We start from the raw sequence: 72,089 nt of genomic DNA on the forward strand, positions 1-72,089 counted from the left end.
TTAATTCATAAATCCACAGGTGCTAACCTAGAATGGGCAGTGGAACTTCTTAGGAAAGTCATCATCCTTCATGTCTGTGGAACCAAAACATAAATGTAGAATGATAAATCTACTTTCATAAACATAAGTGGAATTTGGAAACTTTTAGAGATGAAGTAGTTCCAATGACATCTTCTACGTTTTGGCCTTGTAATTTACACAACCTTTAATTATAAGTCTGTATAAAGCTTCGCAAGAGTAGCAGTTTATTTTTATTATTTACCAATTAAATAATTACCAATTATTTACTTTCTATTCTTTGAGAAAGCCTGTTTTTAGTTCACTTAAGACACTTGCTTACATGCTAATTATCATTTAATGATAAAACACCAGTTTCCTTACAGGGAAATGTAACTTGAAAACCCTACGGCAGCCCCGAATACCATCTTTGTAACTGAGATCTGAAAATTCATTTCTTACCAACGCTACCCAGATATGGTCAACACAGCAAAAAAAAAACCCAGAATTTTGCAAACTCCTTTTGTGATCTTGCCCAAAAGCTAAAAATAAAACGCAACAAGGAATCTACCTCTACATGTAAAACACAATCCAGTATGCCTCTTATTTCTTATTAAAGCTACAAACGAGTAGGAAAAGAATACTGCCCACGGGCTTTCCAACTTTTGAATTCTGGCGACTAATACCAGCGAGAGCAAGAGCGAAGGAGAGAAACCACGTAAAAGCGCCCTACCCAGGCAGGCAAATGGTAGACACGCAAGGTGGGTAAGTTGGCCGTGAAGAGACAAACCCAATTTGTGAACTAAACCTACGCGCTCAAAGAAGAGTGACCGGTTTCAGACTCGGCTGAGCCCACCTGTAAGCATCTAGTTTCCGGTGACCCAGGGAGAAAAAGCCGCTTCCACCCCGACACCACTACCAGAAAAAGAATGGAGAAAAGAGACAGCTACTAGGGCAATTTTGACCCAGACCCCGTGACCCGGTTCCTCACTCTTCGCCCTCTTCCACACCCCACAACCCCCAGGCTTCGCCGAGAGCCCCTCCCCTGGACTCATTCAAAGCGCCACGTCTCCTAGCTCCGGGCCACCAGCCATCCCGCAAAGACTTCCTCCGGTTAACCCCTCCCAGCCACCCGCCCAGAGTCACCGATCCCCAAGGCTCGGCGCCGCCACCAGGCCCGAAAGGGTCACCGCCAACTGCAGCCGCGGCGCGATAGCTCTAACGGCTCCAGCCCCACCCGGCCTCGCCCGCGCCCACGTGACACCCCACGCCCCGCCCATCGGCGTCCACGTGACCCGCTGCCCTGCTCCTAGTCTACGCTCGCTGCGTGGATCGCGGCCGGAGCCGCCATTGTTCCGCCGAGGGAGGACAGCGGGGCCTGGCCCTGGCGCGGAGACGCCGCTTAGCGGCCGCCGCTGGAGACACTCCCTCCCGCCGCCCCCCTCCTCCTGGCGGCGGCGGAGTGAGGCTGACGGGGGGCACTGGGAGCCCCCTGTCCTCCTGGCGGCGGCAGCGGCCGATCCCCGGCTCCGGCGCGAGGGGCGGCCGCAATGCGCTCGGCCTGAGGCGGTCCGGCCTGGCCTTACCTTGCTTCCCTTGACTGTTCCACGGCGTCTCTGCGCCCCGGCGTCATTCTGCGAGTGCCCCTGACGGGAGGGAAGATGGCTACACGGAGCTGGCTGGACGAGGTGGCCCAGCAGGCCGAGGAGGGCTCAGCCCGGCTGCAGGAAATGCTCTCGGTCGGCCTAGGCTTTCTGCGCACCGAGTTGGGCCTCGACCTGGGGCTGGAGCCGAAACGGTACCCGGGCTGGGTGATCCTGGTGGGCATGGGCGCGCTCGGGCTCCTGCTGCTCTTCCTGCTCGGCTACGGCTGGGCCGCGGCTTGCGCCGGCGCCCGCAAGAAGCGGAGGAGCCCGCCTCGCAAGCGGGAGGAGGCGGCGGCCGCGCCGGGCCCGGCCGCTGACGACCTAGGCGTGCTGAAGAATCTCAGGAGCGAGGAGCAGAAGAAGAAGAACCGGAAGAAATTGCCGGAGAAGCCCAAAGTGAGTAGGGGAGGAGTGGCGGGAGAGTAGGGGCGAGGGGCCAGCGTGGAGCTCCTCGAGCTTGCGGGAGGCCAAACGCGAGCCGCCCCAGCCGGGAATGGAAAAGGAAAAGAGTGAGGTTAGTCGAGAGCCGGGACGCAGTCTCCCCAGGCGGAGGAGGTGATCGGTGGACACGTTTCTTGGAGAACGGTGGAAACTCAGGAAGCATGGGACCGGTGGGGAAGATGAGTGTAGAGGAAGGAAGTTAGACAGTGTGGGGTATGTTTAAATAGAAGCGCCCGGCGGTCAGGTCATTTTCGGGAACCTTGACCGCCGGAACGACATGCCAACGTCCCCGAGGCCTGCTGGGTCGGCTGCATGTGTGTGCGGAGGCTGATGGGACCTGACGGTGGGGAAGTTGTGGCAAGACTGCGCCGGGGAGGCAGAGCCTGGCTCAGGTCACACTGAGATGGGGAGATACGGCGGTCTGCAGACTCCGGGGCTGACTCCAGGCTTAAAGGTACCCAGGTCTGGACGCGCTTCCATTTTAGTTGGGACTGTTGAAGGGAGACGGTGGCCCCCTCTCATTCCGGTGCCTGTGGCAAGTGGAGGCCGGACCTGGAGCAAGGCAAGAGGGGGGTCTGTTTTCTCGGGTACTCGGGGCTCCGGGGCCCCCCGAGAGAGCGCTCAGGCAAGTTCGGCGGAGCGGTGTGGGCGTTTTGAAATAGAGTAAAGGGATGACAGAGCAGAAAGGCGCAGGCTGCGCGAGGCGTTCCGGCACCGATTTACCGGGCCACGTGTGGAAATGCAGAGAGCATCACAGCTGTTTTAGCATGCCTTCGCGTTTCATTTCTGCGGCCTTTATGGCCATTTCCCCGCGGTTCTCCCATTGGAACGTTCATGGTTTTATTCATTTAAAAAAGAAAGTACCGTGCAGTTGAACAGGGTATGGAGGGTGTGCAAAATGAGAAGCAGCTCCTAACCTATTTTTATAGCCACTGGATTTAGCTTTTCCCCTTTTCAGTACGATAAAGTACAATACTGTGTGACCTGCGCTCTGATTTTTGCTGGATACTGAGAAGTATACACGTGAGAGTTAAAGTCAGGCATGGAAACTAATACAGAAGACAGATTCAAAAATAATTCTAAAATTTTGTAGACTGACAGGTGCTGTAGAGGTGTGAGCAGTATAAATGAGGGTTGGAGAGTGGGAGACTATTTGCATTGGAGGCATTTAGGCAAGTTATTGGAGGAAGTGAGATCTGAGTTGAAGCTAAAGTAATGAGAGTATGGTTGGTAACAGTACAAAGGATAAGGTTGTAGTAGAGATGTGACAGGTCACAGTTACTGCATTATTAGGTCTAGATTAGACTTGCTGATTAAGAGGATGCAAGATATATGCAAGACCTGGAAAAGGATACAACTTTGTCAGTGTGAATACCACCTTAGGTTAGGAAAAGAGAAAATACAAGTGACTTGGAACATAGGTAATTATATTTAAACTTGTAGAGAGTATCAAGGATTACCAGAAAGTAATGTTATGGTGGAAATAAAGAACCTGGCTCCAAGACAGGAAAGAAGGTGATCTTGAAAAAAACACATACATTAATAAGCCTAGGACCAGTGTGGATGAAGCAGGGTGTGAAAATTTCAAAGCCCTGTTTGGGACGTCTGGAATTTCAGATAGACTTGGGTCAAGAGACAGGTGCTCCAAGAGCCCACACGAAGTGCATCACAACACTTGGATGACCCATCTGAAGAAGGAACACAGACAGGCTCCTTTGGAACTTGAGCTGTGAAATATGCTTATCAAACTTAGTACTTATTCCTTCTCTTTTTCATTTGAGTTAAGGAAAGGGGAATGAATAAATAAATCCAGTATTATCTTTGGGGAGTGGAGAATGGGAAGACTAACGGAGTGGTTGAATGTTAATCATGTGAGAAAACGTATTTGCCTACCTAATGGTAAAGTTGTGTTGGAGAAGTTCATCAGCACAAAACTGGCTTTCAAATGTTTTTGCAACCTACAGTGAAAACATTTTACATTGCAATACCCCCCCACACATACATCAAACTATTCTATTTGTTTTTCTTTAATGATATTTGTGACCCACTAAATTGGTTTCATATTTGATTATGAAGCGTGACCCACAGTTAGAAAAACACTGCTTTATAGGGTTAAGAAATATAAGCTTCCATTTATTTAGTTAGTACTCATATGGTTTGCACTGTGCTAAATATTTACTTGGGGAAAAGCAGGATACTGCTTGCAAATTGAAGGCAGTAAAAAGGAAAACAATATTCATATGTCTCACAGTGAAGGAAATACAAAAGTAAAAGCTTAGTTTTTCCCCAGGGAGCTGCTTATTCCAGTTGTGGAAAAAGATATCAGAAAACCCTAGTGTGGGCCCAGGTGGCCAGGAAAAACCTTATCACAGAATTTGACTTTGAAAGTGGGGAGGAGCAGGATAGTGGGAGAGACTGAAGAAACAGCAATGGCTCAGGGGAGGAAGACTTAACTCTGTCAGCCTGGCAGGAATTAGGACCTCTAAATTTGAGTAAGGCATTTAACCATGCTCCGATTAGCTCATCTTGTTTATAAATTGAAGATCTTAGTTGAGTTAAAACACTGCAGGATTCCTCAGCGTGTTAACCCTAACTACTTGCAATAGACTTACTTTGGGGGTTTTTTTGGTCGTGCCACACGGCCTGTGGGATCCTAGTTCCCTGACCAGGGATCCAACCAGCGTCCCCTGCATTCGAAGCATGGAGGCTTAACCACTGGAGCACTAGGGAAGTCCCTGCAATAGAGTTACTTCGAATGCTTGTTAAATGGTGTAGATTCCTGAGTCCTACTACATATCTTGTAAATTCAGAATCTGTGGAACTGGGTTCAGGGAATCTGCATTTTTAACAAGCTCCCTTGCCTATGAGTTTGAAAATCATTCCCTGCAATAGGGCCGTAAGATCCATAGTATAAGAGAGATTTCTAAATGGAGTCATGTTTAATCTTATGATCCATCTTTTATTACTACATCATTCTGATAAACATTTTAAGATATACTTAATTCTGATTCAAGTGGAATCAGTGATGTCAACTACTGCAGTTTTTTAAAAGGACATTCCATATTTGTTTAAATATTTTATTTTCGTCCTTTCAGTCCATCCTTTTTAGTTTTCTCTTAAATCATTCCAAATTTTACAACTCGAATTTTCAAAATTTGTTTCTAGTTGCCTTCTTTTATTTGTAGAATAGATGTTGTTTAGCTTTTTAAAATCTATTCATAAGCATTTTTTTTTAATTCTTATATCAGTTTGCTTTTTATCCCCTAATTTCTTGCCATAAGTTTTGGGGGGCATGAATTGCAGTTTGTTCCCCTGTTAAAAGTGAAGGGAGTGATGAAGGGGGCAGCACTTTTCACTGGGCTTAGCTCTTGGCATTTTTGGAAATCATTGTTTTCATACATGTATTTTTCATGACACCTAGTTCATTGTGAGTGTTAAATAGGCACTCAGTAAATATTTTTTGCTTGACTTAATCTGTGCAGTGATATGGATGGATGTAAGATCTCAGATAACTGATTTTTAACAATTGTTGCTTTGAATTTCAACTGGAAGCAGGTAACCAAGATCATCGTCAAAGAAAACTCATTTTAGTGGACAAGTTTTTTTCATATTAGTTTAGGAATTTTCATAAAGATTTGCCATAGTGCGATTGTTAATATCTATAAGCTCAGTAAATAAAAGAGTAGTGTTTTGTCTTGTTTGCTACTGTATAACCTTGCACGGTGCTGGCAGTCAATAAGTAATTATTGAATGCATAATATAGTAAGATGTCCCACCAAAGTATTTATGCAACATACTCCTATTTTTCATGCCTAGTAAATTCCATGTGAGCCACCTTTTTATTTTTACAGTGGAAAATGGCTGTGTTTGCCTCATCTGGCTAAAATTTTGTAATGTCCATCTTTCTACAGCCAATAAATCATTCTAATAGTATGCTGTGTCTTTTGTAGTCATTACTTCTTTTCCAGTTTCACTGCCACTGCCCTGCTTTTGGACTTTATTACCTTTTGCTTAGGCTGTCCTAAGCATCCTAACTGGTTTTCCTGTTTCCAGTCCCTTTGTTGCCAATCCTTTCTACGCACTCATGCCAGCTAAATCTTTTAAAGCCCAGTTCTGATCATGTGACTTTCAAGTTCACATCTTTTCAGTAGTTCCTCAGCACCTGCTGAATAAGATCCAGTGACATGGCACTCAAGCCTTTTCATGATCTAACCCCATCTTAGATTTATCTCATACCATTACCCCTAAGACATTACCATTAGCTAGACGTCAGTGTCTCTTTATTCATATTACCTTTTTCTATTCATATTATTTTTTTCTAAAAGGCCTGTTTTTTCTGTATCTCTACCAATTTCTACCTATCCTTCAAGGCCCAGCTACATTGCTGCCTTTACTATAAAGCCTTCTCTAGCTCTCCAGCTAGAGTTAGTCTCTCTTTTTTTATGTTTATTTTATATTTTTTATGAGAGCTGAAACAAGAAGGCAGAGCATTGCCTGGGAATGTGCTTGTAGGATGACTCAGATCTTTTCACAGCTATGTGCATGCCCAAGAATGACAAGTATTGATTTTGGGGTTAGAAATAAATTTTAGTGAGTAAGCAAATTTCCAATATGGAATCTTCAGATAGTGGTGATCAACTGTTTATTTGCCTGTGTCTGTAACTGGACTATTCCTCTCATCTCCAAAACCTCATGTCTAGATGTACACTGAATTTCTTCAATTAGAAACCTGATGTTTGTCTCAAAAACTTTAACATCGCCAAAACAGGGCTTATAATTCCCTGCCCTCTCCCAGTCTTCCCCATTTCTATAAATGGTAAATGACTCTGCCATTCCTTCAGTCATACAAGCCAAAAATCTAAGAATCGTTCTTGGTTCTTCTCTTTTACTTACCTCCTCATCTTCACCTCATATCCTAATCCTTCAGCAAGTACCATCAGTTTTATCTCCAAAACATATATTTAGTCCAGCTATTATCACCTTAACTCACTTGTACAGCAGTAGCTTCTGTTGGCTGCCCCCAGTGCTTCCTCGACACCCTAGTAAGGAGTCTTTTTAGAAACAAGTCACAGGGGCTTCCCTGGTGGCGCAGTGGTTGAGAGTCCGCCTGCCGATGCAGGGGACACGGGTTCGTGCCCTGGTCCGGGAAGAGCCTACATGCCGTGGAGCGGCTGGGCCCGTGAGCCATGGCCTCTGAGCCTGCGCGTCCGGAGCCTGTGCTCCGCAACGGGAGAGGCCACAACAGTGAGAGGCCCGTGTACCGCTAAAAAAAAAAAACCACAATCTTGTCTAAAACGAACATTTCAGTAGCTTTTGCATTTAAAATCTAAACTTCTTTCCTATATGGCCCAACACCTGCTCTTTTTCCTAAGCAGTTTTGAGTTGGTTTCCTCTCATTTGCTACCTTCACCTATAGTAATCTTTTTCAGTTCTTCAAACTCTCACAACCCAGTACCTTTACATGAGCTGTTATTAACACTTCTGGAACCATCTTGACCCCACTGTTCTAATCAGCCTTTAGATCTCACTTTTAAAACTCACCTTCCCAGAAAATGCTTTCCTGATCACCCTATTTGAAATAGGCATCCCCTTTTATTTTCTGTCTTAACCTCTTATATGTGTTTCCTTTATTGTAGTTTGTAAATTGTCTAGTAACTTATTCATTTACTTTTGCTCAGGGTCTTTTCTCTCCACTAGATTATAAGCCTTGATATGGGATAGCAAGCAGTGACTGGCATATAACAGCCTTTGATAATTATTTGTTAAACTAAATGCTGAATGAAGTATCTAAAATGACATCTCACTGTTTAGTTGAATAATCTAAACTGTTACGGGGCTAAATAAATTTGTCTTTTAAGATATTCTCAATAGAATTATGTCTTTTATTCATAGGTGGTAGTTTTGCCATGTCATCCCAGGTATTACTAAAGTTACGTGTCATCTACAGGGTTTTCTTTTTCCCTTTAAGTCACTAGTCCCCTTAGTTTTAACTCTTAGAAGAATACTCATTTGATTTAAAAATCTTGAGTTATAGGTAAAACAAACATTCCTGATTTTACCAAAAGGAATCTTGAGTTTCAGAGAGATTAAGTGACTTATTCAAGGTCATAGAGCAAAGGCATTTCAAAGGCAAAACAATATCCTGATTTCTAGTCTAAGAACTCACTGTTATTTCCATTATACCTCTCTGATTTTTTTTTAACCTCCCATTTTGATAGCATGTTCCAGGATATTATATTGCATTCAGAGAACAAATCTAATTTTCTCAGTGAATTACTTTATTGCTTTTAAATTTTACTTTTAGAATCAGAAGTTTCTGCTGAAAATTATAATGACCTTTACAGAATCTCCAGAATTTTGCCTCTATTTGTTTGGTTACATGACAGGACTTTTTCATCCTGTCATTTTCTTCTGCCAGAGGCCTTGCAGAAAAGACCTTCAATAGTTCTGACAGAAAAGACCTTAAATAGTCGTGCTCATCTTAAATACCAAGAGCAGCAGTAAACCCTCCAAACAATTGTTTTTGTTGCACTTTGGCTTTATTGAGGAATGTACTACTTCTCAAGGTTGTGAGAGCCTTGAAAACATTTTTAAATGATTGTTACTATTATTACTATTCAAACAAAATCATAGGATCTCTGTGAGGAGTTGGTGTTATCTGACCAGTTTTATTTGGCCGCACCGCACGGCTTGTGGGATCCTAGTTCCCCGACCAGGGATTGAGCCCGGCCCTTGGCAGTGAAAGCGCCGAGTCCTAACCACTGGATCACCTGGGAATTCCTCTCCAGTTTTTAAATTTACTCTGTTTTCTTTCCAGCTATGCTAGTGGTTTTCAAACTGTTCCACAGAATGCCAGTATTCCAGAACGCATCCATCAGGATCTGAGAAAGAATTACATGGATATGTGTCTGCTGTATCACCTGTAATCCTTATCTCAGTACCCATCTGACATAAAGCCTTGAAAACCAAAGCTGTATTTACCGTTTCAGAAATCATCTTTAGAATAATTTGGCCATGTGATAGGTATTGAATGTCATCTCTCTAACCTATAAAAGTAGCCCTGAGCATCCCAGATGCAGTCAACAAAGAGATGTTTTGAAATCCCTGAAGAGGATTTAGTTTTGGCTAGCTGTTGAGAAGGCACAAGGATCTTTACCCTAAAGGAAATAACTCAGGATATATAGCAAGATTTTGCAAATTTGATTTATAGGCCATATTTGTAAGATTATCCTCTTAGTTTTTAGGAGTTTAAAATTGGGGGTGAATTTAAAAATAAGTTGGTAAATTGCTGTGACTGAAGCTGTAGTTTATGTGTATGTTTAGTTTACGTAATTGATATGTGCACAACATTTGGCAGGAAAAAACACACAATTTGTGTTTTCACATAAATGACAAGAAATTATTCTGTCTTGAATATGTATCAGCATTCTTCACAACTAAAACTAAGAAACTGACAAAGACTTAGTCTTGTCCGTTAAATGAGATAATGCATGTGCTTGGCACATGGCAAATACTTGGAAATTATTAGATCTATCAGCTAAAGATGATATCTCTTGAATTTCCATGATGTCTTGCCTTTATTTTTTTTTATCATGGACATAATATGTAGTCTTATGCTTCCTGTATGCTCAGTATAATTTCCAGCTAAGAAAATTAAGACTCCGGTGAAGTAGTAACTTGTCCAGGGTGATAGACATTTGGGATTCAACCGTGGTCTCAGCTTGCCTTCAAAACTCATACTCTTCTCCTTAAAGAGGCTGGGGAATGGGGCCGGGTGGAGGGCGGGGCGGGGGGAGGCAGAGTACATCTTTTGTCTGTTATTTTATGTGGACTTTTTTTTTTTTTTTTTTTTTGCCGTACGTGGGCCCCTCACTGTTGTGGCCTCTCCTGTTGCGGAGCACAGGCTCCGGACGCGCAGGCTCAGCGGCCATGACTCACGGGCCCAGCCGCTCCGCGGCATGTGGGATCCTCCCGGACTGGGGCACGAACCCGTGTCCCTTGCATCGGCAGGCGGACTGTCAACCACTGTGCCACCAGGGAAGCCCTGTCTGTTATTTTAGTGTGCGCTATTGTATACCTGTGTTCTTCCTTTGCTTTGGTCGAAGCTTCTCAAGGGCAGGAATCGTGCCTCACTTGTATTTGTTTCAAGGTTTTAAGGGTTCTGCATATTACTCTACTGAGTTCACTTACTGGATATTGAGTGAATGAACATGAATGATTATTGTGTAATTTTTTTAGAAAACAGTGAAACTGTAAGCAGCTTTTTAAAAAAGAAAGATAGTATGACATGTCTCTAGAGCAAGCCTGGACTATTTTTAGCCTCTGAGAGGATACATTTACTCATCATTTGTATTCTGTTAACTTCCCAAAAGAATTTGTGTCTGGAGCATTGGGCCCATTGGATACATGTACAGTTTGTTAGCTGTCTTGACCACCAGGACTTAACGTTTATTTTGAGCTTGCTAGTATGAAAAATGACTTGAGTGCTGGAACATGGGATGAGGTTATGGGTCATCATAGCTTTGGAGAGGAAAGGATATTGAAGGAGAGAAACTGTTTCTTGAGCAAGTAAAGTATGCTTTCACATGTTTTCTCATTTACTGTCACTTTAACAAGTTACATAAGACAAGTTACATATTTTCTTCATATTTACAGATGATGAAGTTGAGGGTTAAGTCAAGGAAAATGCTTAAAGTCACAGTGATTAAATATGGAAGTTGGGCCTTAATCCCAGGTTGTCCATTCCAAAGCCCGTAGTCTTTTCATATTTCACTTTTTTTTTTTGGTAGTTAGTAGACTGCCCTTCTAGTTTCTAAACTTAAGAAGTGGACTTCCCTGGTGGTGCGGTGGTTAAGAATCCACCTGCCAGTGCAGGGAACATGGGTTCGGGAAGATCCCACATTTCGCAGAGCAACTAAGCTCATGTGCCACAACTACTGAGCCTGCGCTCTAGAGCTCACAGGCCACAACTGTTGAGCCCACGAGCCACAACTGCTGAAGCCCAGGCGCCTAGAGCCCATGCTCCGCAACAAGAGAAGCCACTGCAGTGAGAAGCCCACACACTGCAACAAAGAGTAGCCCCCACTTGCTGCAACTAGAGAAAGCCCACACGCAGCAATGAAGACCCAATACAGCCAAAACTAAATAAAATAATTTTTTTTTTTTTTTTTGCGGTACGCGGGCCCCTCACCGCTGTGGCCTCTACCATTGCGGAGCACAGGCTCCGGACGCGCAGGCTCAGTGGCCATGGCTCACGGGCCCAGCCGCTCCGCAGCATGTGGGATCCTCCTGGACCGGGACACGAATCCGTGTCCCCTGCATCAGCAGGTGGACTCTCAACCACTGCGCCACCAGGGAAGCCCCTAAAATAAATTTTTTTAAAAAATTAAAAAATAAATAAATAAACTTAAGAAGTTTCCAAGTAATTTGAAGTCATGGTTTTTACATTTCGTAGCTAAAAATAAAATTTATATAACTAAGTGGAAATAGGATTCTAAATGCTTTCATTTTAGAAGTGTCAAATGTTAAACCTTGTATATGCTTACCTTAGCTATAGATTCTTCCGCAATTTAGAATCAGTTTAACAGATATATAAAGGCCACTCAAATGGAGTAGAAGTCTATTATTAAGCATATCTTCTTATTCTGAACCTTAAAACTCTCAGAGGGCAGATTCCTTTCATATGTCCTTGACCCTGAGGTCCCTATGTGATGCCTTGTACTTAATTACTTAATAAATGTTTATGAAATTAGTAAATTGGAGATTGACTAATGTGAAGAATTTTATTGAGTAGTTATCAAATAAGACCCTGTTCCCCTGCTGTGTGGCCCCCTCCTCCATTTTATTTTCCTGATCGTCAGCTAGGTGTCTTCATTCTGCCTTATCACCCTCCCAACACACACACACGTTCTTTTGTGAATGTATTTTTTAAAAGGATCTGGGATGGGAGTTGAGGGAACGTTTAATAACAAGGCTGACATGGCATTATCTACAAGTTTATCCATGTAAGGAATGATTATATCATTTTTCTGTTACTGGTTGATTTTCACCAAATTTGAAGGACATTTTGGGGTGGTCTAATTTAAAATATAGATTGCATGCTATATATAAAATTAACTTTGGTTGGCCCTGGAGGGGAACACCTCAGAATTTTCCAGAGAATTTTAAACCGGGGTACAGCAAGAGGCCCATGTAATTCTAACCTGTAGAAACAGCACCATATATATTATAAAGTCTCTATGATCAGAGAAGATACTTTCATGTAAAACCCAGCATGGAAGTCATATTGGATTTGAAGTGTTAGTTTGCGATTAGTTCTTTTCATGTGAGCAGATCTACATAATATGCTTCCATTTAGGGATTTGCTAATTTAAATGTGGTTAATGCTTTACCAGGACAAGGCTTCCTTGACCAGCTAGTAGAGATCAGATTAGTGCTGTTGATAGGTAGGTGAGGCACAACCATCAAAGTGTATCCTCTTTTCCTGCTACCTAAGAATGCTGTTGACTTTTCCCTTGGGATAGGGGGCTTATTATTTCATGGTGTCAGGCATTTGTGGGGAGCTGTTGGTGACTTACGGAACCCCAATAGTTATGAGACCTATATAAAGCCCAAAAGTTAGTGGAAAATTGGGAAATCTGCATAGGCCAGAGCTGCAGTTCTAGCCGCTACATAAGTTGTTGCAAAGAAGGAAGTAAAATTGGCACAGGTTGGAATGTGGGACCACCTTTGGCTTGCTGATCATTGCAGAGCCTATGAAATGGAGATTGAGTGTTCCTCTGCTGGTCACTGATTGAGGACTTCAGACTTTGTATTTGTCCAGAAGGAAAGATTTTTTCATCTTTCATTTGGGAGGCTCTATCAGCATTGTTTGCAGTTGTCTCAAAGGAATTGCATTGAACTTTTTAGCGGTTTTTAAGATAGTTTTTAACCACTTAATTTCACCTTTTTACAGTTACTATATAAATTAAAATGACTCAATTTAGCCATTTACATGAGTAAAATGGAGGTATCATGTAAGTGACTATGATAGTTTGCTGAAGGGATTAGTTAAATGAAGTTTCATAGATGTGAGGCTTGTGAGCTGCCACGTGAAGAGAGGGAAACTGTGGACTTAGAGCTGTAAGATTGGTCAGTTGGAGTAAAGCTTACATGGAAAGGTGAGGATGACCCCAGAAAATCAGAAAAAGTAAGTTTGACTAGTCTGAAATAAGAAATGGCATACGAGAACTGACAAGTAAGATGGTGATACGGGAAAGTAGAATTAAATAAAGTTTTATGTTCCTGGTGTGGATATGGCTCTAAGCCCAAATTCCTTTCTGGGGTTTCTGACCTTTCTCAATGCATTGTCTCCTCCACCCCTCCCTGCCCCCCCATATACATAAACAAGAGAAATGAGAAGAGACAGCATTAAAGTGGCAAAACAGCCCAGAGGAAAGAAAACCAAACCGAGAGTGAGGACACTTGGTTTCAACATTAGCTGTCTGACTTTACCAAGTTGCTTAAGACTCAGCATATTAAATTTGAGTTAATTAGGAATTTAATCAGCTAAAAGACAGCTTTTGTTTGGATTTTTCTGCCATAAATCTTTGGGAAGCCTGCAGATTGGGTTTTGGAATATTAATGGTTTCTCTTTCCAACTGCATATCCCTGATAATTTTGCACAAATGCAGGTAATGTCACATTAGAAAAACTTTGAACATTCATACTGTTTTTGTTACTATAACTCCGCTGTAATAAGTAATCTGGTGGAAATCTGTTCTGCAAGAAGTAGAAATAAAGCAATTTAAACTAGTATATTGATTTACTAACTTACTGTGTTGAATATGAGAAGAATGGGCAAGTGAAAAGTAGTAGTAAGATCCAGAAAGAAGAGGTTAGAAATACAGATACCTGGGAGATACCTGGGCCCTTTTCTTCAAAGTTCTGAATCTAAGTATATTTCTGGTGATGGGGCTCAGAAATGCTTCATTAAAAAAAAAAAAACCCAAACTGGTGATTCTGATTAAAAGCCAGAATTAGTGTCCAGAGACTTAATTCTACTCATGAACACCTCTAAGTGCTGTCATTTTATTTTGGGGTTGTTAGGAAAACTGAGGTAGCCTTTTTATGTGGCAGTGGGTTAGTAAAGCTTCTTAATCCTAGAATAGTAGAGCTATTAGATTGTAAGATTACAGGGGACATTATCTAATACAGAGACCAACAAACTGTGGTCCATGGACCAAATCTGGCCCTCCACCTGTGTTTGTAAAGTTTTTTGTAACACAGAGGTACTCATTCCTTTATGTATCATCTATGGCTGCTTTTGTGCTACAGTAGCAGAGTTTTGTAGTTGCAACAGAGACTCCATAGCTCACAAAGCCTAAAATATTTTCTGTCTGGCCCTTTACCAAAAAAAGTTTGTGGACTTTTGAATAGATCAGACCTATCACTTTTATAGATGTAGGAAAAAACTCAAAGATAACGAGTGAAATACTCTGAGATTACACAGCCAATTGGTGGTCAGAGTGCAAAGACAATTTAGTTCTTTTTCCTGCTTCCATTCCACTATTTTTTGTTGGAGGTACTGATGCCTGGGTGAAATCAGAAAATAAATTTGTGGTACAGTTTTGCTTATAAGTTCATTCTTTATTATATTACAAGATGTAGTTCCTAGGGACAATAGTCTTAGATAACACAGCTGTACAAAAATCTTTTTAATTTGGGTCGGGGGTAGAATTTGATTGTTGTATATTCTGTGTCCTGAGTACAAATCTTTGATTTGCTCTGCCAAGCAGTTTGATAACAGAATCCATTATTGTTGCTGTGCAGCCAAACGGACGGACCATCGAAGTGGCTGAGGAAGAGGTCGTCCGAACTCCTCGGAGTGCAGCAGCTAAGCAGCCATTAGAGACACACAAGAAAAATGAAAAGGTCAGTTGGGAGCATGTGAAATTATATGCAAGGCTCTTAATAAAGAGAGTGACATATAAAATGTTACATGTACACCCCCATTTAAGGAAAGCTAAAAATCTGAATTTATCATAGCGATGGATGGGTGGTGGAGGTTTAAGTAAGTTGGTTTTGTTTGTTTGTTTGTTAAGGAGGGATGTGTCACCAAGTATTTTAAACATTGCTGTGACATTATTAAGTTTTCATTTTGCCAGGAACAATTTATTCATGACTTGAACATCTTTTATATGAGTAAGGTTCCAGATATGTAACATACCTCTTATTGGAAAACAAAATTGTGATACCTTTGTTAATAGTGCACTTTTGGCATGGAAAGCTTGGCAAAATTGTTCTATGGTATTAAGTGTTAATGTAGATTTCTATTGTGACAGCGACATAATCATCTACTTATTAGATACAATTTGAATTTGTTTAACAAAGGAAAATATTCTGTACTCAGGTCATTATTAAAAGGTTTGGATGTACACTCTTAAGTTTTCAAATAAGACAATCTATTATACCTCGTTAATGGTACATTCCTGGGGTTTTATTCATTTTCCAGTTGCCAGTGTTAGAACCATCCCGTTTTTGTTTGACTTAATTTAGTTTGTAAGTAGGCAAAATGTACAAGACTCTGTTAACAGTGGTACCTCCTGCTGTGGGCGAGAGACTTTTTATTTAATTCTTTTTGGTACATTAAAAGTTGCAACCTCCCCCCCCCCCTTTTTTTTAACCCTTGCATGCATAGCTCCTTTTCAGGGAAAACGAACAAAAAACCACAGGTAGGTAAGTGGTTTCTAGGAACCAAGGTGCCACAACTCCAGCCCTGTAGAGTAGTGGTGTGAAGTGGTTGGTACAGTTTCTTAATGCTCATAATTTCAAAATACCACTGAAGAACTGGTGAGATCAATTCTGCCCTGTAACCCGGTGAAATTGGTCTAGGGCCAAGACAGCTGCAGGTAGAATGGCTTAAAATGAAGGATGGTTGTGGGAAAGAATTAAATATATGTCTGACTTTGCCTTTGGCAGAAAAATAAATAGTAAATTACTTCTATTAACAAATAAGCATACAATTTAGGGATTGTGAATTTACACTGTGAATAGTTTATATGCTTAATGTAGATGTATACTTCTCCCATCTAGTGTTTCCTTGTTCCTGGGCTTTCTCTCTACTAGTGAGCATTTTATACTTAACTCCTGCTTCCACTCCCTGAATTATCCTGAAAAATCTGTAGTTGGAATAATTAATCAACTACCATTCATCTCTGATTGATTAATTATATATAGATTGTATGTATCAGGATGTAAAACCATAGTTTAAAGTTTTAAATCATTCTGAAATCTCTTATGCTAGGAAGTAATTATAATGGTTGACATTTGTTAAGTATCTAAAACATGGCAGGCACTGTGCAAGGTGAGGTCTGTGTGTATATCGTACATATTTACTTCGTACATAATTATTTAATTATAAGTAAATATATTTACTTATAGTAGGGACAACTTATTGAGCACTTACTGGGTGTACTTTTAAGACTTTATAGAATATTTATACATGTTACTTTAATTATCCTTGCAAGAATGCTGAGGAGGTGGTATCATATCTTACAAATAAGAAACGTGAGGCTTAAGTTACCTAAGCTTTTAAAAGTACAGTCAGTTCTAACCTAGACTAACCTGACTCCAAACCTGACTCCAAAGTCTGTGCTTTTTTACTGCTCTGTATTATTTCTGGTCCTTTCAAAAACTCTTCCAGGCAAATAGCATTAGTCCCATTTACAGATAAGGGCTCTGAAGCATAGAGGGATTGTGTGATTTCTCTAAGTTCATACGTAGTTTCTGAACTGGGATTTGAACCCAGCTCATTCTGATGCCAAAGCCCATGCGCTGTTTAATCATTTGACAGAACCACCTCCTTTCAGTTGCGTTGCTTTTTTAGTGCAAGGCTTCTACCTTTGGTTTGTCGCCTATTTGATTTGACTTTTTGCATAATAATAAATGCTACCACTCACGCTTAATGTTTCTTTTCGCAATCCTACATCTTGAATTTATGCTTTTTAACTTGGTTCAGTGCAGGTGACTCTCATTTCAGTTAACTTTTTATGCTATTGTGCTGTATGCTTTTGTGTGTTTTAAATATGTGGTGGTTTTTTTTAAGACTTCTTACTGTCTTTTTTCGTAAATAAACATCTTACGTCTACTTATGCACCTAAATATATATTATCATGTATTTGTTTTCCTCTCAGAGCCACGTTAGGCACTTTAAGAAATACGGTTTGCCCGTAAAGCAGTTGCACTCTATGCAGTGATTTTTTTTTTTTTTTTTTTTTTTTTTGGCGGTACGCAGGCCTCCCACTGTTGCGGCCTCTCCCGTTGCGGAGCGCAGGCTCAGCAACCATGGCTTATGGGCCCAGCCGCTCCGTGGCATGTGGGGTCCTCCCGGACCGGGGCATGAACTCGTGTCCCCTGCATCGGCAGGCGGACTCTCAACCACTGTGCCACCAGGGAAGCCCATATGCAGTGATATTGAATACCTTGTCCTGTCACTTGAGTAAGCCTTATAGATAAAACTGTCTAAAAACCGTATATGACAAGAGCTATAGATATTGGGTCTGTAAAGCAAGTTAAGCTACCAGGTCCATTTGGATATGAAGGTTAATGCTTCATTGACGCTAGTGTCTAGTAGAGTATACATTGGATCATTAGCCAGGCTGAATGCATTGTGCTATTTGATGATGAAGAGAATAAGGAGAAATGTAAGATGTACTTACCCTCAGAGAGATTACAGTCTAGTTAATGAAAGGCAAGCATAAGATAAGATACCAGGTAACATGCGGCCTTGACTGCCAGGTATTCAGAGAAGTAAGATTATCCTATTTGGGTAGCCAGAAAAGATTGACTTAATTGGACTCTTGAGGATGGGGATGGTATTTCAGTGAGTAGTAGAAGTGGGGAGGCCAATTTTGGCAGGGGAGAGAAACAAATGAATACAGTCAGTCATTGTTCAGCTGAAATAAAACAACATATTCAGACTCAAGGGAAAGCCCTAGACAGGTTTGACTGGTCAGGATGGGGTGGGGTATGATAAAAACTTAGATATGCTCAGCTGGCAGCAACATTTGTGATTAACAAATCAGCATTGCATCTGTGATTGTAAAGGTCTGAATTAAGATAGCAGTGTAAAGATGATTAGTAAGAAAAATAGCAAAAGCAAAAACGTATAAAATTTGGTCACCATCAGGTTGTTTTAGACAAAGTCAGTAGTGTCCTACTGAAATATTCATTATAAATATTAACAAGTTCTTACATTTTCGTGATGCTACACAGAGTACAAAATGTTCTCACATCTCTTAATCCTAATGCACAGGGAGGAGGGTAGTATCATTTTTTTTATACAGCTCATTGAAAAGAGTTTAATGAATTGCCCAGGATCACATAGCTAGTAAGTAATGCTCTCTCAATTTCTTTGAGGTAGCAGTTCCCAAAGTATGGTCCATGGACCCCTGTGAAGGCGTTCCAGGGACCTTTTTGTTGGGTCCCAGAAGACAAAACTGTTTTCAGAATAATTAAGACATTGTTTGTCTTTTCCACTGTGTTAATATTTGCATTAATGGTGCAAAAGCAGTAGTGAGTAAAACTACTGACGCCTTAGTACAAATAAAGGCAGTGACACCAAACTACTTGTAGTTGAATTCTTTACTGCAATCCACTTACTTGGGGAAAAAAAAGGAAAAAAAAATAAAAAAGCTAATTCCACTTAAGAGTATCCTTGATGAATCTGAAAAAATGATCATTATTCATTTTATTAAATCTTGACTTCTGAATACATGCCGTTTAATTATTCTGTATGATGAAATAGGAAGTATGCATAAAGTATGCTCTATACTGAAAAACAGTGGTTGCCTTGAGGAAAAACACCTGTGCAGTTGAGTTGCAAGCTGGACTAGCCACTTATTTCTTGTTACTCCATTTTTACTTGAGAGAACAACTGATAGACCATGGTTATTTAGAGTTGGGTATTTGTAGACATTTTCTCAAAAATAATCAAGACAGCTCAAGGAAAACAACTGATAGTACTGTTGCAAATGATAAAATGATTTGTTGCCAAGTGAAAATTAGAAATTTGGAAAATTTGTGTCTACCACCATGAGCTTGACAACATCCCAGAACTTAATGAATTTCTGATGAGATCAGCAGTGATGTTAACAAATGTGTTGGGTTTTTTTTAATATTGTATATAATGGATCAGGGTTTTTTGTTTCTTTGTTTGTTTGTTTTTATCTGTTTGGTTGCACCAGGTCTTAGTTGCAGCAGGCGGGCTCCTTAGTTGCAGCTCAAGGGCTCCTTAGTGGCAGCTCGCCGGCTCCTTAGTTGTGGCATGAGAAATCTTAGTTGGGGCATGCATGTGGGATCTAGTTCCCTGACCAGGGATCGAACCCAGGCCCCCTGCATTGGGAGCGCACAGTCTTAACCACTGGGAGACCACCAGGGAAGTCCCCAGAATGTTTTTTGTTTTTTGGGGTTTTTTAATAAATTTTATTTATTTATGTATATATGTATGTATTGGCCACGTTGGATCTTCCTTGTTGCGCGCGGGCTTTCTCTAGTTGTGGCGAGCAGGGGCTACTCTTCGTTGTGGTGCGCAGGCTTCTCATTGAGGTGGCTTCTTTTGTTGCGGAGCACACGCTCTAGGCGCGCAGGCTTCAGTAGTTGTGACGCGGCAGGCTCAGTAGTTGTGGCTCATGGGCTCTAGAGCGCAGGCTCAGTAGTTGTGGTGCACGGGCTTAGTTGCTCCCCGGCATGTGGGATCTTCCCGGACCAGGGCTCGAACCCGTGTCTCCTGCATTGGCAGGCAGATTCTTAACCACTGTGCCATCAGGGAAGCCCCCCAGAATGTTTTTTAACCTTTTGGAAGATGTATGTAACTCAGTGAATCAGTATTTTCCAAATGCTCAATGCTTACATGTTACAAAAGTAGACAAGTATAAAAGATTCATTTAAGGTGCAAGGTAGACCAATGGATTTTAATGTAGTAAAGTATAGAAAGCTCATTGATGTAGTTTCAGATTCCACATTTGCAACAATTTTTAAGAAACTACCACTTGACAAGTTTTAATGTAATATTTTTTCCTTCCTCTACCTAAAATCCTTCATGATTTCCCGTTGTTATTACGCGACAATCTTGAACATAATCCAATGGCACTGTGGCTCAAGTCTCTTTTCTTACCGCTTACCTTCTCTAAGCTCCAGACACTTTGGTTTTCTTTCTTTTCCTTTTTTTTTGAAATTTAGTTTATTTATTTTATTATTTTTGGCTGTGTTGGGTCTTTTTCTGCAGGTTTTCTCTAGTTGTGGCGTGCGGGCTTCTCATTGCGGTGGCTTCTCTTGTTGCGGAGCACAGGCTCTAGGCATGCAGGCTTCAGTAGTTGTGGCACATGGGCTCAGTAGTTGTGGCTTGCAGGCTGAGTAGTTATGGTGCACAGGCTTAGTTGTTTCGCGGCATGTGGGATCTTAGTTCCCCGACCAGGGATCGAACCTGCGTCCTCTGCATTGGAAGGCAGATTCTTAACCGCTGGACCGCCAGGGAAGTCCCCTCAATACCTTTTAAGAGTAGAAAAGAGTATCCTATGACCAAGAAGTTTGAGTGATTAGTGTTTAGAAGACCAAAGACAAAATTATTCTGAGGCAGCATAGATTTTATACAGGCATAAACTCTAGCAGTTAGCAAAGTAGAGAAAAACCTGCATGCTCAGGGAGCTTACATACATTTGTTTTATGTTCCATAATACATCTTAGAAACTGTAGTTTCAAACCAGGGATTGGCAAGCCATGATCAGGTTCTCTGCCTATTGTTGAAAGTTTTATTGGAACACAGACACACTTATTCATTTGTTTATTGTCTGTGGCTGCTTTTGCAATACAACAGCAAAGTTGAGAGGCCTTGTAGTTTACAAAGCCTAAAATATTTACTATCTGGTCCCTTTTTTTGCTGAACCCCTGTTTTAAACTCCTGATACTGTCTTTTGGGTTCATTAAAATGTTTCATTATCTGGAGTGCTTTAATATCATCTGATTCTCTAGGTCTTGGACTCTTGACCTTCCAGGCTCCCTTGTGCCGCAGTCTATAGCTTTGTGATTTCTTGGGTTTCACCCAAGGAATTAGTTTTCAAGAACTTCTTTAAGGTAAACCAAGTGGTTTTTTAAATAAAAGTGGGAATATCTTACCAGAGAAGCCTCATTTCTGCCCATAGACTTTTCTGTCTAAACACCTAATGAATAGTGGAACTGAGACCAGGACTAGGACTTCTGCCTTAACGCATCATTTTTCCATGATACCTGCTTGTATAGTGGCAAGAGGGGATCAAAAGTGAAATATGGTGAATTTGTATTTTATAATGCTATGATTGAAGTGAGAATGGAAGTGGAATCTCCAGGTGGAATTAGTTTAGGCTATTGGAAATGTGAGAACCAAATCTGGGAAAGAGTTCAGGGCTAGATAAAAGAAGTTCTTAAGAAAGGTTTCTTGTAAATTTTTTAAGATTATGAGTTGATAACCATGCTGTTTATGCAGTGTTCCATAACTTATGAGCTCACACCAAACATATTTAAATAATTTAATGGCTTGGATGATGAATCAAGTATACAAATGTAATAGCTCAAAGATTTTATTTGGGGGGACAGTGAGAGTTGGGAAGACAGGGCTATATGTAATGCAGTCTAATTTAAGGTTCTTTCATTGATTAACAAAATATTAATGGAATACCTTCTATATGCAAGATATACTATTCTAAGCACAAGGAATATAATGGTTGATAAAACAGGATAAAATGATTGATAAAAGAGTCACTATTCTTATGAAGTTTAGTGGGGAAAACAACTAAAAACAAGCACGTATAGTCTCTAAAGTCAGGTGGTGTTAAACGCTGTGAAAGAAAATAACTAACCAGGGTGAGGAGAAAGAGGTAAAGTGCTCATTGTGGGCACTTCCTTGCACCTGCATCTCTACTCCTTACTTCCATTCAAAAAAAATGTATCAGAGTAGTAGTGAGTGGAGAGATGCTGAGTCTAGTTTAAATCATACCTCCTCCCCAAAATGGGGGAAATCAGTTGCAAGCCTGTCTACTTTTTAAAAGGTTTGTAATACTTTTCATAATTAATCTCATCCTGATATTGTGTCACCAAGGTACTAAGATTAAGTAAACTGCTACTTCAGACAGAGTAGAGAAATGGAATTCGTATGCCTCTTGGACCATTCATCCTTTGCCATTTAACCATGCCCAACTCATCTGTATGTTTGAGACAAGTGAGAAAAATAAATAGTGCCAAAATGTGGAGCAGTATAAAATTAGGGACTTGCCACATTTAGGCAGGAAGTGGATGAAATTGATCCTAAAGCAATGGTTTTCAGACTTTTTCAAGTGGCAATTGCTAAAACTTTTCAAAATAAATTTCACTGACAACTTTTAATTTTGTCAAGTACACTTTTATTTTTGTTTATTTTCTTGGCTGCACCTCCTGGCATGTGGGATCTTAGTTCCCTGACCAGGGATCGAACTCACACCCCCTGCAGTGGAAGCGTGGAGTCTTAACCACTGGACTGCCAGGGAAATCCCATCAAGTACATTTTTTTTTAATTTGTTAATTTTTTTTGCTGATGTTTTTAAAATTAATTTTTATTGGAGTATGGTTGCTTTACAATGTTGTGTTAGTTTCTGCTGTACAACGAAGTGAATCAGTTATACGTACATGTATGTGTATATGTGTATGTGTACGTATACATGTACGCATCCATTCTTTTTTAGATTTTCTTCCCATTTAGGTCACCACAGATCACTGAGTAGGGTTCCCTGTGCTAAACAGTAGGTTCTCATTAGTTATCTATTTTATACAATAGTAGTGTGTATATGTGAATCCCAGTCTCCCAGTTTGTCCCACCCCCACCCCCCTTGGTAACTGTAAGTTTGTTCTCCACATCTGTGACTCTGCTTTACCAATAAGTTCATCAGTACCATTTTTCTAGATTCCACATATAAGTGATATTATACAAGTACATTTTTAAAACCACTGTCACCATTACAAAAAGAAAGGAATTTTGACACAATGGAAGAAGAACAAAAATCTCGGAAAAAAGATTTTGCTGTGAGTTAATGAAAAACCTTATACACCAGCCACTAGTCAGCAGACCAGAGCACTCTAGTATCCATTTCTAACCTTTAGAAAATACTCAGCATTCCTCTTTTTCATGCTCTGTTTACTTTATCACTCCTGACATTACCAGCAGAGACTTTAGATGATTACAGAGCTGTAAGTATTAGAGAGGTCAGTTCCCCCAAATTTTAAGGACTAGTACTTTCCAGATTAGAGCATTAATAAATTGAATAAGGATTACATTCAGAACCTGGCAATTTACCTTGTGTGTAAATGGCTAATTGCAAAATAAAGTATCATTTAACTAAAAATTTGTACAGTATTCCTCTTCTGATAGTTTTGTTGCAGTGCAAATATTAGATTATACTCCCTAAGTTAATCTTTTCAGCATTAATTGGGCACTGTTCTGCCTTTCTTTATACTTTGCAGTTCTTTAAAATAGCAGTATCTGTTAAGAGAGCAGTTAGCCATTTGAATAGATCTGCTTTTGTTGTCAAGGTATACCTTTTGCCACTCTAATACATGATAACACTTATTTGGGTATTGTCTAATATTACGGAGTGTTCGTTTATGTTAAGATTAAAAGATGAGCTTGATTATGGAAGTTATTTTTGTGTGTTTTCTTTGATAACCAGTTCATTTTTTTTTATATTTAAGTTCTGTGAATTTGAGAGCAAATTACTCATAGTCTTAGAACTACTTTAGCATGTGCTTTAAAGACTGTACTCTCCAAATTGGAATACATAAGAAGATCCATTGGGATGAAGGAAGAAAATATTAGGCTTTCTGTTTATACTATTTTTTATCAAAATATTAAGCTTTACTCATGTTTTATATATAGTCATTGGCATTCTTATTTAGGATGTTAAAAGGTATTAATTAATTAATTGGGGAGAGGAAGATGACAGAGATAAAGCAAATGGGGTGGAACTTGAGCTGGGTTAAGAAAAAATAATGCACATCATTTTAGGCATTGGACATCAGTAGAGGGAGGGAGGGGGTACATGGTAAAGGGTACAAGGAAAGTCACCCTAAGCACCCAGGCTACCGTACTTTATTTTGAGAGAAAATTCATGGTCAGTAACGTTTGGGCAAAGACAAGAATATTTAGAGATGACAGTCGTGTTGGAACCAAATGATTGTATATGTGAATAAAAGAATATACAGTTGAGATTAATTTGTGGAAGACCTGTATCATATGAGGAAGTTATTAGACTTTATAGATGGTAGAAAATGGTAGGGAGTTTTTAAATGGGAATGTAAATTAATTGGACTGGTATAGATATGTTGGGAGATGAGCAGTGGGAGGGAAGCCCTTGAAGATAAGAATTTCTCCTAATGTCTCATTTACATGTCTGTTTCTCCTATTAGATTAGTATAGTACACTTTCCATAAGTAGAAAGTTATTTAGTTCTGTATACTGAGTTCCTAAAACAATGTCTGACACATAGTAGGTATTTAATAAATCTTGATTGTATGAAGACCATTCAGGAGAGGCTAGTTTAATAATCCACCCAGCTCCATAGTGAAGCCTGACAACAATGGGGGGAAGGACTATGGGTAACAGGAAGGCAGAACTTACGTTCTCAGTTTTCCTTCAACTGTTAGCTGTAATGGAGCTGATCAGAAGTAAGACATTCACCTCAGTAGGATGGCTGGGTCAATTAGTAGTGTGTATACATATTTACTTTATAGCTTTTTTTTTTTGTTTTTTTTGTTTGTTTGTTTTTTTGCGGTACACAGGCCTCTCACTGTTGTGGACTCTCCCGTTGCGGAGCACAGGCTCCGGACACGCAGGCTCAGCGGCCATGGCTCACGGGCCCAGCCGCTCCGCGGCACGTGGGATCTTCCCGGACTGGGGCACGAACCCACATCCCCTGCATCGGCAGGCAGACTCTCAACCACTAAACCACCAGGGAAGCCCACTTTAAAGCTTTTAATAGTATATTATGTTACGAAGTCTCATCTGAGTGAGAGGTTACTTTTAAAGTGAGGTTACTTTTAAAGGTAATAGTATAAAATCAAACAAGATGGAAGCCTAAATCAAGATAATTTCCCTTACTTTTCTGCAGATTTTAGTTTAATGACAAATCACAGTATATTTCAGTGTGAATGTAATTCCTGTCCTTTTTCCATAGGTTCCCTCTTTTAAAAAAAAAAAAAAAGCTGATTTATGCATGTGGCTTTGTAGTCAGCAGTCTGCTTTCACATCTTATTTAATCCTTAAAAGAACCTTATGTGAAGTTAGTAGGAGTTTTTGTCCCATATGACAGTTGGGGAAAAGGATTTAGAGTGATTCAACCCTAAATCACATAGCTAATACATGATTGAATTTATATTTGGCATTATATGTAGAGAGTCAGAAAGGAAAGTATTTGTGAGGCAAGGCTCTGGAGTCAGAACTGGATTTTAGTCTTGGTTTCAACACTTAACCCTATGTCTTAGGCAAGTTATATAATCTCTTTATGGCCTCAGGTTTCCTTATCTGTAAGGCGGGGGGGGGGGGGGGGGGGGGGGGGGTTTGTTGGTACTTACTTTAGTTTCTGTAGGTGTGACTGTCCAATATAGTAGCTGTTTGCCACGTGTGGCTATTTAGCATTCTTTTTCGTACTGTCTTATTAATAGTTTTAATATTGATTACATTTTGAAATGATAGTATTTTGGATGCGTTGGGTGAAATATAAAAATTAATGTTACATATTTTAACTTTTTAATATCTGCTAGAAAAATTTTAATTACATATGTGGCTTGGGTTATATTTCTGTTGGACAGTACTACTCTAGACCAGGGGTTGGCAAACTCTGACCCCCAAATTCAGCCAGATTCCTATTTTTAGAAATGCAGTTTTACTGGAACACAGTCACACCCATTTAATTATATATGGTATATGACTACTTTAATGTTACAGCAGCAGAATTATTTGGTTGCTACATATAGAACCATACGGCCTGCAAAGCCTAAAATATTTACTGTTTTATCCTTTATAGAAAAAGTTTGCTGGGAATTCCCTGGCGGTTCAGTAGTTAGGACTCTGCGCTTTCCCTGCCAAGGATGTGGGTTCAATCCCTGGTTGGGGAACTGAGATTCCCACAAGCCACACGGCCAAAAAAAAAGAAAGAAAAAGAAAAAGGTTGCTGACCCTTGCTCTAGATTGTAACTGATAGATGCTCAGTGTGTTACATCTTTACTTAAGAGTGGATATGAGATACAGAAAGTAGATTAGTGGTGGGTGCCAGTGGGGAAAAGGTAGTAGGGAGTGACTGCTAATGGGTCCCAGGTTTCTTTTTAGGGATGATGAAAATGTTCTGGAATTAGATACCAGTGACAGTTGTGCAACTTCGAAGATACTGAAAACCGCTGAACTACACTGAAAAAGATATCTCAATTTTTTTTAAGTGGATATGAGCCTGGTTTGGTAGAAGTAATAAACCAGTACCTTAAACATGATACATGTTAATGATAATGAGAACATGCAAAGAAACAGATGCATATCAACTATGGGGAACGTAAGAAAACATTTTAATAGTTTTTATGTATTCCCATGCCACTTGAGAATATTTGCAAGTAGTTTTTTGATAAGCAATTAGCTATCATTTATTGCGTACTCAAACTGTCAGTTACTGCTTACCCTATTTCTTTTTAGTTGTAAACTTAACTTTAAGATAGTGCACAATAATACATACATAGCCAGTCTCGGTAAATAGTCACAATAATACATACATAGCCAATCTCGGTAAATAGTTAAATGAGTGAATACGAAGTATAAATAAAATCTATATTTTTAAATATTAGTTCTCTTCTGGAAACACTTATCTAAATATAGAAATCATGGCTTCATGAAGTTTTTAGTAACCTTTTGAGAGGAGAAAATATTAGCAAAGGGAATTGGAAAGCCATTCCAAAAATGTCCATATCTTGTGTATGTGTAGGTGTTTTTTCTTTAATGAATTACTACACATCTACCATATACAAATCTTAGGTATTTTCACACTGCTTGGAAACTGACAAAATATTACCTATTTTGTACAGTTGACTCATTAATTTGTTATACGAAGAGTATGCCAACAATCTGCTTTACGAAATCAAGAAACCAATAATCAAGTACATCATTTTCCTTCTGACCACTAGCAATAGGTTTTCGTTTTATTGCTCTGAAAACATCATGTTATAGTACCTTATTTATGATGTAAGTTAGGATAGCATGATGTCTAAGGGCACAGACTTTGGAGCCAGATAGACCTATTTCCTAATTTATTAACTTAATGCAACCCAGACAGCCTATTTAATATTTAACATCTCTAAGTCTTTGTTTCCTAATCTCTAAAATGGGAATAATACCTTTCTAGTGAGCTTTTTTTAAGGAATGAAGAATTGAATGTAATGTACTTATATAGTAACCACTGAATAAATGGTAACCTCATACTATTATTGCCATTTAATATGTTAAGTTTTTTAATCAAACATTAAATTTTTTTGGTTGTCAGCATCATACATTTTATTATGTATTTTACTGACTCCTACCTTTTCAAAAACATAATGAAATATTAAGTAACATTCTATTTTACTTTCAGTCAAAGAAAAATAAGAAGAAATCAAAGTCAGATGCTAAAGCAGTGCAAAACAGTTCACGCCATGATGGAAAGGAAGTTGATGAAGGTACTTGAGCAAGTGAAAGGACTGTAGAAAAATTTTTAATCCTTTTTTACCAAGGTGCATTATATAAAAGCTGCATTTGTTTCGCTTAATCTTTTATCTGGCTCTTCTTTTTAATAACTATAGATTTTAATGTACACATCTGTGACATTGTTAGGAGACACGTTTTTCCCCTAAATTATTTAAGTATCTAACAATGCTTTCCTTGAAGGGAACTGCCTTGAAATTTAAGGTCTAGCCCAATATCTTGAGCAATTTAAAAGCCGTTCATTTTGTCTTTGTTTCCTAGAAACGTGGTTTGGTTTTTTTCCCATTGTTCTTAAATATACCATCCCTAGAAGGCTGGGTGCGAAATTCTTAAGTAAGCCATTTATTGTCCTCACCTAATAAACCCATTTATTAGTACGTATATATAACAGTCCCCTACTAGTACTATCCAGCAAGATAAAAAATATGCACGATAACTTACATCAATTTTTTCCTAAACCATAGATGACAGATCTGATAAAAATTACCAGAATAAATAATGGCAGTTAGCTGCCTAGAACAGCGAGATTAGAATAAATTCATAGGATAAATTAGTATAATCAGCACTCTTGGTTTTTAGTTTAATATCTAAATTTATCATGATACTTCAGATGCCCCACCATGTTTTCCCCCCAAAACTACAACTTTTTTGTCTTCCCCTTACTGAATAACGTTTTTTTTTCTGGGGCTATGTCAGGAGCCTGGGAAACTAAAATTAGTCACAGAGAGAAACGACAGCAGCGTAAACGTGATAAGGTGCAGTCTGATTCTGGTTCATTGGATTCAACTATCCCTGGGATAGAAAATACCATCACAGTTACCACCGAGCAAGTTACAACTGCATCATTTCCTGTTGGTTCCAAGAAGAATAAAGGTATATTAGTGGAACATAAGAGTGATACATCAAATCCAACTCCTTTTAATCAGATGTACAAAATATCATTACGTCAAAATCTGGCTATTTTAAACTGCTTACATCATTGTGCTGATATACCCTTCTTCGTGAGAGTACTGTGGACCACGTATTGGTTTACCTGATACCAGCAGTGTTACTTGTCACATACTGCCTAATGAATGGCCTGTTAAATTAAAATTGCCTTTCTGCCTTGTCACATGAGAGAATGATTGCTGCTTTTTTCTCACGTGTATTGCTTTGCCCCAACTCCCTAACATCTCCATTTCTTATAGTGGACATTCATTAAATGAAATGACTTGTCACCATTCTTTTCATTCCAAGATGAAACAAGCATGTTCTGGATAATACAGGTTCTATCTGGATTTCTTAACACCCCAACTTTTTGAGAATGCTGTAGGTGTTTGATAAAGCTAGACTGGAACTGCAAACATTATTGAGCTAATGTTCTTCCCAAGTATTTCACATGTTCAAACTATCCAATACTGATGGCTTCTTGATAGTTCTTACATTGCCATCACTTTTACCCTGGAGACATCAGTCTACAGAGTGATGCTGTTCATCTTGCTTCAGGCATTGACTTTTCTTCCTTCACCTTTTCATTAATTGCCAGCACCTCCCACTTGTCTCCAAACCTCTGTCTTAGCCTTGGTGTCTTTTACTTTTTTGCTTGATGATTTGGTGGAATTTATTGCTGTGGTACAGCAGTGACTTCTGCTTATCCATTTTCACTGTCACATATTAGCCATGCTGTAGTGTTTCTGTTGGTGACTCCTTTTCACTGTCTTGTGCATGCCTTCCTTGCTAGCACAATCCTATGTCATGCTGGGTTTTTGATACCTTGTGATCATTATGCTTTTCAGTGTCAGAGAAATAGTATCTTTGTTATAACATGTAGTCTTACCGCTTGCCATATTTCCTAAGTCCTGCTCCAAATATTGGCAAAATTCTTCTAAGTTGATGTGTTTGCTTCCAGGATTGTTGAAAAGGCACCTAGCTGGTATTGCTGAGAGGTGGCAAAGTTGAATCCAATTACAGAGCCCAGTTCTTCAATTCCTACTTTAAAGAATCTTGATAACCATTATAGAACAGGAGACTCTATATATACTTGGGCAATTTTCCAGGTCCTTTTTTGGCATTTTAGTTGACTAAGAATATGATAACTAGAGAGCTCAAATCCTTAAGGACATGTGAAATATGCTGTGAGTAAAAAGTGGCTCTTTTCTAGTGTAAGACTTTAGTACTTAAAGGAGCAATTTATGATAAATAATTAGTAAAAATTAATTTGTATGTTACTCCTAACTTAATGTGCATAGTGGCCTATTTAGTATTAAATAAATTTTATTTCTATTTCAACCAGGTGATTCTCATCTAAATGTTCAAGTTAGCAACTTTAAGTCTGGAAAAGGAGATTCTACACTTCAGGGTGAGAGAAATTACATGTAACTTAAATTGAAGGCCCATCAAGATAGAAACTTATATGTATGTCTCTTTCCTCACATGAATGACACAGAAAGAAAAAAAAAGGCTTAGAAATGATTTTAAATACTAAAGTAACATAATCACAGTTCAGAGGTTTTAGAAAATAGATAAACAGAAAAATCACTCCCACTTCTAACAGTCTTTGGTATATTCTAGTTGTTTCTCCCTCTCCCCTATATGTAAAAACATTCTTTAATAGTTATGCAATTAATAGTTAATAGTTTATATGCAATTTTGATTCTTGCTTGCATTGTTTAAGCTAATAGAGAAAAAGATTTTTTTTTTTTCCGGACTTGGGTTTGATATAGGCATATATGGGATAAAAGACTTTACCCCTGAAATTAGATAAGAAGCCTTAATACCTATAATCTTCTAAACTGCTTCCTGAACAGTATCACATATTTCATAATAAATGGACTATAGTATAGAGTTATGCAGTACTTCACAAATAGAAAATATATTTTATTTACTAGTTTATGATAAAGACTGAATTAAGTAGAGAATGATACACCTTTCCTAAAAACTAAAGTGTAGTAAAACGTAAATTCACAAATGAAGAAGCACCTTCTCGTTTCAGGCTTGTTCTTAACACTGTCAGCTTCCTTCATTCTCATGGTTCTCAATCCTGGCTACACATTACAGCCATCTAGGAAGCTTAGAGAACCACACACGTATATAAAAAGAAACATGTACTTACATACACACACCTATGTGTATTTGTGTGTGTGTGTATATATATACACCACACAGATAATACATACACATGTGTACATATACCTGCATATAAATGTATACACACAAACATAATGATGTCTGGACTCTATCCCTAGAGATTCTGATTTTGATTGGTTTGGGCTGAGGCTCCAGTGTCTACTTTTAAGAAATTTTTCATTTCTTTCAAGGCTTTTTTTTTTTTTTTTTTCACGGGCCTAGCCGCTCAGCGGCATGTGGGATCTTCCCGGACCAGGGCACGAACCCGTGTCCCCTACATCAGCAGGCAGACTCTCAACCACTGCACCACCAGGGAAGCCCAAGAAATTTTTCATTTGATTTTAATGTGCAGCCAGGTTTTAGAATCACTGCCTTATACTATATATATGTATGTGTGTGTATATATATATATATATACACACACATATTTTTAAGGAAAGCGCATGTAACTAAGAAGAAGTCTTTATGTTCTTAGTGGGTGAGTATTCTGAGTATACCAGAATATGTGTTTTCTTCTTTGCTCTGTTTTACTTCTTTTGAGCAAGTCAGTCTGCTTTTGAAAACATAATTAGTATATATATTAAGTTCAAACATACTCGTAGTTTTTAAATTAGCAGTCATCCATGGTGGTCATGTCACTTTTTAAATTCTTCATTTTATCTGTAAAGCTTGAGCTATTTAGAGGATAAATAAAAATATAAATATAAATCAAGCAATTATAGAAACTTGAAAATATCCCAGTTTTAACAGGGAGTCATGTATCCATTTTTAATCTTTATTTTCTTTTCTTTAAGTTTCTTCAGGATTGAATGAAAACCTCACTGTAAATGGAGGAGGCTGGAATGAAAAGTCTGTAAAACTCTCCTCACAGATCAGTGCAGGTGAGGAGAAGTGGAACTCTGTTTCACCTCCTTCTGCAGGCAAGAGGAAAACTGAACCATCTGCTTGGGGTCAAGACGGTGGAGATGCTAATGCAAATGGAAAAGACTGGGGAAGGAGTTGGAGTGACCGATCAATATTTTCTGGCATTGGTAAGAACTGTTAGAAAATTTTAAGTTTGTTTAAAATGCCTATCTGGTACATTTAAAATTTTCCAAGAATGAAAAACAGATCCATTAGTAGAAAAATTAGTAATGCTATACAGAAAGAATATAGATTAACTCATCTCACATCCTTCACATGGAGCAAAATGGGAACTAAATAAGTGAATAATAGCATTTATTATTTACTCTTTATTTAATTATTTCACTTGTTTTTATCACATTTGATTATCAGTTTAGCTAACTGATATAATTGTGTATTTTTAGTGATGTAATAAGAGTAATGTGTAAGCAGACTTTTTGACTGATTTCAACAGTTCTACTATTGAGTTTAAATAAAAGTAGTATATGGAGATACAGTTTATAGCGTCAATTTATATACTATTTTACAGTCTACAAAATGCCTATTTGTAATTAATTTTTCCCCTGGATTCTAAAGATAAAGACTAGTAGTGAGAAGCTTATTTCTGTTGAGAGCCATCGAGTTAAAAGCAACTTAATTTCAGGTGTGTTTGTGTGTGCATGTGTTATAGAAAAGAAATCCATATTTAATATGGAAAACTGCAAAAAGAGAAGGAAAAACCCACTGTTATACATTACCCAGTGACAACCATATATTTCCTTATGGTCCTTTTTTTTTTTTTCTTTCCTGTGTACAATTCTGTGGGTTTCATTTTGGTTTTTTTACACAATCCAAATCATACATGCATTTTTGTGTTCCTCCTCCCTCACTTAATATTGTGCCTCAAACATTTTCTTTACTTTCTGTATTTTATTTAATGACCATGTGATACATTGTGTAAACATAGCATAAACTATTTCACTATTCCCGTATTATCGGAGAAATAACTTCTTTTTTTAAAGAAATGTAAATGACGTTGCATTGAATATATTTGTTTGGGGGTTATTTCTTTAGGATAGATTCTTGGAAGTGATATTATTGGATTAAAGGAAATATGAATGTTTACTCTACGACATGTTGTCAAAGTATTTTCTAGGAGAATTCTAATTTATCCTGTCAGCATCAGTATGAGTGCCATTTATCATATGCTTACCAAGGTTGAGTATTCTTATTTTTTTAATCTTTTCTAATTTGATAAGGAAAAAATACATAAATTGTTCTGGTTAACTTTTTAAAATCACTAATGAGGTTGAGTGTTTTTCACAACTTTGTTGATCATTTCTGTTTCTTTTGTAAATTGTCTGTTCATGTTCTTTGCCCATTTGTGTAATGGCCTCTGTTTTTTGTGCTTTAAGTTGTAATTCCTTGTGCATTAAACATATAATCCTTTCTGTTGTGCTTGTTGCAGATATGTTTTGCTTGGTTTATTTTAGTTTGGGGGAGCAATAGACATTACAGAGTTTTTAGTGTTTAAGTAGAAAGAACTGTTTCTTTGCATGTTACTTGCTTTTCCCATCACTTGTAAGCTTAGAAAAACTCATGTTGACTAACATCCCTAAGAAGCAGACTCTATATCATTTGCTAATATTGTTCTTCAGCTTGTCCTCCCCTCTTCCCCTGCAATGTCCAGAAATTGTGGAGAAATATCAAGATTTGTTTGGAAGAAGAGACAATCCCTAAATTCCTAGCCTCGTTTTCAGCAGTAACAAAAGCATAAATTTCTATGCTAATAAAGCATCCTTTCACACTTAATAAAAGAAATGGTCAAATTTTATCAAGTAATCTTAAGAACAATGACCTTTTGAGATATTTGCAATTTACTTACAAAACCTATGTAGCATTTTCATAATTAGTACATAAATTAGTTGGTAGTACTTGCTTAATGTTGCTGTAGACAAACTTAAGCAGCAGATTAGAGTTCCTGCTTAGATGGACTAGGACCTTTATTGAAATTGAAAGGGAACTATATTAAATGAGGTTTGCAGTGAGTTGCTGAGAAGAGACAGATGTGACTTGTCTCATGGATGTATATATGTTCCTTAAAATACTCATACGTAAGTAGGCAATTGCTTTAAAATGTTGAGAAGATATCATGGTGTAGTGGAATGAGCTTGTTCCTAGTTCAGACAGACCTATTTGGGATGAATCCCTATTTTTCCACATACAAGCTTTTATGGATATTAGGCTAGTTATTTAACCTGTGTGAATCCCATATTCAAGTAGTTGTAAGGATTGGCTATAATGAGTGTGAAGTACCAAGTTTCAGTGCCTCATCCAAACTAGTAGCTTAATTGTGGTAGATGATCGTGTAGCTTGCTGTAGAAGAGAAAGAACATGGGCTTGGAAAGTAGGTTTAAGTTCCAGTCATGGCTCGGGTGTTTTCTGTCAGCAGGTCACTTAACTGCTCTGAAACTTTGCCTAGCAGGGCTGCCCTAAGGATTAGAAGTAGTTGGTGTAAAGAGCCCAGTACATAATAGACATTCAATAAATGGTAGCTATTGCCATATTAGGTGGTTCTGATTTCTAAGGGTATCTTTAAATATTATTATCATAGTTATAAATCTGTACGTATCTTTCAAGTTTCATTGCAAATTGAAGGTTCCAAGTGACGTTCTTTATTTTAACAGCTGCTTGGTCTAGTGTGGATAGGGGAATGAATACCTCTGAACAGAATTCTGCTTCTTTTGCATCTCTCACACTTAACTCTGCTGTTTCTGGTATGTGAAAACAGTCTTTCATTTAGTTAACAAAAAAATTTTGTTTAATTTTAGCACTTGCTATTTGAAAAAAATAATCAGAGTCAAGTACTGCTATCCACATAAATTATAGATATACAGTATAAAGTAGCAGAGGCCTTAATAAAGAAAGACCTAAATTCTTACCTGCAGGTGGCTTAGTTCCTTTCTGTGGTGGAGATCAGAAGATTTTGTGGCCTAACTTAACTGAAAGTGTGTTGGCACACAGATGAATGCAAATAGAAGGCCTTCCCTTCAAGGTCATGACACTCTTCTGTTACTAGTTTACCCCTACCATAATTCTACTTGTAGTTTGGCATTTTATTTCTATCTGCCCTTATTCATCATGAGTTTATAGCTTTCGGGTTATGTGGACCCTCTGAGTATCTGTTGAGTTAGAAAATTCATTATTACTACTAAACTACTATAATTCAGCATTACTTACATGGTTATGCCTTTTATTAATAATATAGATGCTATATATACTTAACAAATACTACATAAACATGGGACACATTTAGTTTTGTAATGTTTAGTTCACGTTAGAATTCATGGACCCAGTACTAATCTTGTAGTTCCACAGTGTCTGGCGTCACCTAGTCTAGAATAGAGGTCAGCAAACTTCTTCTGTAAAGGGCCCAATAGCAAATATTTTAGGCTTTGTGGGCCATACCGTCTTCTGTTGCAACTACTTAATTCTGCCATTGTAGCAGTAAAGCAGCTAGAGGCAATACATAAACCAAATGAGTGTGTCTGGTTCTGAAATATTGTTCTTTTGATTTTTTTTTCAACCATTTAAAAATATAAAAACTGTTCTTGGTTCATGGGCCATACAAAAAAGGGATGGTTAGATCTGGCCTATGAGTTGTAGTTTGCCAACCCTTGGTCTCATAGGCTACATTTTAGTTCCAGAGGTACAAGTTAATTTCTTCCTTCATTTGGTGACTTTGTACAACACAGATGCTATTCTATTCATATATTCAGAGAAAGCTGCTAAAGAAATAGCAACAGTGTTACTGTAGTCTTTCTAAGCAGCTAATGTGCTATTTATATATGAATTTTATAGGGTTACTCCATTTGTCAAAATTTATATTTAAAATATATAACTGTTTTGAGTATATTTCAAGCATATTAGTGGAAGGCTAGTAAGATCATCTATAACCAAGTGAAAATTTATAAGTGAGTAAGGACTTTTGTGAGGGGAAGTGTCTTTTATACTAACAGGTATTCTTCTTAACCCTTTATCAGTGGCTCTGAATGCAAAGTGAATATCACAGTCACCTAAGAAGGACTCCAAAACATGTGCAAATTCTGATTCAGAAGGTCTGGGGTATATAAATCCCTGATGGAAAACCACTGCTTTACATTTCTATTCTAAAACGAATTTATGGCTATAGAGCCAAGGATTTTTGACCTGGCATCCTTTAATTTATATGCAAAACTTTGTGTAAGTCCTGGACAGTAGTCCAACCACAGCTTTCATCATATTGCTAAAGGACTGTGTGACCCCACTCACCCCACCTATTCCCCACCTCCTAAAAAAGTAAAAACAGAAAAAATTTAGAAGATAATATTCTCTTGCTTTTAAGTGCACTTGAACTTACCTTGGTCTCTAAACCACCAGCACAACTGTCTTATTCTCTTTGGCTTCTTTCTGCCTTACCTCTCTAGATAGTCATCTATTTCTTTTATTTTTTCTTAGGCAGAAGGTTCTAGCAAGCTCAGACATTTTCTAGTTGTGTCCTTCAGGGTTCTAAGGATAGAGGCATACCCTGAAATTTCCAGTATTTCTTTTATGCTTTATTATTTTTCATGAAGAAGAAAAATAAAACAATTTTTCTTTGACTTCTTGAAATTTGTAGATACCTGGTTTGAAGTATATATTATAAAGGACAAAATCTAAGGGATTGGTACTAGGGAAAAAATATATTTCTGATCAGTGAATTCAATCCAGTGATTATCGTGCTTAATCTAAAATTACCCTCAATTCTGCTTTTCTTTATCTTAACTCTTTTTCTGATGTCTGCAGTTTTCCTTTTAGGAGAAATAAAAAATAATTAAGTCTTCGTGTGCAAAGTATAGAACTATTGTTATGAAACATCATTAGAAAATTCCATTTTTAATTTTATTGCATTCGTTTTCATTTAAGGGTCTACTGCTGAGCCAGTTTCTCAGTCTACCACTTCTGATTATCAGTGGGATGTTAGCCGTAATCAACCATATATCGATGATGAATGGTCTGGGTTAAGTATGTCCTTTTAAAAATTATCAGTTTATTTTTGTTTTTGTTTTCAGAATTTTCTTTCTAACACCCTAATTCATGCTTTATGTTTTAATTTTAATCCTAATTTTTCACCTTTTAGGTCATAGTAATATAGTTTAATACCAAATGTATACTACTTGTAAACTGACTATTGAATACCTGTAGAATTAAAACTAAATTCACTTTTCATGATTCAGGCAATATTTAAACATGAAGTTTTCTTATAATTGCTCTGTAGTTTGTCTAGTTTTTAAATTGTTTTAAATGAATGTTCTATTTCTTTTCCTAGTTTTAATATAATAGAGTAAATAGAATATACAGGAATGGCTTTGAATTCATGAGGTATGCACGTTTTTATATTGGTAGAAAACCATTTTCTTAGTCTCATTTCCAGTAGAAGCATAGGAAAGTTAAAGGCAAGAGTCACAAAAAAAGAGGAAGGGAAAAGGAAGAATATGGTTTTTATGTTCAGAAAGTTCATACCATCTTCATTTAAAAAAAAAAAAAAACAGATTTTCTTTTTCCCCACAACCTTAAATGTTAGAATTTAAAACCCTCTGGAAACAGGACTTTCCTTATCCTCAGTACCTAGTGCAGTTTTTTATACACAGGTGTTCAATAGTACTAATGATAATAAAATCAAACACCTGACTGTGCCAGGCAGTGATCTAGATGGTTTAAGTCTTATGCATATTATTAGCTTGTTTAGTACAATTCTGTGAGGTAGGTATTTTTTTTTCCCACACTTTCCAGTTGAAGAAACTGAGGTAAAGAAAAGTTATCTAATTTTCCCCAGCCACACAGTTAAGTGGAAGAGCTAGTATCAAACTTTGGTAGTCTGGCCCCCAGAGTTCATGTTCTTAACCACTGCATGGTACAACCTCCATGATGATTGTAATCATGAAGGTATGCTTGCAACACAATCCAAAGATTAGTCTTAGACTAGTCTCTGTTAGATTCGTTGAAGCACAGTTGAGGGAGGTGAGGTTGGAAAGGTATATTAGGAAGGACCATATTGTGAAAAGCCTTGAATTGCTGGCTAAGTATTAGGGAGCCAAGGGTCAGAGTACTAGTTTAGAAGGTAGATCCTAGTTCTAGTCCTGACTTTAAAACATAGTACCTCATATGTCTTGGACTTTGTCACTTATCTTGGAATCTAGATTAATTGACCTGTGAAACAGAGCAAATAATCTTTCATATCTACTTCCATAGAGTGTTATGAGGTTTTAATGAGGGAGTGAACATGAAAGCTCTTTGAAAATTATAAAGTATCAGATAAATACAAAGTATTACAAGGATGTGAAGCACTGTTTTGTGGGGGGCGGGGGAGGAAACAGTCTGTACTTCGGGAAGAATGATCTGCTATATGCAAAATAGAATTGAGGAGTGATTGTAAGAAAATAGCACTGAGTTGTCTTGGGCAGCTGTGGGTTGAAGCTGAGGAAAATGGAGCAAACAGGGCTCTAGGCTTCCCTGCTTGGAAAGAATAGCTCTACTTTTATCTTTTTATTCTTGTGATAATGAAAAACACAATTGGCTGATAAATAAGAGACTGAAATAAACATATCCATGGGACTCTGTACTTAAGTAATAAGTATCAGACCGCCTTTTTTGTTTGTTATGCTGTATTGGCAGTCTTTTCAGTCCAAAGTTACTCTTTAACCTCATTTTCTCTGTGAATTTTATTTTTTGTGTTATCTTCTTTAATGTCGCTAATTTTGGTACTCAGTGAATTTAGTTATTCCTTCTAAATTTATAGAATGCATGAAGTATTTGAGATTACTAATCCACAAAGTATATATATACTATCTTTACATTTAACAATGTGATACGATTAATATATTGACCCTCTGGTTTGAGGCATAAACATCATTATCTAGCAGAAAGGCATTGAATTTACCCAAGCACTTGAATATAAAGTTAAGATGCTGGAACTTCCCTGGCAGTCCAGTGGGTAAGACTCTGCGCTCCCACTGGAGGGGGCACAGGTTTGATCCCTGGTTGGGGAACTAAGATCCCGAATGCCATGCATTGAGACCAAAAAAAATTGTTTAATAAAGTTAAAGATGCTAAAGTACAGAAGGTAATGTTTTTTAAAGACAGATGTTAATCATTCAATTATCTTGATCATAAAGGAACAATATCGTCATAACCCCTGTAAAAAGTCAGATGTTGAATAGAATTTTGTTTTTGTTGGCACACCAGAGTGAAAGAATTAACGGCAGCATAGTGAATGGGTTGAGAGCATGGGCTTTGAGGACAGACTACCTGGGTTCGAATCTTAGCTTCATTGTTTTTCTGTGCTTCAGTTTCATCATCTGTAAATATAATATTTCTTCCCTCACAGACTTGTTGAGAGGATTAAGTGACATAATACTTATAAAGCCCTTAGAACACTGCCTGATACATTGTAAATATTCAATAAGTGCTGTGATGCTATTGATGATATTCTTCTAGGAGCATAATTAGTCTACTCAGTGGGGTTAATTTGTAAATTGTCTGTTTAAACACTAGAGAAATTCTTTCTAACATATTTGTTTTATTTTATTAAAGTTAATGCTGAATTAAGTTCTGACCAGAAACAGCTGACAACCATTTTCTTACTGAGATAAAAAGGAAAATAGCTACGGGATGCTTAAACCTAAAACATTATTTCACAAGCAAATTCAATAGAGAGACAAATTCCTTACCATTTTGAAAAGACAGCTAATATAAAGCTCTTTGGAAAGACTTTGGCAAACTAATGGGAGAATTTTAAGAAATGAGAAATTACTCTATAAATGGAGGGAACTATGCTATGAATGAAACTGTACTACATGGTTTCAAGGAAACTAAGATTATTAGCACCAAGTATATGTATACTTGGTGCTAATAAACTAAGGTTCATTAGGCCCATGAACCTTAAGAATTATGCGTTGTCTCCTGGTGACAATTTTTAGGCTTAGTTGATTGATCTGTTGTTTTAAAGTAGTTTTATTTGGGGAATTCCCTGGTTAGGACTCTGCACTTTCACTGCCGAGGGCCCCAGTTAGATCCCTGGTTGGGGAACTAAAATCCCACAGGTCGGGGGTGAGGGGCGGTGGGAGGGTGGGGGGGAGTAGTTTTATTTGATCCCAGTTAATTTAAAAATTATATAAAAACCAACCTGAAATCAGTAAACGTGGAAAAATCACAATAAAGCTTTATAAAGCCTGTAGAGATTTATGCTTCTATTAATGTTCTGATAGAAGTTGAAACATAGACTACAGTTACTCCTCAAACTTTATGGCTGTCTAAGCCTTTTACAAAAAAAGATAATTTTACTGAGTACTTTACTAGATTTTTATCCCTCACCCCCCACCACCACCGTATTTATTAAGAAAAGAGTTTATATGTTAAATAGTGCCCATTCATTTCCTTAAACTTTTTTTTTTTTTTTGACAAAATAAAGTTTTTTTTCCGACAGGAATCCCTAAGTGACCTGGCTTATGGACAGCAATTTTCCAAATCTGGGTTTCTTATTTGTGAGGTTTAAGCAAAACAGTTGACAGCTTTGGCATTCAAATCTCCTAATAATATTTTTAATGAATGCTTGGTGTAAGATGAGCAATTGGTTCCAGACATCTACTAGATACTTTTTTTTTTTTTTTTTTGTCTGTGCTGGGTCTTAGTTGGCAGCACTCGGGATCTTCCTTGTGGCATGCGGGATCTTTAATTGCAGGATGTGGACTTCTTAGTTGTGGCATGTGAACTCTTAGTTGCGGCATGCATGCGGGATCTAGTTCCCCGACCAAGGATCGAACCTGGGCTCCCTGCATTGGGAGCACAGTCTTACCCACTGGACCACCAGGGAAGTCCCATACTACTAGTATGGGAGGTCACATACCACATACATATTTACTTATAAAAATGACTTCTGCATTAAAACATAACCAAGTGTATCTTATTGAGAGATTTATCAGGATTGGGAGAAATAAATTCTTAATTGTGTATGCCTGATAGCTTAGAAACTCTTTCTATCGTTAATGTCATCAGTGATATATTAAAAGCAGTAGGTACCATTTATTGAGCACTTACTGCATTGCTATGAACTGCTTTACATGTATCTAATATAATCCTTTCAACAATCCTGTGAAGTTGGTACATAGCCAATTAAGATTGAGACATTTGACCAAAATCACATAGTTATTAAATGGTAGAGCAATATTCAGATATAGGTCTGTTTGATTCTGAGGTCCATGCTCTTAACCCCTATGCTGTTACTGTGTAATACTGGCTCTGGATACCTGCTCATGGTAGTAAATTTAGAAATATATGAAGGAACTTCCTTTTTTGTAACACATTTCACACTTGTAATCACTCCATGTTTTTCCTCTACTGGACCATAAATTCTTGCTTTTGATGTTTTCAGTCTCTCACCATCCTCTACTGGTTTAGCCCCTCTTCTCCCTTTTCGCACTTCCCATGACAGAATCTGTCACTCTGTACTTAATTGTTGTACTTACTTATCTTCATCCCTGAGTAGACAGACTGCGAGCTCCATGTGGGGAGGGATTATTTCATACTCATTTTTGTACCTCTGTTATCTGTCTAGCTCAAGTTCTAGTATTTAGTAAGTACTTAATAAGATGAAATTCCTGTAACTCCGTTGTTAAGATGTATCTATTATTAATGTATTCTTTTCTTTTGTCTCTTCTTCTTATAAATTTGGGATCATGTTGCACAGGCAGTTTTGTCTATGATTTTTATTCTATGAGCATTTTCCCAGATCACAATATATTTATCCAAAACATAGATTTTTTTTTTAAGTCTTCATGAGGTCATATAATAATACCTCCCCTCTAAACAAAAATAATAGAATTCATGTGGAAAAATAAGAATAGTGAAGAAGATAAGAGTAATGCAGGCAGATTTGTTGTTCTAGATAATAAAATATATTACAAGTTATATTTTGTATGACAGGAATAGATGAATGGAACAGAAATTCCAGAAATGGACTGAAGTGTATATTTAAGAATTTAATATTTCATAAAAGTAGCATTTGGCATTAATTGGGGAAAGGTTGGATTTTTTTTCAATAAAGAGCAATGTTAGAATGACTTGTTAACCATTTAGAAATAAAGTCTAAGTTCTGTTATGTTAACATTAAGTAGTTATTATAGGTGTATATATGGATGTGTATGATGTCCAGGGAGAGGAGGGAAGAATTAGTTTTGAGAGCTACTTATCTAACCAGGGTAAAGCCAAAGATTGTTTTTCTCTTTTAGAATAAGCCAGTGATAGCTTCCCAAAGGAGGTAAAAATTCAGTGCTTCCTAGCGTGAAAGAATTTGGAAGTCTAGATTAGAAATTTATTCTTCAAAAAAAAAAAATTTTTTTTTCTTGAGAAGAGGGTGATAGAAGCCCTGAAAGTGACTCATATATTTTGGAAAGATAAAAGTAGCATTGAATAATCTGAAAAAATATAAGAAGGTAAAGTATTTTTTTAAAAAGAGGAGAAAAAGAAGAGGTTGACTATTGTGCATGACTTGGTGAATTTGAAGAAGAACCTAATGTTAAACAGTTCACAAGGAGGGAAGAGCGTGATTTCGGCACTGCTGTTAGAGAGTGACTCATTTTACACCCTGAGGGGACAAATCAGAAAAAATGACCAAGTCCTAGATGAAGTTACACATAAACAGTGAAAAGAAAGCAAATTCAGGGGATAAACTTCCTTTGATAATAAAGGAAGTAGCGAGAGTGGAATAAATGGTTAATTCATAAGTTTTCTGGAGTTTCTTAGACATTCCATCTAGTCATATAATGTGCCCAGCAGAAGTTGGGTAAAGGTTTTTACCGTCATGTTATTGGGTATTTTTCCTAGCCCTTAAAATGTACTTGGGAGGAAGAAGAGCAGTAGTTTAAAATTACAGCTTAGTTCAACATAAGGAATTTGGGGTTTTGCATTTAGTTTTTGGCAGAAGTGACAGATACCTAATTGACACTGTTAAATTTTAGATGGTATGTCTTCTGCTGATCCCAGCTCTGATTGGAATGCGCCAGCAGAAGAGTGGGGAAATTGGGTAGATGAAGAAAGAGCTTCACTTCAAAAGTCCCAGGAACCAATTCCTGATGATCAAAAAGTGAGTAAAGGGATTAGTGGGTGTTTATTTCTCTAAGCAACCAACTGTATTGGAATTATTAAGGGTTACATTCTGTATTACAAATATATCCAGAGGTAGAGTTGCTTCAGAGAGACATTCTAATCATATTTGCTTCAGTCATCTTATGTCCACATGCCTTCTCTCCATTACTGTTTCTTCTTTCCACAAATTATTGAGGATTCTACTATGTGGAAAGCACTATTATATACTGATAAGAAAAAAGACGCACAATTCCTGTCCTCATCAGAATTATTATAACAGCCTACCAACTTTTAGTGTGTTTAGAGAAGAGTAGATTGGTTCTCAATGAAAAATTAAGGAAAGCTTCATAGCAAGATAAGACTGAGAACCTTATGAAAAAGGGACCAAGGCAGGAAAGTAACATGTTTGGTGGAGAGGTATAATACACGTGTGGAATCAATTGGTGGTAGGATCAATTGTTTGTACGTCAGTCTCCCTTTCTAGGCTTCATTCCTTAAAGAAAGGGACCGTGAAGTTTTTATTTTTGTAGCTCTATAAACTAGAGCTACAAAACATGATTCACATTCAGTAAATGAATAAATAGATGAAATGAGTGGTATATATACCTTGCCACATTTTTATGGAATTCTAGAAGTAATGAGAACCTACTGACAGCTTTTAAACTAGGGATAACCTAATCATTGCTAGGGTTAGAAAAATTAGGCTGGGAGCTTCCCTGGTGGTCCAGTGGGTACGACTCCAAGCTCCCAGTGCCGGAGGCCGGGGTTTGATCCCTGGTTGGGGAACTAGAATCCTGCTTGCTTGCTGCAGCTAAGAGCCCTCATGCTGCAACTAAAAGATCCCGCATGCCGCGACTTCCCTGGTGGTCCAGTAGCTAAGACTCCACACTCCCAATGCAAGGGGCCCAGGTTCAATCCCTAGTCAGGGAACTAGATCCCACATGCCGCAACTAAGAGTTCAAATGCCACAACTAAAGATCCCACATGCCACAACTAAAAAAAGATCCCATGTGCCACAACGAAGATCCCGCACACAGCAACAAAGATCCCGCATGCCGCAACTAAGACCCAACACAGCCAGCCAAACAAACAAACAAATAAATAAATAAAAATAAAAAGATCACTCATGCCGCAACTAAAAAAGATCCTGCGTGCTGCAACGAAGATCCTGTGTGCCACAACTAAGACCTGGCACAGCCTAAATAAATAAATTTTTTGAAAAAGAAAAATTAGGCTGGATATAGCAAAAATGAGAAGACTGGTTTGGGAGGCTATTTTATACTATTTTGATTTCATGAATCAGGAGGAGATAATGAACTAAGTTGATAGCTTTGAAAAATAAATGGAAGTGGTTATTTACAAGAGTCATTAAGCTACTGATAGAACTTTTCTACTGGTTGGTTATAGAAAGAAGGGTGAAAAGTCAAAGAGGCTCTGAAGATACTAGGGCCATTATTATTCAACAGACATTAATTGCATCTGCCATGGGTCAGGTATTGTGCTAGTAGAGAAACAAGACACAATTACTGCCTTCGAGGAGCCTACAGTCTAGTTAGGGAGGAGAGGAGGGAGACAGGCACATTGGAAGATAAAAGTAATGTTATAATGTGTTAGGTATTATGGAAGCACTTCGGCGTTTTAGCAAAGGCATCCCAGAGGTTAAAGCAGAATGTGTAGCAAAGAGTGATCAGAAATGAGACTGGAAAGGGAAGCAGAAACCAGGTTCTACAAGCCCTTGAATGTCACGTTTAAAACCTTGGATTTCCCGCCTGCCAATGCAGGAGACATGGGTTCGAGCCCTGGTCCAGGAAGATCCCACATGCTGCAGAGCAACTAAGCCCATCTGCCACAACTACTGAGCCTGCGCTCTAGAGCCCGCGCTCTAGAGCCCACATACTGCAACCACTGAGCCCGTGCGCCTAGAGCCCATGCTCCACAACAAGAGAAGCCACCACAAAGAGAAGACCGCGCACCACAATGAAGAGTAGCCCCTGCTCACCGCAACTAGAGAAAGCCATGCACAGCAATGAAGACCCAGTGCAGCCAAAAAATAAATAAATAATTAATTTTTTTAAAAAAATTGTTCTTAAAAAAAACAAAAAAAAATGACTTCCAGAATTGTAGCTTAGGTAACTGGGATGGTGAAAGTGGTGCTTCCAACAGAGAAAGCAAAAGCTAGTTAATTGGGGGAAGATGGTTGATTCAGTTTGGGATGTGTTAGATGTAAGGTATTTTGTAGATATGCCTAAGAAAAGTTGGTTGCAACAGGTTAAAGCTTTGGGAAAAGATTTGTATTTGGAAGTAATTAGTATATGGTTGTTAAAACTTTGAGGGTGAGTGAAATGTGTAGAAAATTTTATAGAGTTGAAAAGAGCAATGTAATGAGCATAGAAATCTGGGGAACTCCCAACTTTTAACCCATGAAAGAAACTGAGGGAGGAGAGTTCTGGGACACAGAGGCTGAGACATTTGTTCTCTGGTAATTTAGAGCAGTTTGATTAGAAACCTTGGACTACTAGCCAGTCGGAGTAAGTTGAGTAAAATGATGGTTAAAAAATAATAAGGTATTTTTTTCTTGGGACTTCCCTGGTGGTCCAGTGGGTAAGACTCCGTGCTCCCTATGCAGGGGGCCCGGGTTCAATCTCTGCTTAGGGAACTAGATCCCTCATGCTGCAACTAAAACCTGGTGCAGCCAAATAAATAAATAAAATTTTTTTTTAAGATTTTTTTTCTTAAGCAAGTTTGGGTATGGATGGAGGAGAAGTAGTGGATAATAGCAAACTGTAGTATGATGAAGGGTTTTGTTGGGGTCGTTTGTATTTTAATGATAGGAGAGATTTTAGTGCAGGGGTCAGCAAACTTTTATTTAAAGGGCCATGCATTAGTGCAAAAGCAGCCATAGACAGTATGGATGGATTATAAATTGGCTGAGAAGCAGACTGACCAGAGTTCTTGTGACCTGAATATCCTTCAGAGGATGCATCTTTTCATATGACATTTTAATCATTGTGAGCCTATGGTAAAAACTTCTGTGGAAGTTTCTCCACAACTAGCAGCCAACTTGGACTGAAAGTCTCTTAGCTAAGTTTAGCAGGATTTGTGCAGGATTTGGTTTGGTTTTGTTTTTCCATCTGCTAGTAATTTCTGTAAACTATTTGATGGTTCATGAGACCTCCAAAATCATCCTAATGACTATGGTGCTGAGCAGAGAAATAGCAAGTTAGCTATATCATCTCTCCCGTTAAGTAGAGTCTAAGAATCTTGGCTGTCATCTGTACAGAATAATCTAAAAGCACTTTTCCATAGAAAACTCAGCTATATGGTATGTGTGAAGAAATATAATAGTTTTTTAGGGATGTGTTAGATGTAAGGTATTTTGTTTTTTAAACTAATTAATCATACTAATTTAACAATTCTAATTTGCTATTCTTGTCATGCAGAATATTATTTTCAATGACATTCCTTCTCAAATTCAATTTTTTTAACTAAGCCTTTTCTTTTGAGGTAATTATAGAGTCACATGTACTTTTTAAAATATTTTATTTATTTATTTATTTATTTTGGCTGCGCTGGGTCTTCATTGAGGCATGTGGGCTCAGAGTTGCCGCATGCAGGCTTCTTGGTTGCGGCATGCTACCTCTTAGTTGTGGCCTGCATGTGGGATTTAGTTCCCCGACCAGGGATCGAACTCAGGGCCCCTGCATTGGGAGCACGGAGTCTTACCCACTGGACCAGCAGGGAAGTCCCAGAGTCACATGTACTTGTAAGAAATAATGCAGAAAAATCCCTTGTACCCTTTACCCAGTGTCCCCCAATGGTAACATCTTGCAAAAGTGTAGTACAGTGTCAAAACCAGGACATTGGCATTGACATGGTCAAGATACGGAACATTTCTAATGTCTTTTGTGAAATATCTGTTGTATCTTTTGCACACTTTCTGATTGGATTGTTTATTTGTTTACTGTTGAATTTTGAGTTTTTTTTTATATAATCTAGATACAAGTCCTTTGTTGGATATGTGGTTTACAAATATTTTCTCCTACTCTGTAGCTTGTCATTCTCTTAACAGGGTCAAGTTCAGTTTTAATGCAAATAGTTCTGTGTTTAAATAAAATGAATTACCTAAGAAACGAGTTTTTAAAAACCAAGGTTTACACAGCTGTCTAATTGATCATGTAGTGAGTGATGAAAGATGTAAGAAAAAGAGGTTTATCGTAATAGAAGAGTGAAGTTCCATGCACTTTTGTTATTTTTTGAGTATGTGATTTCAGATCAGTTTTATTGTTACTAATTCTTATTTAGAATTTGGGAGAAAAAGACTGCACCTAATGAATTATTTCATAATAATTTTCTGAATAATGAAAACTTAACCAGTTGGTTCACTTCAGTATTTTTGCTTTTAAAATCAGGTTTCAGATGAAGATAAAGAAAAGGGAGAGGGAGCTCTTCCAACAGGGAAATCTAAAAAGAAGAAAAAGAAAAAGAAGAAGCAAGGTGAAGATAACTCTCCTGCACAGGTAAAGTATAAAACAACAGACATCATTCATTAAGCACCTACTGCTGACTTGTGAAAAGATAATTTGCAGATGCTGAGAAAATGTAGAGATATAAAGACACCATGTGAGACATCAAATTTACTTGAGAAGCATTTGAAAAGTCATAGAATGTTTTAAACATTTTATGTGTCATACTGTAATAAAAATGTTATTGCTCTAAAGAAAATATCAAAGGTATAAACCAAAAGCAAATAACTAAAATTCTAAATTAGATGCATTTTAGTTTATATTATGATGAAATGGAACAGGGAGTACAGTATTTCACACATACAGAAATTCTTTGAGTAATGGAATTCAGCAAATTAGAATTTTAGCACATTTAGAAGAACCATGCGCATAACAAGTGGAGTCTTTCCCTTGACTTTGAGTTTGCTGGCTGTTCGACTTGGTATCCTTTCCTGATTTTTTGGCTTCTAACAGAAACTTTCTATTTATATCACTCCTACATTTTCCTTTTCTTTTCGTTGGTTTTTCCTATCTGGGAAAGTATTTTTAGATCATTATATAGATGAAAACAAAGATTTTAATTTCAAATGTACTAGATTACTGGAAATATGCATGGATTTGTTTTTGAAAGCATTATCACTATTACATTACAACTTATGAAAATCTTATTTCTTACTTACAACCATGTGGCTAATTGTTTTCATTCCTTTAAATGTAGGAGATAACCAGAATTTCTAGAGGATAGGCTACATAGTAATTTTCCTACTTATTCTATTTGGAAAAAGTTTCAGCGTGACTTTTTAAAGAAGTATGTGTTCAGTTCTTTTTTGTTGTGGGGAGCACAACCCTTCATAAATGATACCATTCCATTATCAGTATTAGTTTTTTCTCAGTAATAATAGATGGGCATTAAGGTTAACATAACTAAGATCAATGGGCATAAAAACAAAAACTATACAGTAGGTGTGCTTTTCTTGTTAGCTGAACTAGCTGATGAGAAGTGTTATTGATAGGCATACTTTGTTTAGTAATACTATCTGAAATCCATTTAGCCAAACTTTTTCTGGATTTCTGTGATTCATACTATGGACTTTACTAATACTGCTTTTCTGACTTGTAGATTAGGTGAGTTCCTTTTAAAAGAAATTTTGTGGGGTAGATGTATTCCTTAAATTTCAGATTAATTGGCAAAGGTCATTAAATTGTGAAAGTTCCTTTGGTATTCTGATATTCCTTTTTAAAAAATGTTTGATCTGTTTTTTAAATATAGTGAATAAGTATACAGGTTTTAGAGTCAGATCTGTATTCACATTTTAGTTCTGCCATTTACTGAGTTGTTTGTTTGTTGTATTTTGCACAAGTTCCTTAACTGCATAGATTGTTTTGAGAATTAAATGAGATATCCGTGAAGTTCTGTGTAAAGTACATAGCACAGAGTAGCCTATGCATAAATGATTACGTTTTGGAATTTTTTTTTTCCTTACCATTCACAATGATAGTCCTATTTAATATATTCTAATTCATACTTACTTCACATACCTAAGCATGTAATGTCTTTTAAAAAGTTTGAAGACCTAAGAATGGAAATGTTCAAACTTGGAAAAGACCATAAAAATTATCTACACAAATTTTATTTTACAGTTGAGGAAACTGCAGTTTGGGGAAATCAAAGATTTGTCCTTGACGTAAGCATTTGTCCTTGACTTAGCTAGGTTGTGGCATGGCCAAAACTGAAATTCCTATCTGTGTCCTTTCTACTATGTAAGCTTAATTTATCTAGAAAATGCACTTACGTATAAATATTTCATTCCTTGAAGAAATCATTAAGTGAAATGCTATTTCTAAAGTCTTAAAGTAGCACCTAATTCCCCGTGTACTTTTTATAAAAGGAAAAAAATACTTGTTTGGTTTAGTAAATTAAATGGTTCCCATTTGGGGACGTGAGTGTGTTGTTTTTTAATTCACAGTTGATTTAAATCCCTGAGGAAAGCAGGGATGATGAACGTATATTCCATTTGTACCTATGGTTAAAATTCTTTGAATAATTATTTTTTTTATGCTCTTTTAAGCCATTTGGGCAGTTTCTGAAATAAAATTATCTTCTTGGAATATCTTCTGGACAGTAGTACTATAAACCAAATAGATTTTAATTAGTAAAAAAATGAGTGATTTGTATCATCTAATGCACTACTTTTCTCTGTAGGACACAGAAGAATTAGAAAAAGAGATTAGAGAAGAGCTCCCAGTGAATACCTCTAAGGTCCGTCCAAAACAGGAAAAAGCTTTTTCTTTGAAGACCATAAGCACTAGTGATCCAGCTGAAGCGCTCATCAAAAATAGCCAGGTAGGGCTTCCCTGGTGGCGCAGTGGTTGAGAGTCCGCCTGCCGATGCAGGGGACGTGGGTTCGTGCCCCGATCCGGGAAGATCCCACATGCCGCGGAGCGGCTGGGCCCGCGAGCCATGGCCGCTGAGCCTGCGCGTCCGGAGCCTGTGCTCCGCAACGGGAGAGACCACAACAGTGAGAGGCCCGCGTACCGTAAAAAAAAAAAAAAAAAATAGCCAGGTAACTTTCTGATATGTAAGGAATAAAATTTTGATGACTTGAGAATTGTATTAATAGTAATATTTTATGGAGGCCCATGCTAAACATTTTAAATACACCAAATTGCCCTTACAACAACCCCACAAGAAAGGTACAACCCATTATATAAATGAGTTTAGAGAAGTTGAATAAGTTGGCCCAAGTCCCATAACTATCAGATGCAAAACTAGAGAGAACCACTAGACTGTATTTTTTTCTTAAATATCTAGGCATACAAGGGATAGATGGCTTACAGAAAATGTGACTGGTTCCACTTTCCCAAAAGCATGCACACAATATAAAACGACTATGGTCCGACCTCCCAGAATGTAGCATTTGTTTAAAATTTGCTGACAGTATCTTGAACTGTGTGCCTCTGTGGAAAATTTTGATATGTCAGAAGGGACCATTTTACAAAAGGTCTAGACCAGTGACACAAAGACCATAGCTCTTTAAAAGTCTGATTTCTAATTTGGTAAGTTATATCATATAGAAATATAAGAAATATGAATGACCATGAAATTCTGCATGGTTCGTTTATATACTCATTCAAAAAATGTATTGAGAACCTACCACAGTGCCACACACTAGTTAAGGTTCTGGGGACACATCAAAGAACAAAGCAGACAAAAAAATCTCTGCCTCTATGGAGGCTACATATTTAATGAGACAGCTTTACACAAGAACCTGAATTACTGTTAAGAGAAAGAATTTGTAACATCCTGATACTAAAAATCTTAACCATACTTCCTATTTGGACTTGATGCTTTTAATTCCCTGAGAGTATTTTGACATAAAAGAATGCAGTCTCAATACATACATAGGACTTCCCTCATAGCGCAGTGGTTAAGAATCCGCCTGCCAATGCAGGGGACACGGGTTTGAGCCCTAGTCCGGGAAGATCCCACATGCCGCAGAGCAGCTAAGCCCGTGAGCCACAACTACTGAGCCTACGCTCTAGAGCTCCCGTACCTAGAGCCCGTGCTCCACAACAAGAGAAGCCACTGCAATGAGAAGCCCGCGCACCACAATGAAGAGTAGCCCCCGCTCACCGCAACTAGAGAAAGCCCACGTGCAGCAACGAAGACCCAGCGCGGCCAAAAATATATAAATAAACTAATTTTTTTAAAAATACATACATAAATTTAATAGTAAGACTGCAAAGGGTCACATGACATTTTGATGTTTTACTTAATAAGTCATTTTCAGAAGCCATCTTGTAAAGGATATTTGAGTCCTTCTGTGATTTAATATAGGTAAATGAGAGAATGGGGGGGAAAGAGATTTAAAATGAGTACTGAACTTTTGGGTATGAAATAAATACAGGAAACATTATTAAAGTTGAACCAAGCAACATAAATGCAGCTTCAGATACCTGAGATAGGAAGAAGGAATTCTAGTAGTTACCTGGGTGCACACCTGCCTCTTGTTTCCTTTCCCGTTGTGCTTTCTTGAACCCATGGAGCCTGGAAGAACAAGGGGCAAGAGAAGCATGACTTACCCTTGTTTCTGTATTCAAAATAATCATCACAGGTAGAGCTAAAGGGTGAGATGATCTCTTACTCATCTGTTACAGCCTCAAGGCACTGTAGGTGTTGGAGTTTCTGTTGTTACCTGTCCTGAACATTCATTAACAGTCAGGCCTCATTCAGGCAAAACAGTTAGTTTACCTCTCTGCTCAGAGGTTGCAGAGGAGAAGGAAGATTCAAGAGTTCAGGCCCTACGCATTATGACTTCACTACCAGACTCAATAAAACTCTGACGATTTGGACCTGAGTTTTACTAGTTGCTTTAATAGATAAGACTCTAGTAGCCATAGTCTGCTGTATCTGAGGCCATCTTTTTCCTTGGGGAGGAAACTGAACCTATTGCTGCTGCTGTTTGAGATATCTCTAACTCTTGAGAAGAACAAAAGGGAGTATCACCTACTGGTAGTTCAGAAATTTGCTATTTTCTTTTTGCCTTCACATGAAAAGGTTTTGAGGAGGTGAGAGTTAGTGGGAAGTGGGCAGAAGCATTGAATACCAAAACATAAAAAAATCCTGTTACTTGTAATGAAAATGGAATTATTCACTCATGTGAAATTCAGTAAACATCTTGTGATTTTACACATTTATCCATTTTTATCCCAACCTGTATTTGTGGATATTGTAAATAAAGACTTATTTGGTTATGTGTCACTAGAGGGCAGGCATGAGTTGTAGCGCTTCTGCTGATAAATTATTTGGCAACCATGTTCATATTACTGCTATACAGCCTCTTGTATTACTATGATATTTATTTTTATTTGAAATTTTTAATGAAAATCTAAGATAATTTCATTTCAAAATAGCCTATCAAGACTCTTCCACCTGCTATTTCTACCGAGCCATCTGTTATTTCATCAAAAAGTGATTCTGACAAGAGCTCTTCCCAAGTGCCACCGATGCTACAAGAAACAGATAAATCCAAGTCGAATACTAAGCAAAATAGTGTGCCTCCTTCACAGAGTAAGTAATTCTCATTTTTGGTTCTTTTGGTGTTCTCTGTACTGTCTATAAGTGTTACTATCTTAAAAGTCTAATGGATTACTTATTAGAGCATCCCTTTCCTCCTTTGTGAAGATTCCTTGGACCCTTGTGGACCTCAGTTGGGAGGACCAGGGAGCTGAAATCACTTCAGGCAAGAATAGGTGGCCAAGGACATACACAGAGGAGGGCTATGCCTGCCCTTACTTGCCCAGTCCCTCCCTTTTTCTGTGCACATGTTCTTGAGACTGCAAATTGTTCTGTGCCCTTTTTTTTCCACCTCTTTTTCTCCCTTTAGCTACCTTTAGTGTCCATTTTACCCACTTTCACTTTTATTACTTAGATTGAGTCTTTTAAACAATGGTTTTTCTAGGTCAAAACTGGTGAAATAATATCCATATCGTTAAACCAAATAATACAGAGGAAAGGAAAAGAGGAAGGCAACCAGAGAATATCCTGAAAAACATGTAACTAGAACTTGAAAATGTAAACATAAAATGTGAGGCATCGTTAGTGGATCTCAAAGCATGTTTTTATTGATACTACTTTCATATTTTTGAAACAGAACAATATTTACTGTCCTCCTAACTCTCTCTCTTTTTTTTCCCCCCCTTTTAGCCAAGTCTGAAACTAGTTGGGAATCTCCCAAACAAATAAAAAAGAAGAAAAAAGCCAGACGGGAAACGTGAATATTTTTTTTTCCTGAATTGGACATGTGTTTGCAAACACTGTCTTGAAGATTATGCTGTTTATGCAATAATTTGTGAACATGTACAGAGTTTTATATAAATTTAAACCAATTTTTAAAACAAAACTGTGAACACAACCACCGTAAAAATGGAATCAAAGGAAAGTTAATTTATGAAATTAAGAGGTCAGCAGAATTGGAAGACACTTGGGGAAAGTCTTTTCAATCTAACAAGAACGATCTTAATTTAAGAATATTATCCTGGTTTTACAACAGTGCCCTGTTTACAACAGATTGTTCCCTGTCTCATCTGCAGCTGAGGAATAAAGGATTCTGATTAGAGAGAGGGTTGCCTACATATTCGTAGGCAGCTTCTTGGATCTTATGCACGGAACTTAAACCATTTGAATCTGTTTTATGCTTAAATCAAAGTGCTTTGATCAAATGCATAATCTGCCATATCTTTACATATTTGTTGGTAGCAATTTGTATTAAAGAAATCACAAGTGCAAATAAAAAGTCATTTATCGTTTGTTTAACTAAACTGTCATGGTTTAGTTTACAATTTTTAAAAAGTTCTTAAAACATTCAAAATGCAGTTGACACTTGTATGGCTTATGAAGTTATTTTTGATAGTCTTACTTTACTTGAATTGTTCAAAGTACAGTATATTTTAAGTTAAGAAAGGTAAACTATATATTTGTTTTATACTTTTAAGGTTCAGACTCACAAATAATGCTCTTGTTGATGATTTGAAAACTTTCAGGCAAAATCCACCTTACATTTTTTCCTTTCCCTAGCAATTACTTTTTTTTCCAGCACCAACTCTTCATCATTACTAATACTTTTTTGACTTTAAAAATGAAATCTTTCACAAACTAGTTATACAGACAGAACTTTGATTATATGATGGAGAATGAAAAACTAAAGTCAGACAGCTTTAATTGACATTGTCAAGACCTCCAGTTATCAGGAATACATTTTTTTACTGCCTTAACCTGTAGTGCGTAGAATATGCATCAATTTCTTGAAGGGGATTCGTGTTTTTATAAGAATTTTCATGTAATTATTGCAATCGTGATCAAATAAGGAACGTTTCCTGCTTGAAACTGTATTGATTTAAATGATGTGTGAGATGTTTCACCATTTTCAGGCACTGTGTAATTCTATTGTAATAAACTGGCAGGTATCTTTGTAACTATAAATAGTGCATGCTCAGCCATGTACACTGTAAATAGCCTTTACCAAACGTGTTTGACAAGGACCATAATTAACATCACTTAGTGAATTGTGATAAAGAAAAAAAGCCATGATTTATTCGATGTGATTGGCTTAATTGTTTTCCTGTGGCGCCAAGAATGAAACTGTTTAACAGCTGTAACCAATGGTACTGATCTGTCCATCCAATCTTGTCTTTATTATATTTGACTGTGGTTTGATAGTATTGCATTGTCACACTAGGAAAGCTAAAGAAACAAAATGCTTTTAGTTTTGCTGAAGACTGGCCTTATTAATGGACAGCTTTCCTAACAAGTGATTATTAACTTTTATCAGGTGTTAACATCTGTTTCAGGAACATGGCAGTATGTTTACATGTCAGAAGTTTTGTTTAATTCTATATTTCTAAATTGATTTGTTTAAATAAATTCAGCAAATGGATAGCATTGTTTTTATTTGCTTCAATATCGGGATAAATAAGCTAAAGTGCCAGGAGTGGATTTCTTCAAATGACTGTGCTCTGTTCGCTTTATATAGATGCTTCCTAAAGAGATCCAAGGATTCCTACATTGCAGCACTTTGTAAAGGTATCACAAAGGAGAATTGAATAGGGAGTCTGTGTAATTTTAGAATGTGCCAAAAGATCTATGCTCAACAAATTGAATTGAACTCTCTCAACTCTACCTCACCATTTCTTTATTTTAGAATTGTGTTGGCTATGTCGAATGCCGGACTTTATTTCTCCAGCTTAGTATCTCTCATTCAACCACCAACACCAGTGTTAGAAACACCATCTTTTGAGGGCAGATTCGGTGTTGAGACGGAGAAGTGCACTGCTAAATTGGGGTGGATCCAGGATGGAGATACCTGTCCCTTCTCTCTGGCTCAAGAACCAGGGCATGGATTTTTATCTTTTAAGAGATGGCAGCTATGAGTGATAAAATTAGTAAGTTCATTCTCTTACACATGAGTGAGATGCAAACTCTTGCACAAAGGATCATTGTTCATCGCTCTTCACTTGTTCCATAAAGTTGTTTATGTGACATGAAAGCAGTTTCTGGCGTCTGAACAGAGGAACTGTTTTCCAACATAAACTCAGAAGGCAATAAAATCAAGGTAATGATTCAGGGGAGAGAGGGGAGCCTGTTGTCCTTTGGAGGCTTGGATTAGATGCTCCCCAAACCACTAGTAGGGAGATAAGTGATCCCTTCAGGCTTTGTCAGGGCTGGAGGGGACCCTTGTTCTGATTAGCAAACAAAGCCTCCTAGAGAAACTACTAAAACTCTCTCTCATCCTGACCTGTCTGCCCGTACTTAACTGAATGAAAATCCTTCCCTGTTCTGGAGCAGGGAGTAGTGGGTTAGGAATTCCCCAGACTGGAATCCTACCTCTCTGTATCCTGAATTGAGCAAAACAATAGTTGAGAGAGTCCAAAAAACAAGTATTGAAATAAAATGTCATTAATGTAATTGACCGTGTTTACTTTGTGCATGCATTTTATTGGGCGGGCAGTGGGAATGACTCATCTGAATCTAATGGTATTATTTCATAGGCTAATCCAGTTTGTACTTGGGTTAAAGATATTGAAGGGCAATATTTAACTACAGAGTTTAGTTTTTCTTAATTACAAACAGTCCTCTATTAATAGAGTGTGAAATATCTTTCAAAATTTAGAATTTAGGATGTCTAACAGATGTCTTAAGACGTTCCTATAAGCTCATCGCACAAACTGGAATTACTTTCCAAAAGACTTAGGGAATGCAAATATGTTATTTGTAAAATGCATTGAGTATTGTAAATAAAACAAACCATTTTTGATTTAAGTTGCTCTTTACAGTTCTCTTACGGGAGGGCACTTTGCATCCTACGCTAGTCTAAAGGCAATGACTTTTTGATGTTCTTGATGTTTCTAAACTATAGGTTCTAAATGTTTCAAATGTTCTTGATGCTCTGAAACCATAGTTGTACTTGCAGGCTTTACCACTGGCAAGTCAAGTATTTGGAGTGAAACATCTCTTGAAATGTCCCTGTTCGTGACACAGTGTTCTCTGTGGGAAACAGCTTCCATCTTATATCATCTTAGCAGTAGATGTAACTGCCACCAGGTGTAGTGTATCACTTGTATCAACCTTTTAAATTAAGGAAATTAAACTCAAATTTGGCATTATGTATTAGTATGGCTGTGTCCTAAACAATAGTGACTTAATATAGAAGTTTATTTCTCTTGCATGTAGAAAAAAAAGAGAGAGAAAGCAGGCCCAAGAAAGCAGGCCAGGGCTACTCTGACAGTCTGCAGGGCCAGGCATCCAAGGTCCTTCTGTGTTGCCCTTCCACATTCTCAACACGTGGCTTTCGTGTCACGGTTGCAGGCAGCTGCACTAGCTAGAAACCTCCTCTCAGCATTTCTGCTCCCTTCCTTTAAGAACACTTCTTCAAGTTACTCACACCACACAGGCTTATCCACCCAAACTCAGTCAGTTGATCCTACTAGCTACAGAGGAGGATGGGAAGTCAGTGTTTCTCCTGGGCTGTCATGGGCCAAAGTAACATTTCAGGATTCATTACTGAGGAAGCAGTAGAGAAGTGGATATCAGGAACAGCTAGTGGTCTGTCACAGGGCTGACTACGTTGTGTATATCCTGCAGCCAAGCGTCACTTCTGAGGTTAGGTTTTAGCTTTTCCGATTGAGCGGAAAATTTTAAATCTCTTGGATGCTACTCAGAGTTGCAGCTAGTAATGTTTCAACTTACATATAGTAGATTGTGGAAGAAATTTCTGCCACTCAGTGACTGCTTGAAATCCTAGAGACCCAGAGGCTTCAAAAAACTGAGCAGCCTGCTCTCACACCTACAATGCAAGTATAGACTATAACAATTTTCAGTAGAAGTTACCCTGGTGCGTAATGTAATCTTTAAAAAATTAAAAGGCACTTTTACTATTCTAAATACTTTAACAGAATGATTTCTAATCCTAGCATCAAGAAAGGTATATGAGGTGCATTGTAAGATGTTTGCTACCTACCTAATTAACAATACTGAGGTTCATGAATAGGCTAATCTGAAGAAAATTTTAAGCAGATTCAAGGTCATCCCCCTGATAATGGCATTCTTTTTTGTATGTGTGCTTTCCTTTTTTATTTATTGTATCAAAGCATTCAAAATGAATATATGTAACATGTACATAAATTATAAAGCATAATAAACTGAACACCTCTGAAACCACCATTCTGCTTAAGAAATAGAACATTACCCGTAGGGGATCTTGGGGGTGAGCTTGCCGTTTGTTGTTGTCAGGTAACAGGACTGAGGCGGGGTGTAGGGGCGGGCTGTGGAGGCATGGATGAAAATAGCTACTCTCAGGCGCCCAGCTGGGCACAGCTCCTTTTCGGGGCCACAACTGAGTAGGGGTCCCAGGTAACACATAACCTGGTCTTGGAAGGCTGTCATGACAGACTCGCTATTGCTGCTTCCTCGAGTCACTCCACTGACATCTGTTGGGAAATTGTTATAGTAAATATGCATACGCACAGTGAATCTGAATGTGAATAGTGCCCTCGGAGTTAAGTAGTGCACGGTTTACATGGCAGCCTTTCCACAGGGAAAGAGGATAGCCAGGCTCTTTTCCAGACAGGAGCTTCCCCCAGGGTTCAGAAGAGCAGCGTGTGTCCTTAGGGCAAGTGTTCCTTGCGAAGTTTGCTGAAGGGGCTGCAGACATTCTGAAAAACACCACAAGGGTGTTTATTGGCAGGACAACCAGAGCTGTTAGCTACTTAAGACCCTGGAATTATGAATGATTTCTTTCTCTTCTAAACTGTCTTCAATAATTTAAAAAATACATTGCCGGGAAAATTTGGAGCTATTTCCATTTCTCATCAAAACTGAAATGACCACAATAATGAACAATGGAAGAAAACCTACCTTAGCACTGGAACTAGGAAAGGGGCATCCAAATGCCAGAAACCGGGGGACATTTGTATTATTAGCAATCAAAATCCAGAAATTTATCGGAAGAATAAAACAGGTATAATATCAGGAAATCTAACATTTCATTTAATCGCAAGATTAAAGCAGAAAAAGTACATGATCATGACACTAAGCTGAAGAAGTATGATAATCCAACAGCTATTCCAAATTTAGATTTTAAAAACTTGAAGTAGGTGAAATACTAAAGTCAAATCCATTAGAGTCAGAGCAAGGCAGGGTTTCTTGCTAGTCAACATTGTCTTAGGTATGAACAGTTAAAAAAATGCTTACATTGGGACTTCCCTGGTGGTCCAGTGGTTAAGACTCCGTGCTCCCAATGCAGGGGCCACGGGTTCCATCCCTGGTCAGAGAACTAGATCCTGCAGGCCACAACAAAAGATCCTGCGCGCCTCAACCAAGACCCGGCGCAGCCAAATAAATAAATATTTTAAAAAAAACATAGAAACCATCTATTTTTTTTAATATTTAAATTGATACATCAAAGAAGAGAGATCATTTTTCCCTGTTTGCATACCTAGAAAACCCAAGAGATTCTAATAAAAAGCTTATGAGCACTAAGAAAAGAATACACTAAAGTGGCAGATCCACAAAACCAATAGAATTTTATGTACTAGAATAAGCACCTAGAAGAGGAAATGGAAAAAATAATCCAATTACATCACAACGAAAACTGATTTTTGTTTTTTTTTTTTTTTGCGGTACACGGGCCTCTCACTGTTGCGGCCTCTCCCGTTGCAGAGCACAGGCTCCGGACGCGCAGGCTCAGCGGCCATGGCTCACGGGCCCAGCCGCTCCGCGGCATGTGGGATCTTCGCGGACCGGGGCACGAACCCGCGTCCCCTGCATCGGCAGGCGGACTCTCAACCACTGCACCACCAGGGAAGCCCTATGATTTTTTTTTTTTTTTTTTTTTTTTGCCCACGCCTCATGGCTTGTGGGATCTTAGTTCCCTGACCAGGGATCAAACCCAGGGCTCCAGCAGTGAAAGTGCCGAGCCCTGACCACTGGATGACCAGGGAATTTCCATAACTACCATGTCTAGAAATAAATGTTTCAAGAAAGATACAAGACCAAATGAAAACTGTAGTCTTTTTGAAGGACAGAATAATGATCTAACAAATGAAAAACCATCATTCTTTATTTGGAAAACAAAAATATCAATATTTCCCAAATATATAAATTCAGTTCAATTCCAGTTAGACGGAAACAGATTTTTCAAGTACCTCAAAGACTATGGAAACAAATAATTTTAAAAAACTGATGTAAGAAAAAGTAGCGAGCAGCTGCAAGAGAGGGCAGGGGGACCCGCCTCATGAATACCAGTTACAAGAATAAAATTTTAAATGACTTGTATCCATCAGGGTTCTTTGTTGTAAAACCCAGAATCCCCTCTGGCTAGTTTATGCTGAAAAGGAAGCACAAGACATCCAGATTCCCTTAACCTACCAGGAGTAACACCTGGCCTCATAGTCTGCTGGAGCAGAAACAACCTGCCCACCAGCTCCTGTGAGGATGCTCAGACTGCAACTCCTGACTCAGCTGCTGCTGCAGGCCATGCCTCCACAACTGGGTTCTGCCCAGGCCTCCTGTTTCCTCCCTCCTTTCTTAGTGTTGGGCAGGGGCAAGGTCATATCCATGTGTGTCAAGCAGCAAGGGATACCAGACAATGAATTTTGGCTGTGTGAGCAACTCCAAGCATAAAGGATATTCAAAATTTATTGAGCATTATACCAGTGCAGTTTAATAAGTTGTCAACTAAAAGATAGTCAAATAAGTTGGAAGAACAGGATGGGGAATCCAGAGATACATTCCTATATTCATGGGAATTCTGTATACAATTTAGGTGGTGTTTTAGTTTCGTGGCAAAAGGTTGATTTCTTTAATAGATGGTACTGGCACAACTTATCTGGCTGGAAGAAAATAAAGCTGGGCTCCATCATACCTTATATGAAAATAAATCCCAGTTGGATTAAAGACTGAAAAAAAAATTTGTTTAATCTTAAAAGACAGTACAGGAAACTACATGTACAACCCAGGAGTGGAGGAGATATTCTTTTCTTCTTTGTTTTTATAAAGGAAAATTTTTTTTCAGTTTCATTGAGAAATAATTGACATATCACTTTATATGGGAAGATGTTCTTAACCAAGAATAGGAAACCCTGAAGCTGTAAAAGAGAAGATAGACATATTTAACTGTATACAATTTTTAAAACTTTCAAAATGCTTTATTTTGGGACCGCCCTTGTGGCACAGTAGTTAAGAATCTGCCTGCCAATGCAGGGGACACGGGTTCAAGCCCTGGTCCGGGAAGATCCCACATGCCGCAGAGCGACTGAGCCCGTGCGCCACAACTACTGAGCCTGCGCTCTAGAGCCCGCGAGCCACAACTACTGAGCCCATGTGCCACAACTACTGAAGCCCGCGTGCCTAGAGCCTGTGCTTCCCAACAAGAGAAGCCACCGCAGTGAGAAGCCCGCGCACCGCATCGAAGAGTAGCCGCCGCTCGCCGCAACTAGAGAAAGCCGGCGCACAGCAAAGAAGACCCAATGCAGCCAAAAATAAATACATAAAATAAATAAATTTATTTTTTAAAAAAGAGTGAATAAGAGTAAAATAAAATAAATGAAATAAAAATAAACCCTAAGCACAGTTATTTAAAAAAAAAATTTGCTTTAACCCAGGTAAGCTCTGGTCTCCCCATTAGATCCTGCTGCTGCATACTAGACCAGAAAATCCACTTGGGGACGGTTGATTTGGTTTGTTATCACCTAGAGCTTGATCATGTTAGAAATAACTGAAGTGAACGTAAAGTTCTGAATAGTCATCTCCTCTGCACCCTATGGATAGCTGATAAAAAATGTGGTGAGGCTGGTGAGTTCTGGGTTGAGAGTGGTCATTAGGGATATTAGAAAAAGTAACAAGATAATTTTTCCTGGTGAAATGTTAAGCACAGTTCAGTCAAAAAAAAATTTTATAAACTTGTCACAGAAGGACAAATACTGCATGATTCCACTCACATGAGAAACCTAAACTAGTCAAACTCAGAGAAACAGAGAGCAGAATGGTGGGTGCCAGGGACTGAGAGAGGGGGAGATGGCGAGTTGCTGCTCAATGGGTATAAAGTTTCAGTTATGCAAGACGAGTAAGTTCCAGAGATGTGCTGTACAACACTGTGCTTATGGTCAGCAAAACTGTATTGTGCACTTAAAATTTTGTTAAGAGGGTAAATGTCAGGACTTCCCTGGTGGTGCAGTGGTTAAGAATCCACCTGCCAATGCAGGGGACACGGGTTCGAGCCTTGGCCGGGGAAGATCCCACATGCTGCGGAGCACCGGCCCGTGCGCCACAACTACTGCCCTCTAGAGCCCGTGCGCCACAACTACTGAAGCTGGTGTTCCTAGAGCCTGTGCTCCGCAACAAGAGAAGCCACCGCAATGAGAAGCCCGTGCACCGCAAAAGGTAGCCCCCGCTCGCCACAACTAGAGAAAGCCCGCGTGCAGCAACGAAGACCCAACACAGCCAAAACACAAATAATAAATTAATCAATTTAAAACAAAAGTAGAGGGTAGATTTCATGTTGTGTTATTTTTTGCGGGGGGCACACAACATGGCATGTGGGATTTTAGTTCCCCCATCAGGGACAGAACCCCTGTCCCCTGCAGTGGAAGCACGGAGTCTCAACCACTGGACGGCCAGGGAAGTCCTCATGTTGTGTTCTTATCACAGAAATTAATAAGTAAATAAATAATAAAGCTCTTTCTTTGACAGAGCCTTGAAAATCAAGAACACAAGGACTTCCCTGGCAGTCCAGTGGTTAAGACACCGAGCTTTCACTGCAGGGGGCACGGGTTCCATCTCTGACTGGGGAAGCTCCGCATGCCGCATGGTGCGGGGGTGGGTGACTTATAAAAAATCAAGAACAGGGCTTCCCTGGTGGCGCAGTGGTTGAGAGTCCGCCTGCCGATGCAGGGGACACGGGTTCGTGCCCCGGCCCGGGAAGATCCCACGTGCCGCGAAGCGGCTGGGCCCGTGAGCCATGGCCGCTGAGACTGCGAGTCCGGAGCCTGTGCTCCGCAGCGGGAAAGGCCACAACAGTGAGAGGCCCGCATAACGCAAAAAAAAAAAAAAAAAAAAAAAAAAAAAAAAAAAAAAAAAATTCAAGAACACGTACTTCTAACAGCAACATCCTTGAGAGACTGAGAATCTCTGAGGCCTGATGTTAGGTGTGTGAAGAGAAAGCACTGACACCCTACCCTTCTATTATTCACGTAAGGACAAAGCGCTGGAGAATATTACAAGTCAGAGAGCTTGAAGTCATCAACAATATAAACAGTGGTCAGTTCCAGGTAAAAGACCTTCTTGGAAAGTGTATACACACTCTGTCTATTATCATCCTAAATTTAAATAGTTTATTTGCCAGAAGCTTTCTTTCTGAGAATTTCAACTCTGATGAATAAGTATTGTATAGCTTTCATCAATGCTGTGTAAGGCAGTAAACATCTGGCCATAATGTAGGGATGGAGCCCAAAATATTTCATCACGTAAATCACATAAATCTAAGGTGTTTTTGCAAAAAAACGAAAAACACTATTTTTTTCAGCCAATCTATACTGTCTCATAAGGCATAAAAGTAAAGATAAAGGGATTTTATCACATCTGGCCAAACCCTGGTCTGAGTACGTGTTGAATGATCATCACAAGGCAGTTCCTTTTCAACCTCCCCCAGAAGAAGGAAACAATTCGCCTTCACTACCCCCTCTTGCCAAGTGAGAATGGGGCCTAGACAGAGGAGGGAAGCAATCTAACTAGATTTCAGTCCCTCTTATCTCAGGGCTTGTCAGGTCTGGGCTTTCCTTGTTTGTTTGTTCTAGGAAATTGTATTTACTCATTGCACGTTTGTAATAGGAAATTGAGTTTTCTACTATTTAACTCACTCTCTGTGCCTTCACCAATCTCTCTTTTTTTTAAATTAATTAATTTAGTTAGCTATTTTTGGCTGCGTTGGGTCTTCGTTGCTGCATGTGGGCCCTCTCCAGCTGCGGAGAGTGGGGGGTCACTCTTCACCCCGGTGCACGGACCTCTCACTGCAGTGGCCTCTCTCCTAGCAAAGCACGGGCTCTAGGCACACAGGCTTCAGCAGTTGTGGCATGCGGGCTCAGTAGTTGTGGCACATGAGCTCAGCTGCTCCATGGCACGTGGGATCCTCCCGGACCAGGGCCCGAACCCATATCCCCTGCATTGGCAGGCGAACTCTTAACCACTGCACCAACAGGGAAGTCCTGCCTTCACCAATCTCTTTAAAGTCGACTTGACCAGTAGAAAAGCTATTCAGATCTTCTTGGAGTTAGGAAAATTGCGCCAGATTTCATCCACGTACCAATTTTGAAGCTTGGAAAGAAAAAGAGTGATTATAATTTTATTATGTATTTATTTATTTGGTTGTGCCGGGTCTTACTTGCAGCATGTGGGCTCCTTAGTTGCGGCTCACTGGCTCCTTAGTTGCGGCACGTGAACCCTTAGTTGCGGCACGTATGTGGGATCTAGTTTCCTGACCAGGGATTGAACCCGGGCCCCCTGCCTTGGGAGCACGGAGTCTTAACCACTGCACCACCAGGGAAGTCCCAGTAAAGAATGATTATAGCAGAAAGGTTTTTAAAACACAGTTTAGAATTTGGACTTAATAGCACATCACACATTTGATTGTTCTTACAACAAAAGCACCATCAGTAAAATATACTTACTGATGGTAGGATGGAGTATGAGTTGATTCCAAGTCCACAAATCTCAGATCTTATCCCCAGTCATAGCTGTCATGTATGTAACGTCTATTTCATAGCAGGGGCTTTATGTTTGCTATCTCAGATGCTCACAAAAGCTAACTTAAGGAACTTTAAGTAATAGTCTCAAATCCCAGAGAGTCTGTGCAGCTGTGAGGGCTGAAGGACTCGAACCAGCATCTCAGGAATCTTGCTAACTCATTATTTTTCAAGCCAGTGTTGTGTGACCACTGTAGGGGAGTTACTACCTGAGTCTCAAAATTGTGTTCCAGAGTCAAAGTTTAGGAATTCCAGTATACTGTATCCTCCCTTTGTAGTCTGCCATTCATATCAGCATGTTAGAGTTTCAGAGAAACGTTGCATCTAAAAAAAGTGTTTAACTCTGTTTCACTTAGTTGTCCCCAAATATGTTTGGACTTGAAACTCTTTTTTTTTTTTTTTTCAAGGAATTCCTGGTCACATCCTGGAAACTTACTGTAATTGCTGTTGAGTTGACTTCTACTGAGGAATCGACTACTGAGGCCTCCAGCTGAGAACCAAGGGGCATTAAGTACCACGCGTTCTAAAGAGAATGGCCATCACCAGGGCACTGTTCTGGTCTCTGCCCTCCCATCAAGTCGATCCCCGAAGCCCACCCAAGAAGACCGGGGAGGGGAGTTGGGAAGAGTCACAAGAGTAGAAGGCTGTTGGCTCAGAGCAGGCTTCCCCTGCCCTCTTTGTGAGGTGGATGGTGGAGGTCCTTCACCACCACCCCAGCCAAAACAAAGAGGGGCTCCCAGAGAAACTCTTCTGAAGATATGGGTCCCTGTACTGCACCAGGAGGCCCTTGACACAAACAGGTCAGTGATGGCAGAGAAAGCAGAGAAAAACCCTTCTCAGTGTTCTCTAGAGAAACAGAACCAGCAGAGTGTGTGTGTGTAATTGTGTGGGAGGGCCTCATCCAATCAGTTGACGGCCTTTAGGGGAAATATGTATATGAGCTTTCTAAAATAATTTTTTAAATTAGGACTTCATTTTTTAGGGACTTCCCTAGTGGTCCAGTGGGTAAGACTCCGAGCTCCCAATGCAGGGGGCCCCGGTTCCATCCCTGGTTGGGCAACTAGATCCCCCATGGATGCTGCAACTAAGAGAGCCCATGTGCTGTAACTAAGACCTGGCCCAGCCAAAATAAATAATACATAAATAAATAAATATTTTTGTAAAAAGACTTCATTTTTTAGAGACATTTTAAGTTTACAGCACAATCGAGCAGAAAGTACAGAGGTTTCCCATATACTCCCTGTCCCCCACATACAGACTCCCCCATTATCAACATCTCCCACCAGAGTGGCACATTTACTCAGGGGGAGGACAAGGGATACTTAATTATCACCCAAAGTCCACAGTTTCCCTTTGGGTTCACTCTGGTGTTATACATTATACGGGTTTGGAGACACGTATGACATTTCTCCACCATTACAGCATCATACAGAGTATTCTCACTGCCCTAAAAATCCTCTGTGCTCTGCCTAGTCATCCGCCACACCCAAACCCTGGCAACTACTCATCTTTTTACTGTCCCCATAGTTTTGCCTTTTCCAGATATCATAGAGTTAGAATCATACAGTAGGTAGCCTTTTCTGATTGATTTCTTTCAATTAATAATATACATTTAAGTCCCTCTGTATCTCTTCATGGCTTGATAGCTCATTTCTGAGAGAGAGAGAAATTTATTTTAAGGAGTTGGCTCATGCAGTTGTGGGAGGTGGCAAGTCTGAAACTGGCAGTGCCTGCTGGCAGTCTGGAAATCCTGCAGAAGTCAGTTTGCAGTCTTGTGTCCAAAGGCAGTTGGGAAGCAGAATCCTTCCTCTTGAGGGGACCTCAGTCTTTGCTCTTAAGACCTTCAAATGATTGGATGAAGTCCATCCACATTACGGAGGGTAATCTGCTTTACTCCAAGTGCACTGACTTAAATGTTAATCACAACTAAAAGTTGCCTTCCCGGCAACATCTAGACTTGTGTTTGACCAAGTAACTGGCCCCATAGCCTAGGGGGTGACACATAAAATTAACCATCACAACCCCCAAGAGAGAATCAGTAGCCAGTTAGAAAAAGACTCAGAACCTGTCTCTCTCCCAGGTGGCTACCCTCACACATTGTGGAAATTGGAGAAGGAAGGGCGGGGAATCCCCAAGGTAGATCGCAAGCCCCCACCCCCCTCCACTCCAGGCGGGAGAGGAAAGAAGTGAAAGCACAGAGCAAGCTCCTCCTACCTCCACACCCGCAAGCCATAAGCCTGGTGAGTGCTTGGGGGTGGGGAGAGGAAGTGGAGGGAACAAGGGATAAAGTGTATCATCATCATCATCTTCTTCATCATTATTATTGCCATACCTCGAGGCATGCGGGATCTTAGTTCCCTGACCAGGGATTGAACCCAGGTCCTCCTCAGTGAAAGGGTGGAGTCCTAACCACTGGACCGCCAGGGAATTCCCAAGTAAAGTTTAAACAGGAGCTATAAATGAGACTGGACTTTTATTTCTGAAAGTGACTGTGAAAGGATGGATCTTCCAGGGATGTCTCTAAAGGACAGGAAAGGAAGATTCAACAGGAAATGGATGAAGGAAGTCATGGATGGAGCAAAAGAAACCATTCTGTGTTTAGATCCCACTGCTCTGACACTCATGCATAAAAATGGCGGTATCTTGTTTGAGAGACTCAATTTCATGTTTTTTGTTGTTTGTTTCTTGGTCGCACAGTGTGGCACACGGGAAACTTAGTTTCCCAACCAGGGATCGAACCCATGACCCCTTCGGTGGAAGCTCGGAGCCCTAACCACTGGACCGCCAGGGAATTTCTTCAATTTCATGTTTATACTCCATTTGCATTGACACCATTAAACTGGTAATATATTGTCTGAGAGACCCCCAAGTTAGGACATACTGCTTTCATTCACTTCTGTCACCATTACCATAAGAAAGGCAGGTGAGCAGAGAAAAACATTTTTGAAAAATGTATATAAATGACTAAAAATAGAAAAATATTACTTTTATTCCAATAACTAGTTGGAGGTGTACTTATTTTCTCAGATATCAGGCTTAGGAAAAATGTCTTTAAAGAATCTATACAGAGAGGTGATGGTGGCTGGGGGCTTTCATGCCATGCCAGACCTTCAACCTGAGGCCGTGGGATCAGGAGAGAAAATACTGTGTGATGCTGTATGGCTCAACTCACTCTAAAAACCTCTTCTGCATAAATTTCTACAATATCCAAAGTTCAAAGGAAAACAGTACAGAGTGTTACAAAGATACATTCCAGGAAAGAGAATTAGAATTTATATCCAGCTCGGGACTTCCCTGGTGGCGCAGTGGTTAAGAATCCACCTGCCAATGCAGGAGACAAGGGGTCAAGCCCTGGTCCAGGAAGGTCCCACATGTCGTGGAGCAGCGAAGCCCGAGCACCACAACTACTGAGCCTGCGCTCTAGAGCGCAAGAGCCACAACTACTGAAGCCCGTGCTCCGCAACAAAGAGAAGCCACCGCAATGAGACACCCACACACTTCAACGAAGAGTAGCCCCCGGTCGCCGCAACTAGAGAAAGCCTGAGTGCAGCAGTGAAGACCTAATGTAGCCCAAAATAAATTAATTTAAAAAAAAAGAATTTATATCCAGCCCTTATTATCCAATTGTTCATTTCTTTAGGGCTGTACAACTTCAAAGGGAAGAATGACCAAGTAACCTTTTAAAGAGGAAATTGGGATGATAGTGAGGACGTTTAAAATCTCCCACTTTATCCTTCTTGTTTCAACCAGCGGCTCGATTGAGATTTATTGAATACTTACTGTAAAAGGCATAGCATTAAACTCTGAAGGAAAGAGGAAGGGGAGCCCAGCAAGGCTCAGATCTGCTGCCAGGAATTTATTCTAAATATAGTACTGAATAGACAGCCGTGTCTGTTTAGCTCAGTGCTGTATCTCTGGCACCTAGAACTAGTAATCAGCCTGATTCAGGTGCTCAAAATTTTTTTTTTCAGTGACTACATATATAAAGGGATCCACGTCACATGTGTTGCCCATGTTATCAAGAAGGTATGCTTAAGCTAACGATGCAGACCTGTGTCGCCTCTGTTCCCAACTTAACAGTCAACAGCTCTACTTTCCTTTTGCAGTGCTGAGCACCTCCAATGTTCAAGGCACTGTGTTAGGTGCAGGGATACAGCAGTCAACAAGGTACCATCACAAATCAATCCCTCATCTTACCAACTTGCCCTTAAAGAGACATCACAGAAGTAAGCAGGTAATGGTGGGAGAAGAAGATAAATGTGCGCTCAGGCCAGGAGAGCACACGTCCCCATGACAGAGCCTGATTTATTTGGGACAGCACTGCACCCTCCCAGCCTCCTCTGGAGCTAGTTGCGGGGAGCAGACTAGTTAGTACCCTGCAGTGGTATGCAGGCCAGGGAAGGCTGCTTGAAGGGATCTGACTTACTTTGTGATTTGTGTCTGGGTCTTAGTTTATAAAGGATACTGAGTGATGACGTGGAGAGGCTAATGCCGTTGGAAGAAGAACTTACTACTCACACCTCCCACGAGGCGGGGGCACAACATGCCACCAGGGCCATGTGGAGAAGTAGCAGGTTCAGTCAGGACGCAGAAGCAGGAGCAAGGGGAAAGCACAGGCCACAGCCTTTATTGTGTTTTCCGAGGGAAAGGCAAGCTTAATGCTGGCTCCTTGAATAATTCCAGTGGGCTTTGGGGCTTAAGTTGTCTGGCACCTGGCCCCGGGTTGATTAGGGCAGGGGAAATGTTGGCTTGGTGTGTGAGAGTGAGATAAAGGAAATGGGTCAGAGTGGATCACAGGGGAGATGCAAACAACCTCGGCCGTTAGTTTTGTCTTATGATTAATGGAGGTCAATTAGACAAATACAAAATCTAAAATGCTTCACCTGCAATGTGGACACGATGCCTGGAGCAGTCAGCCCGGACCATGAGGTGATCCGTGCTGGCACAGGGGGAACAGAAAGGAGCCTGTGTCCCCCGTGATTGCAAAGCCGCCAAACCGCCCTGGACCGTCTATCTCCACATTCATGTCACATGAGAGAGAAATCGAACTTCTACCCTGTTAAGCCACAGTAGTCAGGCCTCTGTGATGAGTAGCCAAAAATCATCCTAAGGATAAAGGCGTCTAACTCAAATCGGGTAAATCAGAGAAGACTTCCCTGAGGAGGTAACATCAAAGGCAAGACGCTGGCAGACAAATCAAAGAGGTGGGGAAGAGTGTTGGTTAGGGAGACCAGCGTGAGTGAAGAAGGTCCGGGGAGGAAAGGTGTACCTCACTCAGGGGCTTTGGAAGTGAGTGTGGCTGATCTGACAGCGCAGCTCACTGGAGCCCGGAGGGCAGGGCGGGGATGCTAGCAGTGATGAGCGAGGCAGCCAGGGAAACAGCAGGGCAGAATCCTACAGAAGACCTCGGATGCCGGGTTAAAGGGCTTAGCTTTAATGATGCTAGGAGGCCACTCAAAGGCTTTCCAGCACGGGAGTGACCTGACCAGATTTACTGATCTTTCTGGCTGTTATGTGGAAAACAGATCAGAGAGGGGAACTAGCTGAATGCGAGGAGAGGTAGGTAGGAGGCTGCTCAGGGGAAGGCACCCATCCTGGTTTGCCAAGGACTTTCCCAATTTTAGCATTGGGAGCTCTGCATTCCAGGAACCTCTCTCTCCACCCGCTATCCCGGGCCAACAGGGACAGCTGGTCACCCTAAGGCTGCTGCGTGACCCCAGGTGAGAACTATGGCTGTAAGGACGAGGATGCAGGGAAGGTTCCAGGTTACCGCACAGTGAAACGAATGCCACCTAAATGATCTTGGCTCAGACAGAGCTCCCGCACTCAAAAATCGCATCGTATTTCAGACATAAAAAAGCACGAAATAATGCCATTTGCGGCAACCTGGACGGATTTAGAGATGATTATACTAAGTGAAGTAAGTAGCACAGAGAAAGAGAAATACCGTATGATATCACTTATATGTGGAATCTGAAAAATGATACAAATGAACTTATTTACAAAACAGAAACAGACTCACAGACATAGAAAACAAACCTATGGTTACTAAGGGGGAAGGGGGGAGAAAAATCAGTTTAGGATTAACAGATACATACAAGTGTATATAAAATGGATAAACAACAAGGTCCTACTGTATAGCCAGGGAACTATAGTCAATATCTTGTAATAAACTATAATGGAAAAGAATCTGAAAAAGAATAGATATATGTATAAATGAATCACCTTGCTGTGTACCTGAAACTAATACAACATGGTAAACCCACTATACTTCAATTAAAAAAAGAAAGAAAGAAAGAAAGAAATCACACTAGGGAGCGCTTTGTGAGCAGAAGTCTGGGTAGGCCAGAACTACAAGGCCAGCAAACTCCAGGGGAAGGATAAACCATGATGGTCAAGGTCTAAAGTAATTCCTTTTATTTGTTTGTTTTTGTTTCTTGCGGTACGCGGGCCTCTCACTGTTGTGGCCTCTCTCGTTGCGGAGCACAGGCTCCAGACGCGCAGGCTCAGCGGCCATGGCTCACGGGCCCAGCCGCTCCGCGGCATGTGGGATCTTCCCGGACCGGGGCACGAACCCGTGTCCCCTGCATCGGCAGGCAGACTCTCAACCACCGCGCCACCAGGGAAGCCCTAAAGCAATTCCTTTTGATTGACAAAAAAGACCAAAAAATAACATTTTGCTCTGGGTGCAAACAATCTTATTCCACGTCTCTTAATCTTGCCTTCTTGTTACAATTATCTTCATTTGATGGTTGACATCATTCGACCTGTTCACGGCCAGGACACTGAGAGCTGAGTGAAGCACAGAGGAGTTCTGACCTTCTGTCCTAACGCCACAATAATGGACCATCTTTTAAGTAAGATCGATGTGGATACACAGGCTTCCAAACACTTAGGAGTTCCGTCTGACTTCAGCTGCTGTCTGTCCAGCTCTCATCTCATCTTTTATAACCCTTCCCTTGAAATGTTCGGACTTCTTGAAGAAAGCTGTATCAAGATGAACAGTGTTTATTCTTTTTATTACAAACTTTATACATTCCCTGAAATCCAAAAGAAAAGTAACTGCAATAAGTGATCTGAGAATTACAGCATCAGGGAAAAAATGGTATAAGGTCACAGAATCTAGAAGGTTTTCCTATGTAGCAAAATGTTTTATGGGGGACTTCCCTGGTGGTGCAGTGGTTGAGAGTCCGCCTGCCGATGCAGGGGACGCGGGTTCGTGCCTCGGTCCGGGAAGAACCCACGTGCCACGGAGCGGCTGGGCCCGTGAGCCATGGCCGCTGAGCCTGCGCGTCCGGAGCCTGCGCGTCCGGAGCCTGTGCTCCGCAACGGGAGAGGCCACAACAGTGAGAGGCCCGCGTACCGCAAAAAAAAAAAAAAAAAAAAAAAAAAGTTTTATGGGGATAACAATGCTTTACTGTCCAGTAACCAAGTATATTACTCATAACACGGAAGAAATGTTTGAAATAAGATTGGACTAAGACTTCAGTATAAACTGTTTTGGAATTGTGTTTATAAAAATGGAATAAATAATGGAAGGAGTAGTTGACTTAATAGGAGACAGATGTTATTTAGGTATTTGTTGGGAAAATGAATAAAGTAGTCTTGTTCAAGCTTCAGAGGCAGAAGCAGGCCTCTGTCCGACCTGTGACCCTGCCTGGACTGCGCGCCTCCTTGCACACCTAACAGTTGCTGCCAGCAACTCAAATGGCGCTTACGGTAGAAAGGGGAATGGGTCTTGGAATTTCTTGAGCCCTGGGGACCTGGCCAGTCCCCCGCGGTCTAGAAAATCTTGGGACTCACATG

General features: G+C 39.3%; 1 protein-coding gene across 7 annotated transcripts; it reads left to right on the forward strand.

Moving 5' to 3' along the window:
• The first annotated feature begins 1,338 nt into the window (after nt 1-1,338).
• MTDH (metadherin) lies at nt 1,339-54,925 on the forward strand. Of its 7 annotated transcripts, XM_027131470.1 has the most exons (13): nt 1,420-2,039; nt 14,895-14,996; nt 27,731-27,815; nt 28,537-28,713; nt 30,113-30,178; nt 31,740-31,976; nt 34,515-34,604; nt 36,772-36,870; nt 42,861-42,985; nt 47,397-47,504; nt 49,693-49,833; nt 52,404-52,560; nt 53,197-54,925. In XM_027131470.1, exons 1-13 carry the CDS (start codon nt 1,659-1,661, stop codon nt 53,265-53,267), a joined length of 1,839 nt encoding a protein of 612 aa, XP_026987271.1. In that variant the 5' UTR covers nt 1,420-1,658; the 3' UTR covers nt 53,268-54,925. The 7 variants fall into 7 exon arrangements, with proteins under 7 accessions (XP_026987273.1, XP_026987277.1, XP_026987272.1 ...); XM_027131472.1 differs by lacking the exon at nt 34,515-34,604 and having other exon boundaries at nt 1,339-2,039; XM_027131471.1 differs by lacking the exon at nt 30,113-30,178 and having other exon boundaries at nt 1,416-2,039.
• The last annotated feature ends 17,164 nt before the right edge of the window (nt 54,926-72,089 follow it).

The sequence above is a fragment of the Aethalodelphis obliquidens genome, unplaced genomic scaffold (genome assembly GCF_003676395.1).
Source record: "Aethalodelphis obliquidens isolate GAN/ISIS:26980383/991018 unplaced genomic scaffold, ASM367639v1 scaffold39, whole genome shotgun sequence".
NCBI lineage: Eukaryota > Metazoa > Chordata > Mammalia > Artiodactyla > Delphinidae > Aethalodelphis > Aethalodelphis obliquidens.

What these genes read in the sequence shown, in the direction of transcription:
- MTDH (XM_027131470.1), top strand. Translation starts at nt 1,659, where the DNA reads ATGGCTACACGGAGCTGGCTGGACGAGGTGGCCCAGCAGGCCGAGGAG. An exon ending in TGGTTCCAAGAAGAATAAAG is followed by an intron (nt 28,714 to 30,112) that starts GTATATTAGTGG and finishes TATTTCAACCAG; the next exon opens with GTGATTCTCATCTAAATGTT. An exon ending in AGGAGATTCTACACTTCAGG is followed by an intron (nt 30,179 to 31,739) that starts GTGAGAGAAATT and finishes CTTTTCTTTAAG; the next exon opens with TTTCTTCAGGATTGAATGAA.